Genomic DNA, 72,089 nt, shown 5'->3' on the forward strand with positions numbered 1-72,089 from the left:
AGAAAATAATGATTACTTTGCGTAACAAATATTTTGGCTGATCATGGTATGGCAGACTGCCTATGAGAAAGACTTTAGAGAGGGTACTCATTTTGAGTGTTTCTCAACCTTGGACGCTTTGGTAGACTCCAACTCCCAGAATTCGCCAGACAGATAGATCTTCAAACCAGTTGCATTTGCAAAATTGTGGCTGCCACAGCATTTCTGTGGTTAGTTGTGGTCACATGACAGTGATTGCAAGGCTTCTAATGTGCAGTTTCCACAAGTGAAGTCAAAGTGGAAGCTGGCGGGAAGTTGAAAGTCATTCTGAATCTGCTTTTTTGTTCACCTTTCAGTACTCTGTTTTTCTGTTTAGGTAAAAAAAAAAAACTCTGTAAAACGATGACCCAATGAATCATGTGTTGTCTAGTTATTATGACTCCTTGTGCCATTGGCCAGATGTTCAAACTAGATTCGGCATTTTTATCCATCTATCAAGTCTTTCCAAAGGGCCCGAGATAATCAGCTGTTGATGTTTGATGGTATTAAAGGTATCATCACAGGATGGAATTTGTCCTGAGGAAAGCTGACTTCTGCAATTAACTGATGGTGATTTTGTCAATGCCCTGGTGTTCCACTTGTTTTGGGTTTATATCCAAGGCACCTATTACTATTGGTATAGCTTTATTATTATTTTTTGCCACAGTCTTCTATTTTTATTTCAGTTTTTTTATTTCTTATCAACAATTGTTAAGTTTGAGATGTCTGTTTGAATTCTAAAATCTCAGAACCTTTTAACTTCTTCATTTTCTATTTTAAAGTCCCACTATTAGTATTCTTTTGTGCTTTCAAATCAGTCTCAGTTGACAGTTTTCTCGGCAAGATTTTTAGAAGTGGTTTTCCTTTGTCATCTTCTTAGAACTGAGAAAGAGTGATTGGCTCAGAGTCACCGAGATGTCTTAAGGTGGGAGTATAACTCATGATCTTATAAACCTTTATAAAACTTCTTTTAAAGGAAGCCAGCTTGTTTAATCATGATAAGAGTGCAGAGAAGGCATTTGCTTCTGTTACTTAGAACAAAAAAGTCTACCTAGCTGCTCTCAACAGTTCTTATAAAAAGCTAACTGGGGTCAGAATTGGAATGGGAGACCACCAGGGCTGAATGAAGTAGAAAATGCGTACAGGAAAAGGATAGCATTATTTAGAAATAGCATCCCCTTTAGATAGTAACTGAGGGAACGCTAGGCTTCGAGGATAAAAACATACTGCATGCAATGATATATGTTTATTACAGTTAAACTACTTCTAAATACTCAGCCACACGTATTCCTATCTTAGCTTCTTTGCAATAAATCTGAAGGCTTTATACACTTAACTAGAATGTATAATTTGCTTGTTTGGGAGGCTGAATGCAATTCTGAGGAGAGGAGTTGTGTGCCACCAAAAGACAGAAGTGGGTGTTTTGAAGGCTTTGGAAGACATAAAAATGGTTGTTTGGAATGATGACTTAATTTGGAATAGTGTGACTTGCTTACTGCAAGTTTTCTTCCAGGTGACACAGATAATATATCCTTTATGATCAGTAGGAGGCAGACTATATCCACAACTGCATTTGGGACTTAAGGAGGGATTTCCCTGCAATATCTCACTTTACCATTGCAGAGCTTGGAATAAATAATAATAATAATAATAATAATAATAATAATAATAATAATAATAATAATAATAATAATAATAACCATCAACAGCAAGTGCCGCCTCTGTAATGAGAAAGCTGAAAGAGTTGACCATTTAATCAGTGGGTACAGCAAAATTTCACAAACTGACTATCTAGAAGTTGCTAAAATAATTCAAAAACCAAGTTGCTAAAATAATTCATTGGAAACTGTGCCAAAAGTTTGGATTTGAATATAGTAACAACTACTGGGAACATCAGGTTGAGAAGGTTCTAGAGAATGAAAAAGTCAAGATCTTGTGGGACTTCAGAATTCAGACTGACAGACACTTGGCCCACAACACCTGACATAACAATAGTTGAAAAGAAAAAGGGTTGGTTCATTGACATTGCAATACCTGTAATGCACAAATTAAAGAAAAGCAGCAAGAAAAAAAATCACACAGTACTGGAACTTACAAATTAAAGTTGAGTGACTTTGCAAAAAGAAATAATGTGTTATCCCAATTGCAATTGGAGTCCTTGGAGCAATACCTAAAGGGTTATCTTGCTATTTTGAAATTCTGAATTTATCAGACTTGAATACCCTGATTCTACAAAAAACCACCCTACTTGGAACAGCTTATATCCTCTGATGCTACCTGAAAGTTTCTATATCCTTGCTTAGGACTTGAACTGTTGAGCTACCAACCAGCCCCAAAGGATATGAATCTCACCAAAGATTAACAAGAAGAAGAAGAAGAAGAGGAAGAGGAAGAGGAAGAAGAGGAGGAGGAGGAGGAGGAAACCTATTCTTGACAAACAGCCCATAATGTTGTTCCTCCTGAAATATGAACCATCCTTTCTGTATTGCTTGAGAAACTATGGTGAGAAACCACCAGTTACTAGGTTGAATAAGAAAATAAAAATCAGTTCTGATTATTACTTGGATGGGAGATACCATGATATCTCAGAATTTGAAGTCTCCATAACCTCCAGAAGCATTGGTGAAATATTTTACATATTGTTCAAAGAAGCCACCACGGAGGGTTCCATGAATCTCGACTTAAAAGGGACATGCCTTTTCTGGCCACAACTTTCCATTTGGATCATTTCATGCAACGCTGCTTCCCAGGCTTGAGGGGATATGCCCACAATACCATCGACAACAGCCTTTTATAAGGGTTTTCCAAACCAACCTCTGTGCTTTTCTATGTGTTCTTATAATCATGTGGGTCATACTGCATCTGAACCTGGAGTCTCAGGCCCAAAAATGCCTTCGATAATTTGATATATTTTCCATAGCCTGATCTGTTAAGAATATCAGCTCCACTGGTAGACAGCAGGCCAGGAAATCAATTCCATTGGAAAGCTGACACTACTTTTTTTTAAACTGGCTGTTTGCAAGTTTGATTGTATTCAATAGAAGAGAATAAGCTCAGGGTTAAGCTGTGGAATTTAATGGGAGTCACAGTTTCTAAACAATCAGAGCCAAAAATTATATACTGTGTAGTGCAAAGATCTAACGGGCTGGTGATGTAGATTTATTGAACTTGGGGTAGGGTTGAATTGGGTGCTCTCTGAACTAGTGTTGCTTGCAGATGTTCCATTATCTGATTAGGTAACATCATCGGTGATATTTTCTTTTATTGGTAATACTATCAATGCTCTGAGCAGTGCACTGATCATATTACCTAGTCAGGTAATGAAACATCTGAGAGCAAACAACCAGACTCAGAGAGCAATAAATACTCTACTGCACCTCTTCCCACTTCTTATATTATATTGAATTAGGAAGGAACCTTCAGCTTGATAGCTTGATCTGCCTTTAAACAATGCTTAAAGCCCTTTTGCCAAGGCAACAGAAACTGCGTATTTCATTTTCCTTACTCTGTACACGAAAGACGAAAGAAAGGATAGTAACAAAATGCACGTGTAACAACATGGATACATTCTCCTCCTTTTCTGCTTGCCCATGTAGACTTATTTATTTAAAATGCTCATAATAATCTAAAATAAAGATAAATCTGATATTCTGGAAAGCAAAGCGCCATCTTGCAGAATCATCTTAATTTCCAGATTGCCACTGGACGTTTTCTTAATTCTATAGCCATTCTTTAAACTTAAATGGAGCATTCCCCTAGGAAAAAAAAATAGAAAAATCAAAGATCAGTTGGAACAATAACAGAGCTTTCAGGGAGGATGGAAGAGCAAGAGTGATACGGCCCTAGTGGAAAGCTGCAAGAGCATCCATGAAATTGTAAACAAGTCCCTTTGGTTTGGTTTACAATTTCTGGGTTTCGGATGACCATTGGAAGGAGGCCAAGTCCAAGAGAAGGACTCTGGAAGGAGACAAGAATAGCAATAGCACTTAAACGTATATAGTGCTTCACAGGGATATGATGTAGTGCACCCTGGATAGCATAGCAGTGTAAACCAAACGACTCGCAACAATTGGCAGCCAGACTACATTTGAAGAATTGGCAGTTAGTTGGCAACCAGACATCTTTGTAGAATTCCTGGTTCTCTAAATACATGGCAACTGATATCAGGTGCTGAGCCTAACAGGACATATTGAGGGTGGTTTCCAGAAGCAATGTAGAAATAAGGAGAAATTTCCTGACAGTGAGAACAATTAACCAGTGGAACTGCTTGACACTAGACATTATCACTCCATCAATGGAGATTGTCAAGAAGAGACTGGACAGCTGTTTGTCTGCAATAGTATAGGGTCTCTTGCCGGAGCAGAGGGTTGGACTAGAAGACCTCCAAGGTCCCTTCCAGTTCTGTTATTCTGTTATCAAAGAGGCTTAAAAACCACAGCTCTGTTCATCAACTTTACTGCAGCATACGATACTGTGTGGAAGAAGGGTCTGCTTTACAAACTGACTCACATCATCCCCTGTAAAATCCTCTTATAAACAACAAATAATAATAAACAACAAATGCTCAGTGATAGATCCTTTCCGATCATTATGGGGGACAACTCTGAACAGGATCCGTACCCAACTTGGTGTCTGCCAGGACTCATTGTTTAAGTGGGGTCTTGTCTCTACCCCCTCAGTGTGACTGTGGTGCTCCTTGACAAAATATCCATCACACTGAATCCGAATGTCCATCAAGAGCTTATATCGGTGCAACGTCTGATTTCTTCAACCTAGACCACCTTGTCCTTGAATGGCTGGGTGAACTGGAAATTAACATTTGAACTACTAAAAGTCCATGTACTTGCCATACACTAAATAAATAAAACCACTTCACGGTGCTTTACACCCCTTTCTAAGCGGTTTACAGAGTCAGCAAATTGCTATATATGTGTCCTTATTTTACCAACCCTGGAAGGATGGAAGGCTGAGTCAACCTTGAGCCCCATCAAGATGAAACTCATGGGCAGAGTTAGCCTGCAATACTGCATTTTAACCACTGTACCACTAGGGCTCTTTGAGGTGTCTTTTCATGTTTCTGAGATTGATTGAAGATAGAGAAAGGAATTTATTTCCAAATGGGAAAAAGGAAGTCTCTCTCATTGTGCCTGAAAGTGTGTATGAGGGCAAGCAGAGTTGGTACCGCTTAGCTTAATCCTGTCATAAAGTGGCCCTTTCAACCTTCTGTTTCTCCCTAGCTACCTTAAGAACAGGTTCCTTTATCTTCCTAGCAAAAATATTGCGAAGATATTACAGAAAGGAGAGAGATCTTCTGGTTGCTCTGGAAGGAGAAGGAAGGAATGAGGAACACAGTGGTCAGTTAAGTGGTCAGTAGAGAGGGCATGCATAAGTGCACTAACATGCCTATCGTCCCTGTCATTGTATATTTATTCCCTTCTCGTTTTTGACAAATTCCAATAAATAAAATAAATAATAAAACATTAGGTCTCCCTTCTGTCCTATTTCAACATACCTTGGCCTGTCTCTTCACTGTTTTCTTCCCTCAAATGCCTCTGTTTTCCTCTTCATTGTGTTTGAAAGAACAAGTCCTCAAATTGCAACCAGTTTCTTAGTGACTGTTGTGAGGTGCAGCCTGCTTGAAAAGGCCAAACTGATTCTAAAGTTTTGACTATCGCACTCCTCCCTTCCCCCAAATCACATGTCTATACTTTAGGCACTTGGCAACATGGACATATTTATGGCCATTTATTCCCATGGTCATAAACCACATTTTACAATGTCCCCCCACCCCAAGCCTGGATGTTACTTTAAATTATTGACAAACTATGCCATAGCAGTGGACGTGCTTAATAACGGCCACGTTAATAATCATCACCTTCATTTTATAACTCCCACACTTACTTAATGACTGTTGCAAAAAAGGTAGTAAAATCTAGTCGGCCATATGACCAATCTGATTTATAACTGTCATACCACATGATGTCATGGGCAGGGTTTATTATGGTCTTATATATCAAGGGATACCTGTATCTCTCATACCTTGCAGTTGTTCTTCAGAATTCATAGCACACCTTTTCTTCCCTCAGATCCCTCTTCAAAACATAATATTTTTCAGAGAAACGTTATTTCTCATACACCACTCATTACTTCCTAGACCAGTGGTGGTGGACCTGTGACATGTGTCAAAAGGCATTTTGGGTGATGTGCCGACATTTACCAACACCCAACAACTATTCCAGAAAGCTTGTCTTGTTCTTATTGACTGAGCCTCTGAAAATCATGTGAGAATTGGGCATGCTTTTGTGTAGCTTTCGGAGGCCACAAAGATCATGGAGGACATTCTCCAAAGTTGGAAAGAAGACCTTGTGGTACCTACAACAATCTTGGGTAAGGTATAGGCAGGGCTATCTTAATGCATGGGCATGATGGGCATTTGCCCCTGGACCCCAAAAGCATAGGGGCCCCAAACTAATTTGTATATGTTAACCCTTTAATGTACCTTGTATCATGTAAATATAGCAACATATTTATTACATTTTACTGTATTTTTATTAATACTAACATGCAAATATATGTTTAATTTTATTGACCATTTACATTTTTATTCCTGTGAGTAGCTGTCATAGGGGCCCCAGTACACCGCTTTGCCCGGGGACCATAATCTGTTAAGACAGCCCTGGCTATAGGGACCTGTGACCAGAAAGAGAAGGATTCCCAAAGAGTGTGATCTTGGGGAGCTCTGGACTGAGGGGAAATTGTGTCATTCTCCAAGGCTCACATGGTGACACTAGGGCTGAAGTGGAGAGCTGGGCTTCTGCTTCAGGCCCAGTCTTTGCGTTGCAACCGAGTGCTTCTACTCAGGGTGGCCCAGATGTGAGGGAGACAGAATTGTTTCTCTTCTGCCAGTAGAGTCAAGTTAGGCAGTTTCTGGATTTTGGACACATTGAGCCGAAAAGTTTTGCCATCATTGCCTTAGACCCTTGTGCAGGGGACTGAGGCAGGCATCCTTTGCTACACACTATTGTCCTCCCCTGCCTTTTTTTTACATTCTTAAGAAAAGATAGGAAGCAGGCACACTGAAAAGCAAAGGCCCAACCATATTTATTTGCAATTGCTGCGGGCCCCTAAAGATTGCGCTAGACTGGAAAAAAGAACATGCCAAGATTGAATTATCTTTTTAGACATTTTTGACCTCCTAAAAATCTGTCCAGAGTCCAGATATTCTGCCAACCACTGTTCTAATCTAAGCCTCAATATCTATACATACATATGCACACATACATATGTACAGACATACATAATCTCCTGTTTAGTTGCCTTCTTCCCTTCCCTTGCTGTTCTCGTCAAATGCCATGCTATAAAACTCTCAAGGCATTTCACTTTTATAGGTGGTAACGGATTCTGGTAATTATTATTATTATTATTTGAAGTCTTATCATCTTGTCACTCATCCTCTAGACTGGGGGATAAGGGACCCTCTTTTTAACTATAGGCTTGTACTAGGGGCTTCTTTGATAGCTGCCTGTAAACAGGTGAACAAAAATGCCCTTCATCTTTTCATGGGCAGTCCTAGTTGGCTATATTTAGATTCCAGAAGAAAACATGTTATTCCAATGTTCATGTGATTGTGTGGCTTCTTTTTCCCTTCCTCCTAACCTTACAAAAACCCGCCAGTGAATTGTCTGCCTTGCATTGGTACCCTCAATGCAAGGGGATTTTATTTTTGACAATGAAAAACAGTGTCACCTATGTGAAAGTTCTCCCTTGAGAGAGAAAAATAGCTCGTTTTGCTTCAAGATACAAGTACAGAGACTGCCATTCTTAATCTAGTTATTGTCACCAGTATGTTTTGGGGTTTGTTTTTTTATTTGGGTTTGTTTGCTGCCCAGGATGGAAAATTCCTAATTGGTTTCATAAGCATAATCTTATTGTAATTTACTTGGCTGGTGGATGCCATGTTTATTCCTAATTTCTGCCATATAATTTTCCTTTAAAAATATGGTGTTTGTTTAATTGTTCTCCAGCCCTTTGCTCTTTGTTCTAACAATGTTGCCAACATGTTGCACAGAATGGGTAGGAGGCTGTTTCATAGAACAGGACTTTCCTTATGATATGAAAACCAAAGATTATGGAATTTAACATTTGTTCCACTCCCTTGTAGAGAGGGCTAACAGATAATTGAACATGTAAAAGCAATTAGTAATGAGCTGCATCTGGTTTTCTTTAGTGGCTGAAGACATTTAACCAGTATTTATGGATACGTCCCACTTAGATACCAGAAGTTTTGAGTTCAGTTCCTTTATCTTTGAAAACTAAGCAGAACTGCCAATCTTTCTGTCCCCAATATATAATTGTTTTGCTAAATATGAACCAGAATATTTTCTTTGCAAGAATATGAGAAGAATTATTCTCAATAGGGTTATTGTGTCATCCTCCCCGCCCCTCCCCCAAATTTCTCTGAGTAGTAGAAATTAAAGGGATATGCTGAAAGGTTGTTTTTTTTCCCTCTAGAATAAATGAATGTTAAAATACTTTTTTTGTGTTACAAATATTACCTGATCTAAGGCTTGACGGACCAAGAGTCATGACTTTATTGACTCTCAATAAAAAATGCAAAATCCTGTCAAGAAAACATTAAACTTTATGGCATTATTTTCAGCACATTCTGCAAATCCCAAGAGCCGAAATTATGAGTGAGTTGTAGGGATCAAGAAATGTGATCTTCTGCCAGTATCTGGGCAAAATCCTGGGATCTAATTAAAACACACTCCTCTCAGATCCTTTCCAGAATTTGCTTTTATTTCCCTGTGCAAAGCACTAAGGAAAATATAAACTGACTCATCCTGTTGACATGAGGGGATTCCTTTACCGGTTCTAGTGACATAATATAAAGCCTGTTACAATGCAAGAAGCTGCTTTTTGTAGGACATAAATACCAGAAAAAGGAAGTGTTTCTTCCACCTATATGGTATGGATTGCAAATTACCCTCCTTGTCGGGAGAAATGGGAAGTTAACATGAACATAATTAAACCTAATGTTGTTTTAAATGCATAAACTGTATAAATTAAAGTCAGTGAAGGGCAAAGTATTTTGTTCCTCAAATTATGTCGAATGGCCTTCTGATGGCTCCTTCCTTTAATTAGTCTGCACCACAGTATGTCACAAGTGCAAATATTTTTAGTGGGTTTTAGGAAGGCGGCCTTAGCATTAATGTAGTTGTGAATTGCTCCCTGATTATTGATTCTATGATCAACTTTGTAACTTACTTTCAGTAACTTTTATTCACTTGGTTTTGGGCTACTTTTACCAGCAAAATAAACAAGGAGATTAACAGATTAGTTAACAGATAATCAGAGTTGGAAGGGATCTTATAGGTCATCTAGTCCAACCCCCTGACCAAGCGGGAGACCCTACACCATTTCTGACAAATGGCAGTCCAATCTCTTCTTGAAAGTCTCAAGTGATGGCGCTCCCACAACTTCCAAGGGCAAGCTGTTCCATTGGTTGATTGTTCTCACTGTCAGAAAGTTTCTCCTTATTTCCAAATTAAATCTCTTCTTGTTCAGTTTCCATTATTCCTTGTCTGGCCTACAGGCATTTTAGAAAATAGATTGATCCCTTCCTCTCTGTGGCAGCCCCTCAAATATTGGAAGACTGCTATCCTGTCTCCCCTGGTCCTTCTCTTTGCTAGACTAGCCAAGCCCAGTTCTTGTAACCGTTCTTCATACGTTTTAGTCTCCAGTCCCCTAATCAAGACTACTTCTGGCTACTATTGTTTTTGTGCAGATAATTCTCAACTTATGATTTTAACTGAGCGCAGGAGTCTGATTTTAACTGAGCCTAAATTGTTACAGTCATAAATCAAGATACACTTGCTGATGGGACGTAATTTTTCAGATTTTTCACAGTGGTGATTAAGTAAATGTGACAGTCCTTAAGTGAACCCATTTGTTTGAAGGGGTATCTTTTTGCAGGAAAGTAGTCAAAAACATAAGTCGCAATCACATGACTGCAGAATGCCACAACCAGTTGTAAAGCTAACCTATCTGATGTGCATTCATATGACTAAAGGGGGACGATGACACCACAACTCCTTTCAATAGCCAGGGATGCTTTGTAGGCCCAAAAGCACCCATTCTGTGGCCTTTGTACCTATATAAAGTGATCAGTCATTACGTGAGGACCAGCTATAATAACTGGGAATTTCCTGTCCCCAGTAAAATCATTAGATCAGTGTTTCCCAATATCAACTTTAAGATGTGTGGATTTCTGCTCCCAGAATTCTCCAGCCAGCATGCAGAAAAACAATGCATTGGATCCAAGCTAAATGTTTGGTAAATATACCTCGTGTACACAATTAACACTTAGCACCTGAATGACAATGGCTAATGTATCCATGTCAACTGTTTCCAAAGGATAAAAATACTGAACAATCTTTTTTTAACCAGGTAAAATCTGATTAGAAGCAAAAAAAAACCTGGTATCTTTTAACTGCTGGAAACACAAAATAGAATTGGGAAGAAACCTATGTAAGAAACTATACATTATTTTGCTTAATGTATAATAAATTTTAAACATTTAGATAATCTTCTAATAGCAGAGGTTATAAATAAGGGATTATAGCTGCTGGGAAAAAAGCAGGCTATTTTTCCAAATAACAAAAAGTTCTTTGTGGGTAAATGTGTGTATATGTGCATATTTATCTCTTTGTGTACCTATTAATCTGAAATACTAAAATAGGTAACATGGTTTTGATAGAATAACAAACAGACACAAAACAAGCAGGCAGGATCGTTATTTCCAGCTGTATATTAACAAATAAAAAGAATAACAGACAAATGAAATACATAAACATTGAGTAAATTAAACTGCTATTACTCCTGGAGAAATGAATAAGGTTTGCCCTAAATCCAACTTAAATTCTTTTCTAAGTGACAAAATAACTCTTTGTGTGCTTACAAAGTATGAATCCTATCTGGATTGCCATTAAACAAAACAGGTATAAATATAATATTCAAACATAAAGGCAGGGCAATTTTTTGAGTTTCTGTACCAACATGGTGCTAACAAATCTGGCTCAAGAGTTTTAAATATAGGCACAAACAACAGCATAATAAAAATGGCACTAAGCATCAATGACTGAAAATACATATTTTTTGTTGCTTATTGCTAGAGTTGCCAAAAATGCAAGTGAAAACAAGCATCATCCCTTGTTCTTACATAGGGATGGTCCCAGATTTTCTCCAAGAATTAAATAGTGGCAAAGGATTCCTATTTCTATTAATGGGTACATTTGTAGTATAAGACTTCAGTATTTGCATTCCTACAAACAAAATTTACATACTTAAGGATGCAAACATTTTAAACTGATCTTTTTTATTTTTTGGCAATTAGCTTGGTTGAACCTGGCAATCAGTTGAACCAACACTAGCAACATCCTCATGTAAAAGGACCAATCCAAGCAATAAGAAAATTAGGCCTGTTTAGGTTTAGGTACCTCCTTTATAAGACTGTTTATATACACATAAACAAATATAATACACAGCGTGGCAGCTGTAGAGAGAGACTAACGTGGAATGTGTAGAAGATGTGCATAAATAAAGCTTCTTAAGTGCTTTCTTTGAAAAACTCACCTAGAAGAGGGGCGGGGCGGGGGGGAAGAGACCTTACCAATGAAAGAACTGGTCAACTGCTCACATAAAAGAAAATTACATCACATTCTGCAAAAAGATTGCTTGGATTAGAAAAGGATGTGTGCTGTAACAAACAAGCAAGATGGTGGTGCATAGAATGTTAGGCCCAAACTACAAAGAGAAAAAGGAAACAGAATGAACTACACAACAGGGAGGGCAGAACAGCAGTTAAAGTGGAGTTGATCCTGGTTTGACTCGATCAGGGGCTGCAAAATGTTCTGCCATATTTTGGGTTCACCTCCTCCAAGGGTGCATTTGTCTGTATTGTCTTGACATGCAAGAAGGAACGAATTCCACTCAAAGCCGTTTCAGACCAAGTCCCAATTGATTTCACAGTTGGTCAGTCGGCATTCAGTCCTGTTGGCAGGGCTTCTCCTTGAACTGAAAAGGCAACAGTGGTTCTCTTGCAACCCGTTTTGTGGCCAATGTTCAACAAGGCCGAGAGTTCAGAAGCTTGGATATTTAAACTTATTTTTTCTTCAAAAAATAATTTTCTTAATCTGTTTTTTACATTTTTTATAGAGAAATAAGCAACCCTTTCCCTGAGTCCCTCCCAAATTCTGTTTAACATTCTGACTGAACACTATTCAATTCAGTTTAAACATGGCCAGTCCATGACTAGTAGAGGCATTGAATCTTAATGCTTTGAAAAACAGATGGTTCCAGATTAAGAGGTCTTTGTGCGTGCGCAGATACACACACACACACTCATGCAAGTTCAAGAAAGCATACATTCTCCATAAAGACTTGTTTTCCTCCTCTAGCAGGTTAAGATGTTTTACCAACACACTCTAAACATTGAGGCTTAAGGATATTTCCACATGGTGCCACTTAGAAAACTGCCTCACAAAGATCTGAAATCTCTTGAAAGCCAGTTCTTTTTGTATCACACCCTTTCAACCCGGCTCGGATCATAGACCTCTGTAAAATAGGAAGCGAGCATGATTAGTACTAACAATTCATAACAATTATATCTATATAGGATTTTTATTTCTTAAGCTTCTATATTCTATTTGTATTAGAGAGCCATTGTGAGCATGAAAAAAATTAAAATTCATACTAAAGCATTTTGTTGACAAAGTAAATATATGCTTTCATTTTACAACTGAGGAATGTCAACAAAAAATATTAAAGTTTGTCTGCTGATAAAGGATAGCAGAAAAGCACTTAAAGGATTCAGAGAATTCTTAAAAACACAACATATTGTGTAAAATAGACAATCTCTTCATTGTGGCTTTTCTGGAAGTCAACTGTCTCATTCTAAAATTATAGCTACTTTTTATAGTTACCTTAGAAGTCATTCCTTAAAAATATGTCTTTGTAACAGGATCACTATTGGGGAAGAGAGACAAACTCACCCCATATTTTAGATCAGATATGATTATTCTTTACCTAACAGACTGTAAAGAGGTGAGAAAATTAATTAAAGTACATGTCATTAAAACATTCTGTTTGGAACACATCTTTGAATCTTGCTCTCAATCTCGCCTCCCTCAGTTACTGGAATCCCTCACCTTTGTTCAAAACCCAAATGGAATATCTGGCTAATACACAACCAAATTTCTAAGGCATCCTCCCCAATCTGTTGTCTGCCAGGAATGATAAGATTCCACCTCCCATCTTCTCTGTGATGTTTAGTCATCTTGCTAGGAATGATGGAAGATCAGATTAAAGCAATTCTTATACACTAAATAAAAGAACTAAGCTAAATTGATTCCTCTACTCAAAGGCGATATGGAACCACTGTTGGAATAAACAATATGAAATAAGCAATAATAAAAAGAAACAAAATTATATGTAGCTATTCGGAAGGATGGTTCTAAAAGAACCTTCAGCTTTTAGACATTTACACTAAGAATCTGAAGGCAACTAACATCTCTATGAAAATATGAAAATGGAAAACCTGGTTTTTATAAGATCTTAGATTCAGCATGTGGGGAACTGTTTTTACTTTAAATGAACCCCCAGATGATCCAAATATTTCCTTCTCTCTATTCATTTCTGGAAAGCATGATGGGTGAACATAGCAGGCAAAACTGGAAGTTATTTGAGTTTAAAAACATAAGACTGAGCATGTGGAACGGAAGATAGCAAATTCCTTCAGGATAACAGCATCTTCCACTCTAGGGTATTTATAATGGTGTATACCGGTAAAAGAAAAAGCCCAAACCCAAAACAGCTGGTTTATCTGATAGGGTACCTGTCTAACCATTGACTATCTCCTGTTTGCTTGCCAAAAATGAAATTGCAACTGCAGAATTCAGACCTAAGACTCAAACAGGAAATTACATTTTCTTTTTAAGACCCCTCTGGGAAAGTGTGTATGCACCTAATAATGCACTCACCATACAAATCCTGGAGAAACTTGTATCTTACCTGAGCTAGGTAAATCTCTTCCATATTTCTTTCTATTCCTATTGCCTAAATGTTCATTTTCATTCAGTGAGATTATACGCTTGGAAACACAACTGCCTTGGGATGGTTTGCGGGAAATTTCAGTATGGCCAACTGCAGAATCACTTCCTTTCCCTTCTGGTTTCCTGACTTGTTTGTTGTCTTCATCTCTATCCTCACCAAATTGGGCATTCTTTATACTGAGACGTCTCATGCGAGAAACTGAATCAACTTCTTTCATCCGCGCTAAGCGATCCATGGCTGCTCGGCTTACAGCAGAGGCCACATTGCCTTGCCCAAGCAGAGTTGCCTTCGAAGTGCTTCTAGTTTTCTTTTCTACACTTGAAGGGAATGATTTTCTTTCAGCAAGAGGAAGCTTAGCAGATTCAAGAGAGTAAGCACGGTCTTCCTGGCATTTGCTAGAATCAGGGTGATACCAAAAAGACGGTTCGCGGGTCAGCTTTCCTTTTCCACTACACTGCTCTTTGACTGATCCCAAGACATCTTCTCCAATGAAAGTGCTTTTCGGCCAGCTGCTTTTAGGCTTTCCTTTGGAAGAAGCCACATCTGCTTTCATTTCAGTGCTTATATTTTCGTTTGACAATTCACTGCTGTGTGCCATGTTATCAGACTCTGAATTTTTATTATCAGCTGTTAGAGATTCCACAGCTACCTCTATGCCCAGGATCCTAGATGCTCTTGCCTGAAGAGACTCATTTGGCGGAATGTTCTTTGTAGAAGAATTGGGAATGCTTATTCCTTCTTTGACATCCAAACCAACAGATCTCAACTTTGACTCAGAGCACCCTTGGTTCCTTCTTTTAAAAAACAATGGCGCTACAGGTGCGGTTTCTGGATCAGGGATATTCCTGCCTGCTGCCTTTTTGAGCTTATCAGAATCCTTATCCTTCTGGTTTTCAACACTTGCTTCCCTAGAATTAATGCTCTTGAATGGGACAGAAGAATTTTCACTGTCCGAGGCATTAGAAACATTTGATTTCACTGGATGCAAACCAATAGCCTGTTTAATAATCTTTTTCGCATTTTCCTGTTTTTGTTTTAGACCAACTGATTTATCCATTTCTCTCGTCTCTGAACTAACATTCCTAAAGTCACTAGATGCAACTCTTGTATCGGAGATGTTAGAAACATTTTCACTTTCTGGTTTACTTTTATCGGTTCCCTTTTTAAACATAGAAGGGACTGATTTTATCTCTGTCTGTGCACCACATCCATATTCTTGGCTTCCATCATCCGCTCTACATGCTTTTCCCACTGGCTTTTTCATATTCTTCTCTTCTCTCTCGTGCTTTTGCTCAGTCTCTCCAGCATCTTCACTCCTTTCTTCTTGTTTTTGAATCTCCTTATTAAAACTTTCCAATTCACTTATTGCATCCCAAGGACGTCGGCTAACAGGCTTTAAGAGAAACTGCCCAAAGGCTTCTTTGACACTGCAAGGTGATTTCCTTTCTTCCTTATGGGCAAAACTGGGCTCGTTTTTTCCCCCAGGAGGCCCTGTAGATGTAGTACGCAACTCATTCTGGCCCATTTTGGGGTTGGTTACACTCCTAGGACACTCAGGATTGCTGGGTTTCTTAAGCTGAACTTTCTTAGGGGGAGAATTTGGTTTACCTTTGCAGTTACCAATAGGTAAACTACTCGGGGCCGATTCTGTAGTAGATGACCCGTACTTTAAGAAGTGGCCATTGGTCAGTGTGTTTGATTTCCTAAGTTGCGACCCGTGGAGAGGCTGCTGAATTGGCAGTTCTTCTCTGAAATTAGTTTGTGTTTGCTGGTCCTTGTACCTACTGCATGGCCATGAGCCAGAATACTCTAATTTTGGGGGCTTTGGAGGCTGCTTGCTGCTGAGATCTTCTATCTCTGACACATTCTTATTGAGCATGTTTCCTGCAAGGGCTTGGAGCTCCGAATCAGAAGACGACGTACTTAGGAAACTCTGATCTTTTACATGTCTATTGCAACACAGTTTATTCTCACTAGAAGAAACTGGCATGTGCTGTTCAGGTTGAAGTGGGACAAACACCAAGCAAAACATAGTTTCATTTGTTTTTTTCTTTAAATGGTTTTTGCCTTGAATTTCTGTTCCAGGTTCAAAGGCTTTCACTTTCGTCAGTATCTCAGAGGAGACTTCTGTTGCACCTGGTCTTTGATCATATAGTTTGACCTTGGAGAATTCGGTATTCATATTGTTGCTTGTGTCATAAGAGCCTTTTTGGGTGAACAAGGCACAACTATCCTGATCTGCATTGGATTTCACTAACCATCTGCTGCTATCAGAGACCGGGCTATGTTTTACAGCAATATTTGTTGAGTCTGGTACATGGACATGTGAATTATTGAACTCTTGAGCCATAGAATTTTTACAGAAGATACTACTCTTATTTGCATCTTCTGCTTGGTCTTCCATCTGATGGTCAGCTGGATGCATTACTTTAAAGTGCCGTATTCGCGGGTCATCAAAAGGAATATATTGAACAGAAGACTGATGTCTCTCTTGACTCTTCACTTGCATTTTACTATCACACAAAATCTGCTCTTTCTCTTCCATTTGTAACTGATTGACCGAAGACTCGGTACCAGTACAAATACTCTGCTCTAGAACTTGCATTTCCTTAACAAAGCACTCGGCGTCGTCAGACACTCCTTCAGGTACATGTTGATTCTTACTTTGCTGACCAGGAGATTTGTAAGAGGGAGGAGGGTTGTACTCTGGTGGCTCTAAGGTAGAATCTTGACCTGGTTTATCAATTTTGGTTTTACGTCTTTCCTGTTCTTCATGTGGTGGATTAGTTTCTACAATTCCCCTACTCTGTTGATGAAATTCATATGAAGGAGGCTTCAGGGGTCTGCCATACTTGGTTGCTGGTTCACAGTATTTCAAATTTTCCAACTCAGGCTTTACTTTATGCTGTTTACTACTGGCCAAAGCAGGAATTTCAGCAGAGTTGGAATTCTCTGGTGAAATAAATCCTGGGAAAGACTGGGGTTTATTCTTAACATGGGAAGCCACAGTGTTTTGTCTTTCTAAATACATATATTGATGCAGGCTTTCTTTATTATCAATATATGGCTCATGTTGTCCAAATGTAGTTGGTTGTTTCCATGTTTCTGTCTTCAAACTTTGCCTTCTGTGGTTTCCAGGAGGTTTCATCATCTCCTGTTTGTTACTCCTCATATTATCTAATTCTTCAACCTCCCACTGACCTTGGTTTTCACCTTTAAACAGGGCAGAGGCTGTAGCCTTTCCTCTTGTTTCACAGTCTACTCTATCAGAATAATCATGAGCAATGAAATCTTGGCCTTGTCTTGTCCAAACAACAGGATCGTTTTCTTTCTTGGGGTATGAAGACCTACTTAGCTGTGATTGGTCATAAAGCCTGCAAATGAAAGGAAGTACCAGTGAAGAGATTTTTGTAAATGTTTTCTTTTCTCTGGATCTAAGTTAGTAAAGAATCTGAACCAGCCATAATCATGAGACACTCAACTTATTTTCTTCATATTTCCGAAAAAACAGAACTTTTCACAACAAACCACAAAAGAGTTCGCATTGTAACTATATTTTGTAATTAATATGCCTCTTTCTTCAGCATAATGTTTATATGATAGGAAACTGCTATATTACTTTTTACGACATACATAGACACTTTTCCACCCTGAGATATAGCTTCTTAAAATTAATAAAGAATTACAGTTGTGAACCTGGAACAGATTTTAAAACACAAATTATTCTTAACTATACACTTATTTTTTTCAGGACAGCCTGCCATCCAGTAAACTTTATGTTCTTTTGCAATCCTAAGATGTCAGTTGGAGACATGCAACCATGCCCAATTTTTAATTTATGGCAAACCAAACAATAAAAAAGAGCACTTTAGCAAAAGGAAAAACAGAGATGCTTGAGAAGGTATACATCTGTGGGATGTCAAAGAGGGGCTAGAACCTGTGCAGTTTTATTCCCTGAATTATGACAATATTCAGTATTTTCAGTGTATGCAGTTAAAACTTAAGTCTTTGTTCATTAGCTTGACCTTCCAATGACCCCTGGAAAAAAAAAGGTTTTCCTCACAGTACTGATATCTGTTTAGAAGGCAATGAAGGAAATCAACCATAATTTTTGATAGTGTGAAATATATTTTGTATAAACTAGAAAAGAATTCTTCCTCTCACTTTGGAGTATATGCTGGCAAGCAAGATAACATTGCATATTTATCTAGAAGGAAGATGTTAATATAAAATTTTAAATTTAAGACAATTTCATCTCCAAAAACAAAAATAAGCAAGAAAGAAACAACCAAACCAAAACCACACTTCTCTTCCATGTTATCTTCCTAGCATTGCCAATTTTTTAATAAAATCAATATTGAATATATTGTGTGTGAATGTGTATGTCTATTACAAATCATACTTTACAGAACATAACAAAATGTGAAACAGAGCCAGGAAAAAATGTGTGTACCTGGGTATGTAATACAAATACTGATCTCCCCCATTGTCCATGTATCAAACTTTTTTTATATACAACATAAACATTTCCTTTTCTCCTTCAAGCAGAAACAAAGGATTAAATTTACCAAGTAAATGGCTAATTTTATTTAAATTAGCCAAACATTTCAGCAGGGTGGCTGCAGTCATTTATAGTTTCATCCATCTTCAACAGCCTCCCTCCCAATTTACTGCTTTTTTCAATCACTCATGCGATTGAATCACTCATTCAATGATTCCCTCAGTCATAATATGTATATTGCACATCAAGCAAATTCTCTGAAAATGTTTTATAACAGTTTTGAAATGAACTTTTTCTTAAAAACTGTGAGCAGCTACCTTTTTAAAATTGGGTCAATTTTGCATGAAATATTTTTCACATTTAAAACCCCCCACAAAAATTGCAGTGAAAGCAAGCAGAGAAGACATCAAGGGCTAATTTTTGGGGGCTCTGACCGAGAGTGATCTGCATTTTCTGCATTAGTCTTTTAAAACAAATATGTGCCACAACTTTGTTATTAACTGATAAGTAGCTGCAACAGAACAATCACATAATATTTCTCCAAATGAGCAATCTTTCGTGTGCAGGCTGTTTCAGTTCAAAAATGCATTTGTATCTAGCTGCAGGAAAGCATGAAGCCGCAGCAACACATTTTATAAAGTGATGACAAGGCCACTGGCTTAAACAGGACCTCCAGGAGTGGCTCATATTTGCTTTAGTGAAATTCAGTTTGAGACTTCCTGCTTTTAATAGCATTATGTAGATTTCAATATTAATATGTCTCTAGGGCATTTTTTGTTTTCTTCTAAGTCAACTTTACTTTTTTACATTTCGAAAGCAGTCTCCACACTCCACCCCACCCCAAACAATAAACCTACTAAATGTAACTGATAAATCATGCAGATTACAAATATAATTTGACAGATTAAATTATTTGGAAATTAGCTGCAATGTTGGCCCCCAATCCTTGTTTATTGCTCTAAGTATCTTGCTTTCTGATAATACAAATCTCCCAGTCATTTGATCCATCTAGGAAAAGATTTGGTCAGATTTGCAAGATGTAACAAAGCTGCTGAGGTTTAACTGGTGTATGTGTAATATAAAACATATTTATAATTATATTTAACCTCTCTTTCTGAAGTTACAATTCTTTTTTCTATAATGTCTCCTGTCTAAACATCAAAAGCATAAATCATGAATCTATTTTATTTTTTACATAAAAGTCATAACAGGATTTAGTTTTTAGTTACAATCAAAAAAGTTCAGAGTTCAGTTTCTGACATCATAGGAATGAGCCTTTTTTCCCCTATAAAAGTATTTTGGCATCAAAAATGGTATATTTATCTTGCTATCTTTTATTGATTGACTGATTCCTCAAGATAGATTATTCAAAAACATAGTCTAAAATTTAGAGTTAAAAGCATTTAAAAAGATTAGAGCTTCTTTAACACCTCAATTTAGGAGCCAGTCACAACTTTATTTAATATTATTTATTTTACATGTAAACAAAAAATTCTTTTTGCTTCTTTCTGGAAATTTAAGACCATTACAAATTTTCTTTTCACAAAGAAAAGATGTTTTTCCCTTGACTCCATGGAGGAATTATGGCCCTGTAAATCTTGAATCTAAAATAAAATGGTGCCAAGATAATTATATGGAAGCCTTTATAATTGAGGTAGTTCTTGCTTAACAACCACAATTGGGACCGGTCGCCAAGTGAGAAATGACCATGACTAGGCTTTCCTTTTCTATATCCTTTGAAATGCTTATTCCAGTGCTGCAGTAATTAACAAGAAAGGCATTAATGTTTCACAATACTACACAAACAGCCTGGTATATTCCTCATTGTGTGCCTGCTTACTCTCTTGTAATCCCTTCCTCTGCACTTCTGCATTCGGAGGTGAGACATAGAAAACAGGTCAAGCATAGGAGAAATTCTTTAAAGAGATCACCTGTTTAGACAATCTCTAAATAGGGAAGAAAAATATGGGTCAGGCATAGGGCTATAATGGTAAACATCTGACTCAGACAGATGCTGTGAAAGTCATAACTGCATGTCTTGGTTGCAAAGTTATTTTTTCAGCAGCATCACAACTTTGAATGGTCACTGCACAAGGCAGTTCATGAGTGATTCCGTAATCAGAAGAAAGTATAGGTAGATCTCACTTATCAACTGCCTTCTGCAGAGACCATTCAAAGCTTTTGCAGTGCTGAAAAAATAATTTTTCAACTGAGGCAAGTACACTCATCAATTCTGAGAAGCTATTTGGGACATTCTTGAGGCCTTTTTCATATTTTAATTAAATATTTTGGCTGCATGTAGAGCAAAATGGAGAGGACATACTGCAATTTTTTTGTAAAGGCTGCAAACTGTGTCCCAAATAGGATTACAAACATAACAGTTAAACTACTGCAAAACTGACTGTTTTTCTTCAGGGTTTCTTGAAGATATTTGGAGAATTGACTGTCCAAGTCCAAATATATGCAAAAACATAACAGTGCTTATTAACCTTGCCTAAATTATTAATATGAAAGAGGTAGGGACCCATACCACCTGGCCATACTTTCTCTCAATGTGATAAATGTAGTGTAGAATTAACCTGGTGAAGCACATGTTACTCCCTCTTACAATGCTTTCAACACAATTGAAATTAAATCTCCTGGTGCATGCGCTTCAACATTTTTTGACAAAAAGCTGATCAAATTTTTTAAAAAATACTTACCCTCTTTGCATATCTTTTGGACCTGACAAATCTTCCTGGTGGACATTCTTTGGCCTTCCTCTGATGACAAAATAATTCCCGTCATTGTTTTGGTATCTTCTTCCTCTATTGGTCTTTGGTATGGCTCCTGGGTGGATTGGTAAACCATTCCGGGGTGCCTGACCAGGCTGCCTACCAGTATCTTCATGTTGATCTCTGTCAACTGGATCTTCCGATGAATTGGTAGGATTTTGGGTTTGCTTGTATCCATGAGAAATCAGTAGGTCATCTACGCTGAACATATTGCCGTAGTTTTATTTACCTCAGTATCTCAGTTTGTCACTGAAAAAGAAGGTAAATAATTTCGTGAGTAAGTAGTAGAGTAACCTTGAGATACGACCAGTCACTTAACATTGTTTGAAGTTAGGACCTCCCCACTCCCCCAAAAAGCTTCCTACAACTCTGTTTCAAATTTTTGACAGCTGTATTTGCCCTTACAGCCATAGGGTCATGGCAGCATCACCCCCCATCTATCTATCCTGCCCTGATGAGATCCCCACAGTGCTTCCCCATGCCTAGAGGAAGCAGAGCTCTGACAGTTCCTGCCAGGTGTTTTCAGAGTTTTCTGCCCCAATCACCTGGCTATTGAGAGACCACAAACCTTTCCAAGGTTTTTGCTGCTTGCCTGACTGCCTTTAGGACCCATACACAGGAGCAAAGAGATACAGTTCTCTTCTGCATGGGCATTTGGTGCATGTTTGCAATGCTTTTTTCTTTAGAGCCCAGTTTTCAATCAGCTACTGAAGGCAAACAAGCTGCAAGAAGCTTTTCTTTGCTTCCTTCTTTCCTTCCTTCCCTCTCTTTGCTCCTTCTGCAGCTTGTCCTCAGCCTGGCAGTCACTCATCAAGGCAAGTAACTTAGATTTTGTCACCCTCTTTCCAGGCATCCTGTAAATTTAGCAAACAAAGTGGTTGAAAAGAATCTGGATTGGAAGCAGATATGGAGAGTTTAGTTCCGTGATGGCAAACCTATGACATGCATGCCAGAAATGGCACACAGAGCCATTACTGCCAGCACATGAGCCCTTGCCCAGAGCAGGTCTATTGCGCCTGCATGCGCGCCACCCACCCAATGGCTGATTGTTGGGTATCTGGCGTGCATGTGGGGGGGGGGGTGCAGGAGAGCTCACACATGTGCAGATATGTGGCACGCATGGGAGGGTCACTCATGTATTCACAGTTGTGCATGGGGGAGGTCATGCGTGCATGCACAGGATTGTGGAGGGACCCACGCGCATTGCCTTCTGGGTGCTGGCACATGAGGTACAAAAGCCCAGCAAGAAGCACATGAGGTTCCCAAAGCCCAGCAAGAAGCCAGGAGGAGTTTGCAGTCTCCTGACAGCCCACTCATTGAGGCAGAGGGCCAGCCCACAAGCATGGCCTCATCATCGGCCAAATATAGAGGCTTGTTTGGAAGCCTCTCTGGCATTGGAACATAGTGCTAGGCCCTAAGTTAACTGAGCTCTTCCTTTCTGCTTGGCTGCTGTTGGCTTTGCAAAGCTGCTTGTCTGCCTCTTTTATGGTACCAGCTGGGTGACTCCCCCACCCATGAAGCACCTCATGCTCCTCTTAACCAGCTCTTCATGTTAACAGAGGCATCTGGGAGAACAGAGATGGGAGGGGTGTGTGCTAAGCACGTCTCATTTCATGGATGTCACCATTTGCGACTATAATAGGCAGGCTCCATTATAGTCATAGGTTAAGGATTACATGCTTTCAGATCCACATAAAAAAGCCCCTGGTTTAGAAGTCTAATTGGACTGTTTCAACACGCACGTGAATAGGTTGCTTGTAAAATATATCTATAATGAATTTAGGCTGAAAAGCAATAATTTGTCAAATAAAACCACAATGCAATTTTAAGCAAGTCCCCTTTGAAGAGATATATGGGAGTAAAGAGATGGAGTTCTCTTAGACTTGAATAAAGGTGGGATACCCTTTACTGTAACACAATTCCTCCTTATTAAAGCAGGAAACCTGCAATATATTTGAAAGGTCAAAAGCAGGCAGTGGTTCACATATATAGTTCAATGCCAGCCATATTCATTGTGTGCCTTCTGCCATCAAATATTTACTTATATGTTGCTGCTTCTCTTCACTTTCTCCCAACTCAAGCCACCATACTAACATAAAACGATCTGGACTGCAGACATAAGAGAAGCTACTGATCTCAAACCTGGTACACTGTTCTTTAATATGATTTATTGTGAGATTTATTTATTGCCCTATGGTTTATTGACATGATAATCTTAGGTTTGAAAAGGTTTGCTCTCATCATGACATCCATGTAGATCCTTAAGGTAGATGAGCTAGGCCAGCGTTGGCGAACCTTTTCGGCACCGAGTGCCGAAACAGGACCACATCTGCATGCATGTAGGAATGCTGGAAGCTGAAAGGGCAACTCCCTGATGCGTGCATATGGGAGTGCCAGAAACCAAAAGAGCAGCTCTCCAGTGTGCATTGCGCGCTGGGAAGCTGAGTTTTCGGTTTCTGGTGTGTGCATGCACACTAGCCACCTGGTCTTCCAATTTCTGTGTATGTGTGTGCCAGAAACCAGAAGCTCAGCTTCCCGGCATGTACATATGCACTGGGATGCTACTCTTCTGGTTTCTGGCACTCCTGCGCATGCGAAGACCACCTGGTCAGTGCACATGCATACACCGGAGAATGGGCGACGGCTGGCATACCTGAAGAGATGGTTCTGCATGACCCTCCTGGCACATGTGCCATAGGTTCGCCATCACAGAGTTAAGGCTTAAGTTCCCAAACAGATCCAGAACTAGCATAGAACATAGTCAATTTCAAATAATGGGAGGATGGGAGGAATAGTCACATTTTAAACTACCTTAAAACAGATGGGAAAGTCCAGGATGGAAAAATATTTTTCAACCATGAACACCTGGAGCTGGGCAAGGATTCTGCACGAAGACAATGTGGGGCAGCTGGTAACTAGAACAATTCAATTTCAAAATTAGAGGATCCATATGGCAACCCGTAAAACAGCCCCATAATTGATGGGTCACAGGTGCAAGGCAGAACTGCGCTTTTCCTGGTGCTACATAAACTTCAGGTACTAGTGGAGTGTAGAGCATCCATTTCCTGGCTAATAACACACCCATTTCAGAGCAAAAATAGTACACAAAGCTGTCTTTACCATTTCCTTTTTTTAAAGTGGATTTGGCTGGGGAAGTGAATAGACAAAAGTGCAAAGCAAGCAAAATAGTGCCCAGCTTTTCCTTCAAGTTACATAGTCTTCCTTTCCCTAGCCAAGAAATGTGTAAAGCATCCTTAGCTGACTTGGGTACCATAAAATCAAATGGATTTGCTGGCTGGAGATGATGGATACGTGTTAATTCAGCCCAGAAGACATGAAACTGGGAAAGGCTGAAAATGCAGAATTTTTTTGGAACACACAAAAGTTCTAAGGAAATTTACATACTATAATGATAGCAGGGAGCAACCTACAAAGTTACCATATACTTCTTACAAAATGAAGACTTCAGGAAAAAAATGGTTACAACATCTGAAAAGACAAAACACAGGCCAACATTGCAATGTAATCCAAACTAACTAAAGGGCTAGCATAGTGTTGCTGCTCACTTGTTTATTCTCTGCATTTCTATACTGCCCAATAGCCCAATTTTTTTCTCCACTGCATAAAAGTCAAAATTAGAAAGAAACACAAGTATAATAAAAACAATGCAAAAGAGTTATTTTGCTCGCTCTTCTATTCAGTCTGTATATTTTAAAACTGCTTTCATAAAGGATTATTTCTACTTTTCAGTAGAAAGAACATTTTCCTAGGAAAAAAATGGGGAATAAATTGGTTATAGATAGTTGTAGGGGGGTGTGGTGGCTCGGTGGCTAAGACGCTGAGCTCGTCGATCAGAAAGGTTGGAATTTTGAATCCCCAGCACTGTGTAATGGAGTGAGTTCCTGTTATTTGACCCAGCTTCTGCCAACCTAGCAGTTCGAAAGCATGTAAAAATGCAAGTAGAAAAATAGGGATCACTTTGGTGGGAAGGTAACAGCATTATGTGCACCTTTGGTGTTTAGTCATGCTGGCCACATGACCATGGAGACGTCTTTGGATAGCGCTGGCTCTTGGCTTTGAAACAGAGATGAGCACTGCCCCCTAGAACCTTTACATATAGTTTGTAAACAATTGGTATAAACATTTCCCCTTCTGTGGATAAAAGACAAACCAGACACTGCACAATTTTCAAAACACCTTCACTAGAAGAACAGAATTTGAGTATTGGGACTCCTAATTTGATGCAAGTTTTTTTTTAAAGAATGGAAAACTGTGTGTCTTCCTGGAGTAGCTTTGTTTTGTTTGCCAGTGAGGTCACAGATTCAGAGATTTCACTTCCTCAGGATGCTGGCTATCTTCCCAGAGTTTCTGATTTGTGAGGGTTCAGCAAGAGCAGTTATGAAAAACTAAGCTAGATACTTTTGGGCCACCTGTATTTGCACTGGTCAAAATCTCCTAAAGGATGCTTGATCCTTGCAGTAGAGAGAAAAAACAGTGCAACCCCTTCTCTATTAACAGATCTTGTGTTCAGTCTTTCTCAGGACGTACCTCCTAGTTTGAATGTTTGCTAGAATGGAAAGACAGGGCTTAAACTGAATAATGAAACAACCCTCAAGAGGGATCAATTTGAAAGAACTGTTAAGGATCAAACATATAGCTACCCACCCTTCCCAACACAGCATTGGAGATGGAGAAGCAATCAGGATCAAGTTCTGCACACCAATAACAGATTCACACAAACTGAGATTTCTTCAGAGGAGCCAAACATCTTAAGTAGTAAGACACTCTGATTTTTCAGCTCGTATTTCCCTCTCCCCTACCACATGTGAACTATTATCTTCACAACTCTTTCAGTTCAAGGATGATCCTACTCAGAATAATTACAAGGTCCTAGCCACCTCTCTCTGTGCTCTAAATCCCATGCTTCCACTTCTTCCCTCCCATTAGGGCTGTAATTGGCTTGGAAGCACATCCCTCCTTAACCCTTCCTACTTATCTTTGTAAAAATCCCACCATCCTGTTTAAAAAAAAAAGGCTGGCAAGTACAGGACAGACACTTTCCATCTCCCTTCCAGATGCAATTAAAGATTTTTTTAAAAGAAAATTATCTAGTCCAACTATACCAGACTTAAAAGTTAAAAAAAAGAAGCTATCAGAGTTAATAGATATATTTTCATTTTTAATGATGCTGACTGTTGGAGGACTGCGTTCAAATAAGGCAAAAAGCCAAGTTTGTTCTCATACAAAATGAGGGAAGGGAGAAAGGAAGGAATCCTAGCGCATTATTCACTAGCATTCTCTACAAGAGTTGTTGCAGACTTACTGAGTATTTGGCATAGCAGGATGTGAGTTTCCTCAAAGCACATTCCTCTTTTCATAGGTTTTCCACTGCACATAAAAACAAATGTTAATGAAACCGCTCAATATGAATGCACCAAAGCAGCTACACTATTCTTTCATATCAATCAATTGCCTATTTTCTCTAAATATTAACAGGTTTGGAGGAAACATCAGAAGGACTGAAGTGAAAAGCATAAAAGAAGTTGGTAAAGAAAGCAATTAAAATAAAAACTCAAAAGCAACCAATGGTAGGATGTATCTTGAATCAATGGTGTAAAGGAGAATTTAATCATTTCTGCTGTCATTTACCCTTAACTTACTAATAGCAGATGGAATGGGAAACTCTAAGCAGAATCTTCTAAACAAGAACAGTGCCAAATGAACTTTTCAGGATATAATATTAAATACAGTTCAAGTTCAGTGCTTGAGATAGCCTGTATTAAAAAGAAGTGCAAATTAAGCACAATCCTGGTGCTTTCAAAATCTTGGCATTTGGCCATAGACTGGGCTGAAATGTACATGTCTGCTAGGCAGAGATTAGATAGTGGACATTGAGTACAACCTCTGCCCATGTGCTCACTTGCCCACTTCATTACAGCCAAGTTCCAAAATGTTTTCATGGATGTTATTTTCAAGGTGGGAAGAGATGGCATCATTTTTCCCACTTGCGGCATCCCAGCTCTTGAATACTTGCTCTGCATCCCAATCAGCTGTCCAAATTCAGAGGTGAGAGGTGGTTATTACAGGATGTGTTTTTTACCCACACCTCAAGGCTGCCCAATTACCTTTATTGCTTACAGAAGCACAAGTAACCCCTTCTCCTTTAAGGGATAAAGCTGCAAGGTCTTTTGCAAGATTATAGGGCAATTACAACAGCTTTTCCAAATTGTCTTCACTTGTGCCTGAACGCTGACCTTGTTCTACTCAAGGTCCCCCTGTATATAGACACCAACGTGCAAACAGATTTCAAAGCAGCAACGGTTTTAATGCCATGGCAAGGCGTATTTTACCTGACTCCCTACTAGCACTCATGATAATGCCTACTTTGGTAATGAAATATCTGCAAGAAAGCAACCAAGCTCAGAGAGCACCAATAAACCCCACCATAAGCAATATCCCAATCAAGAAACTACCAATGCAGACAAACAAGCTAACAGTAAACCACAGTCTAATTAATGTACTACCATCAGGACCACTTTGACCAAAACACTGGTACAGGAGGGCACTACCATATAAAAATAAAAGCAAAAGAGAAAATGTATTAGCAGTGATGATGTTACCTAGTCAGGAATGAAATATCTGCAAAAAAACAACCAGAGACACAGAACACCAAGGACTCCAAAGGAAACAATATTCCAATCAAGGAACTATCAATGCAGACAAACAAGCTAATAAACCACAGAAGTTGCCTGACAAAGCAAGCTTCTAAAACATAAAACAAGACCAAACCCAAATCTCTACTAGCACCAATGATGTTATCCAAGTTTGATAATTAAATATCTCTAAGAAAGCAACCAAACAAAGCACCAATGACCCTAGAGTAAACAATATACAAAACAAGCAACTACCAATGCAGACAAACAAGCTAACAGTAAACCACAGCCTAATCAAGGAACCATCAAAACTACTGCAACCAACACTGACAGAGCAAGCCATAAGTATACAAAAATAAGAGCAAACCCCAATCCCTACTAGCCCAGATGATGTTGGCTAGTTTAGTTATGAAATGTAACAAGTCAAGGAACCATCAGGGCCATTCCCACCAAAACACTGGCAGGACAAGTCACTGGTATATAAATATGAAATTAAACACCAAACTCACCTATCACTGATGTCACCTAGTTTGGTAGTGAAACATCTGCAAGAAAGGAACCAAGTTCAGAGTGCACTTAAAAAAATCACATTAAACAATATCCCAATAAAATTACTAATACATGCATAAGATCTAATAATAAATCAGTCTAATTAAGAAACCATAAGCTATGAACAGGACAGAGCAAGACACTAAAGATTAAGAGCAAACCCTAAACTCTCCTGATGTTAGCTAGTTTGGTTATGAAATATCTGCAAGAATGCCACCAAAAGCTCATAGAGCACCAAGGACCCCAGTAGACAATATCCCAGTCAAGGAACTACCAAGGCAGGAAAACAAACTAACAATAAACCATAGCCCACAACCAGGAACCATCATAACTACTCCCACTAAAACAGGAGCAGGCCAAACCACAAATATTTAAAAATAGCACAAACCCTAATTCCTATTAGTTGGCTGGTTTGGTTATGAAATGCTTTCAAGAAAGCAATCAAGCTCAGAGCATTGAGGACTCCTGAATTGCCAAAAAATCCTAATAGTAAATCACAGCCAAATCAAGGAGCCAGCAAGTCCTCTAGTTGGGTTATGAAACCCTCTGGCAAGCAACTAAGCTTGGAGCATAAATGGCCACCGAACAGCCAAACAAACTAATAATAAACCACAGCTCAATCAAGGCGCACCAAGCCCAGCTGCTTTCAACAGTGGGAGCGCAAGCCATTAGTAGATAAAAATGAGAGCAAAGCCTACTCCCTACTAGCAGTGAAGATATTTCTTAGTTTGAATAATGAAACATCTGCAAGAAAACTACCAAGGTCAGCGAGCACCAAGGACCTCACAAAAAACAATGACAAGGAACTACCAGTATAGACAAAGCTAACAATAAACCACAGCTTGCATGGAAATTGCATGGACATTGAAACACAAGGGATACAGAAATCACATTAGCTGCATTAGTGATAGAAGAAAATAAATAAACTCACTTTTGACAGCAAAGCATGGCTAGGGGCCGACTTCAGATTATAAATTGTTGATGTACTATCTTCTAAGTGAAGATAAATCAGAACAAACACAAATATTCCATGATATTGTTTTGAACATTTAAGCATCATTTCCAATAAGAATATTAGCATGTTTTGAACTAATAGAGAACCATAGGAATCATGAAACCAATCCAAGGTATTAAGGGTGAATGTTAAAAGAGACTGCCAATGGCCAAGAAACAAATGTAAGAAAATCAGATACCCCAAGAAATATTGGAAATTGGAAAGAAAAGAAACCAAAAATAGTAGGAACCTAAGAATTTCAGAAAGCTATAGAAGAGGTAAAAAGCAGTGATATAACTGCATCTATAAAGGCACCAAGGGTGGAAAAAGATACAGGAAAACCAGAAAAGCTTTTCCAAAATCCTGAACTCAGGAAGAGTTCCATATTTGAATTGGTATGGTTAAAGATACCAGTGGACTGAGAGCAACTAATTCAAACATCAAAGATGAAAGACATATTTTGGAATTCTGCCCAAATAATAGAGCTCTTGATATTAGTCCCTTTTAATAACTTACAACAATACAGCCAAAAGACAAACAGTATTGTCAGAAATAAAGCAATTAGCAGCAGAAATTGTAACCAAACAATGCCAGAAAATCTAGAGTGATATAGTGACTACTAGATTGAAAGAGGTTAGTATACACACCAATACTAAAGATTTAGAAAGTATATAAACTATATCACACAATATCCTTAATTTTACATGCTAGCAATTTAACATTTAGAATTATACAATGCAGATTAGAGCTATACATAGAAAGGGAGATGCCAGATGTTAAAATAATTTTGCAAAAAGCTGAGGAACAAAATAAAATTGCGAAAGCCAAAGAATACCAGAAAAAGAAACCAAGAGAAGCTTAATTCAAGCAAAGCAGCCTGAAGCAGTTAGAAAGAGGTAATTTTCTATCCCAAAGGTTATTTTCAAATGGCAACTGAATTTTCTTGTTTTTTCCTTGAAAACTTGAAAAACCAAGTCTTTTCAAAAGCATATTCCAGACTGATATGACTGTGAATTCCCAGAGACATTTTTCTAGCAATAGTCACTAGGAGTAGAACTCACAAGGAGTACTAGCTGGAATAGCAGCAGTAGAAAAACCTTTGAGTCAACCATGATAAATTGTGGAATATTCTTAGAAAAATGGGAATCCTATCACAGTTCATTTTATATATATATATATTGTATGGCTCCATAATGGCAAACAGCAAGGCAAGGTATTGTCACAGGTTCTTTTAATTAAACCCAGTTTAATGGGCTCCAAACACAAACAAGCCAACAAGCATATGCCTCTAGGCAACACAAACAAGAATTCATAGTTATTACTCATTACCCCTGGCTAAACTACTCTTCCCCACTGCTACTCCAACTACTACTCATGAGTCCTACTACTCTTAGTGAGCATTGCTAGAGAAAGTTATGGAGACATAATTGGTGCTTTTCAAAGGTGCTTTTCAAAAGACAATTGTACTTTCTTGGTTTTCAAGGGAAAATCTCCCAAAAAGTTCAATTGCATTTTGAAAAGCATCTTTGGGACAAATTATCTCTGAAATAATAGAAAATACTTGTAGTTGGAGAGCAAACTACTACCAAAATTATCTAGCTGCTCCGCATTCACATACAAACTTACCTCCTCCTTCACCGTATCACTCCTTCTCACCGTCAAACAAGACCTACCCCCAGCTTAGCTTTTATAGGTTGCTGCAGGCAGGCTGGAGAGAAGGCTTAAAGAGGCAGGACAAGAGCAAACACAGGTGTTGGCTATTTATTAGGCTGCCTGCCTTCTCACGGCCACCGGCCGTATAGACTCTCCTTCCTCATTCAACCACTGTGCTGAATATTTAAGACAATCTAGATTGTAAGAGTAGGAATGTGGCTTTAAAACTGGAGGAGGCAACATCATGCAATGGTGATGACTCTACTCTGATAACTGAAAATGCAAATTACTGGAAACTCTAGTGAGGAACATCAAGGAGCAGAATAAAAAATATGAGAACAACCAAACTAATGACAAAAGATGCCACAGGCATCCTTGGAACTGACATTAAGGTACTAAAGTCATGCAAAGCTTCTGCGTTTTAGGATAAATGATCAATCCTGATAATCAATCTTGAACCAACAGTCAAGAAATACAACCCATACTTGTATTTGGTAAGAGCAGGGAAGATCTTGGAAAATATATTCAGATGCCACATCATGTCTATATCTTTAAAGATCAGAATCTTTAAACATAGTGTTATGTCTGTGGAACTGGTTGGAGTTCCCAACCAGGTCCGCTGTTTGAGTGGGAGCACCAGCCGCTCCCATTGGCTGGCTCCGTTTGACAGTCGGCTATAAAAGCCGGCTGTCGAGCAGAGCCAGCCCTGTTGTCGCCAGCTAGTCTGCTAGTTAGCAAGCAGACGCGACAACCCTTTATTCTCTGCAATAAAGCCTTGTTCGTTGTACGCTCTGGCTTCTGCCTCTTCCTTACCATTGCTCTACAACACTGGCGACGAGGATGGGATCCGGTCGAAGGCTAGCCAGACGCATCTGCTTCAAAGAGCTGTAGTCACTGAGAGCGAAGCCACGAGCGCTGAAGCCGCAGCCGCCAACGCTCACAAAGAGCGCGAAATTCAAAAAACCGCCATTGCTTTGAGCTGTACTCACTGAAGCGAGCCACGGGCGCTGTAGCCGCAGCCGCCGGCGCTCACAAAGAGCGCGAAATTCAAAAAGAGCTCCGTAGCCTAGAGAGACAGTCACAGCCTGCGCTCTTTTAAGAGCGCGAGTTCAAAAGACGACTGAAGAAGACGAACCCTGCATTTTCACAATGAATGCTAATCCAGCATTCCCACCATTCAAGCCAAACGAGGAAACGTGGGACTCCTACAAAAATCGTTTCAGCCATTTCCTCGATGCCATCGGGTTAGCTGACGCTGCTGAACATAGGAAGAAGTCCTATTTCCTCAGCTATTGTGGGGCTGCAGTTTTTGACACCGCTACAGCGTTAGTCGCCCCACGCGCTATCAGAAGCGTCCCATGGGATGAACTACAAGAAATCCTCTCCAACCACTACTCACCAAAACCATCCCAGATAGCCAGGAGGTACGCCTTCAGAATTAGAAAACAGGCAGAGGGGGAGTCAATCAACGAGTATATGGCAGCCCTGAGGACAGCTGCCTTGCAGTGCGGGTTCAAAGACTACTTAGAAGACATGTTGTTGGACCAGATCGTCTGTGGGGTTAGAGACCTGAGACTCCAAAGACGTTTGCTGGAAAAAAAGGACTTGAATCTATCCCTAGCCATGGAGGAAGCCCTAGCTGCTGAGCTCTCTGCCCAATCAGCAGCCGAGATTCAAGGCACTCCATTAAAGCCCAGCAGTTCCACCATCCATTCAGAAGAAGTGCTCAGTGAAGAAGTCCCCACAGACTCATCTGACATTAACCGCCTTAAGCATCAGAAGCCTTCACAGGTAGGAGTGGGACAGAGAAACAACTTCACCCCCAAACAACCTCCCATTTGCCTAACCTGTGGAACTCTAGGGCATCCTGCAGGTTTAGAAACGCCATCTGCCTGAATTGCCAAAAGAAGGGTCACCTCGCTAGAGTCTGCCAAGCAGGGCGCACTTTGCCTCAAAGACCTCCACCACCTTCTAATTCCCAAAGGCAAGTGGAGGACTGCTATACCTGCTACCACGCTAACCATACTTCCCAAACCCCTGATAAAATCAAAATTTCTGTTTTCCTAGAAGGTAAACCCTGCAGGATGGAGGTAGACACGGGATCTGCGCTCTCAATCATCTCCTGGGAAACCCTGAAGAAGATCCAGCCCAGGCTGTCAAAGAAGCAGCTACAAAGATGCCACCTGACACTGCGGGACTACCAGGGCAAGAACATCCCTGTCCTCGGGAAAGGCAAGTTTTTCGTTCAATTCCAAGCCTTTAAAGGCCATTTGCCTTTAGTGGTTGTTAATGGTGCCCTCCCCAGCCTGTTGGGGCTAGATTGGTTTCCTCCCTCGGCCTTAGTGTAACTGGGATCCATGCTGTCTCAACTTCTGACGTAGATGCATTATTTTCAGATTATTCTGATGTTTAGCAGCGAGCTGGGTTGCTATTCTGGCACCCCATCTCTTCTCTGTAGACCCCAGGCAATCCCTCTTCGCCTAAAGCCACGCAGGGTGCCTTTCGCCATCCGTCCCAAATTGGACGCAGAATTAGATAAGCTACTTAAGCAAGGGGTGTTAGAACCTACTGATTTTGCCAAATGGGAGACCCCCATAGTCACCCCACTCAAGAAGGATGGCAGTTTAAGAATCTGCGCAGACTACAAAACCACCCTCAACCGTTACCTACAGGTCAGCGCATACCCTGTCCCTGTTATTCAGCACCTGTTACACACCTTCGAACCCGGCACCATTTTCGCCAAGTTAGATATGTCCCAGGCATACCAACAGTTCCCTGTTGATGATCAGACAGCTGAATTACAAACCATAGTCACTCATAGAGGGGCATTCAAATGTAAACGCCTCCAATTTGGTGTGAGTGTGGCCCCGGGTATATTCCAATCACTCATGGAAAGGATTCTCCAAGGTCTCCCAGGGGTTGTTCCTTATTTCGATGACATCTTAGTCTCAGCTATTGACAGACCTCAACTCATACAGAGGGTCAGGGCGGTTCTAGAGAAGTTTAGGCAGCATGGCCTCAAACTTAAAAGGGAGAAGTGCGCCATCGCCACTAGGCAAGTGGACTTTCTGGGTTATAGGATAGACGCCACTGGCATCCACCCAATTGAGTCCAAGGTAAAGGCCATCCATGAGGCACCCACACCAACTAACAAGACGGAGCTCCAAGCTTTTCTGGGGCTACTAAACTTTTACGCCTCATTTCTCCCGCACAAAGCATCTGTCGCTGAACCCTTACATAGACTGTTAGATAAAGACTCACCCTGGCATTGGGGACCCAAAGAAGCCCATGCTTTCAAGTCAGTCAAATCCTTACTCACATCGGAGGCAGTCTTAATTCAGTTTGATCAACGTCTTCCCCTGGTCCTAGCTGCTGACGCATCCCCTTTTGGGATTGGGGCTGTCCTAAGCCACAGACTTCCCAACGGCTCCGAGGCACCAATTGCCTTCTTCTCTAGGACCTTCTCTACGGCAGAAAGGAACTACAGTCAAATAGATAAAGAGGCCCTGGCTGCGGTTGCTGCAGTTAAAAAGTTCCATGAATTTTTGTTTGGGCACCATTTTGAACTTGTAACTGACCATAAACCTCTCCTGGGACTCTTATCTGGAGATAAGCAAACCCCGCAGGTACTTTCACCCAGAATGACCAGATGGACTTTGTTTCTGGCCGCTTACTCATTCAAGTTGGTGCATCGACCTGGCAAGAACTTGAGTCACGCCGATGCCCTTAGTCGCTGCCCCCTACCAGTCCCAGTCGAAGACCCAGCACCGATTCACGCCATTTTTGAGGTCAACGAACTTAAACTGCCAGTGACAGCCGAGGACATTGCTGCGCACTCAAAAAAAGACAAGATAATTGCCCAGGTTCTGGACTGGGTGGGAAGGGGGTGGCCGGAAACTCAATGTACAGTTGACTTTGCTCCTTTTAAAACCCATCAGCAGGAACTGTCAAAGCTACAGGGATGTCTATTGTGGGGTACAAGAGTAGTCATTCCAGCCACCCTTCGTGTACCCATCCTGAAGGTGCTTCACGAGGGCCACCCGGGCATCGTAAGGATGAAGGCTTTGGCCCGCAGCTACGTTTGGTGGCCCGGCATGGATGCCCAAATCGCCAGCTGGGTAAGCTCATGCCAACCTTGCCAAGAAACCAGGGCTGCCCCACCAGCTGCCACGCCCACCAGGTGGGAAAGTGCTAGTGCCCCTTGGTCTCGCCTGCACATCGACCTGGCTGGACCGGTGCATGGCAGGACCTTCTTGGTGGTCGTGGACTTCTACTCCAAGTGGATAGACTTGGCCCTGCTTCCCACGACCACCACCCAAGCAATAGTTAAAGCCCTGACCCGTTTATTTGCCACCCATGGACTTCCTGACACGCTGGTGTCTGACAATGGCCCGCAGTTCACATCATGTGAGTTCAGTATGTACGTTGCTAACTTGGGCATCAGACACATCCTTACAGCTCCCTTTCACCCCGCTAGCAACGGGATGGCTGAGAGAGCAGTCAGGTCAGCCAAGGAGGCACTCGCCAGGTTTGGCCAGGAAAACTGGCACTCTAAACTGTCTCGTTACCTTCTCAGCCAACATACGACGCCTTGCACCACTACTAACAAATCCCCTGCCGAACTCTTGATGGGGAGACGCCTTAGGACCACCCTGGACAGGTTACACCCCCACTACTGCCCAGACACCCCTTTAGGGTCTGACAGTCTGGTCAGAGACTTTGCCTTGCATGACCTGGTGTACGCCAGGAACTATGCGGGGGATCCTTTGTGGGTACCAGGTCAAGTCGTGTCAGTCACAGGTCCAAGATCCTACAGGGTCCTCCTGGAAGATGGACGCTTGTGGCGGAGACACGTGGACCAACTCAGAAGGCGACGGAGAAGTGCGGCCGATACCGACCCAACCCGACCTGCCAGCGCCAAAGTCTCCCTGCCGGTGCCAGACGGAAGCTCCCTGCGGGACCCGGTCTTCCCCGTCGATCAGGAGAGTTTGCTGGAGGACCCGAGTTTCCGGCTAGAATCACCGAACCAACAGCCGAGCGAGCCAGTTTGCCAACCGGACCTAGCGACTCGCCCAGGTCAGCCCGAACAGGGGGAATCGCCGAACTCTCAGAACACTACGCCAGGTCAAGCCCATGCCCCAACGACCGTCGAGGCGTGTCCCGAGGGCCTGGACTTGACACCAGCCAACAGTTTACCCGAGCTGCGACGTTCTGGTCGCCAGCGCAGACAACCTACTTACCTACAGGACTACGCATGTTCCCAGCTGGGGGAAAGGAGTGTTATGTCTGTGGAACTGGTTGGAGTTCCCAACCAGGTCCGCTGTTTGAGTGGGTGCACCAGCCGCTCCCATTGGCTGGCTCCGTTTGACAGTTGGCTATAAAAGCCGGCTGTCGAGCAGAGCCAGCCCTGTTGTCGCCAGCTAGTCTGCTAGTTAGCAAGCAGACGCGACAACCCTTTATTCTCTGCAATAAAGCCTTGTTCGTTGTACGCTCTGGTTTCTGCCTCTTCCTTACCATCGCTTAAAAAAAAAGAAAAGTTTTTTTTTTATAAAAAAAAAAAAAAAAAAAAAAAAAAAAATTAAAAAAAAAAAAAATAAAAAAAAAAAAAAAAAAAAAAAAAAAAAAAAAAAAAAAAAAAAAAAAAAAAAAACAATTTTCACTGGAGGCACAAATGACCATGGTCAAATCTTATTTGTATGCATTATGCAAAGACTTAGCTTTTTTGAGAAGTGCTAGAAAGGTAGCAAAAAGAGGAAACCAGGTTGAACTCAGTTACATAAAGATAGATACACTGCACTAGCACTGATGAAGTTACCTAGTTTGGGTAATGAAACGTCTGCAAGAAAACAAGGAAGCTCAGAGAGCGCCAAAGATCCCTCATTTCAACCCTGAGCTACAAATCTTATCCTTTATTATTGGATACATTACTGGAATACCTGAAGGTCCAGGTTGGGAACAGATATGGACATGATCACTAAAAGGCAACATTTAGCTTATGACACATAATAAAATAACTTTAAAAACTTATGCTTTTCTTCTAACTACCTTCTTCCTTTTTTTTAAATAGATCATGCTGACTAGGGAATTCTGGAAGCTGAAGTCCACAAAACTTAAAAGTTGCCAAGGCTGGACAACCAACCTTTTAGATTATAAATCTGAGAGATAGATTGACACCTGTAAGCTGATTTATGATTTTTTTTTTTGTTAGTGAGGAAACTTTACATAACTCAATCCAGATAAAATCTTAGATTTCAATGGGACATTCAAAAATCTTCTAAATCGGGGGCCTTCAAACTTCACAGCTTTAAGACTTGTGGCCTTCAACTCCCAGAATTCCTCCTCTAGTCATGTTAGCTCAGGAATTCTGGGAGTTGAAGTCCACAAGTCTTAAACTTGCCAAGTTCGAAGACCCTTGTTTTAAATCAACCCCTATTTAGAGCAGAATGTTTCTTTTTGAGGTGAGCCTAGTAAAACTGCAAGAAGTGATGAACCACTGCTTGGGAGAGCACTGATAAAGTTTTGTAACCTGACACAAATATTTTGGCTAGATGGCTTCTGAAGGAGTAAAAAAAAAAAAAAAATCAAAATGTACAGTTTTGCTAAGAATAATTGAGGATGACATGGAGGTTCTCTTACAGAATCATGGGGTCGGGAAGGGGGTTTGTACAACGAAGCCAGCACTGCATGCTGTGTCACAATATTCCCCTCCCTCAAACAGATAAGACATTCTGGACAGGGTGTCAGAACTGTTAACCCTTTGGCAACATTTCATACAGAGACGTTCAACTTCAGAAACAGTCAACCCGGGGGAAAATAATACTCTGAACCATTTATGCAGGTGGCTATTTTAACCATCCAGAAACATGGTTTCCACTGTGAACTCATCTTAATTAAGCTCTTTGCAGATATTAGATGTTTTTTTCCCTTTAGAGAACAAAAATCCTCTTGTTTGTTTCCTCCCCCTCTGCAATCAAAAGAGCGGGGCCTGATTATTAATCTACAGAACAATACATCATTGTAATTCATTAGAAGGAGATAAAAAAATACAGTTCTTCTAGGAATACCGTAGTATTGCTTCCTCATCCCACGCACACTTCTGGCAATGGCTGCATGCTACAGGACAACTCTATGCAAATCAAGGGGTTAAGAGGCTAATACATGCAATTTCCATCCATTCTGGGCAACACAGAACAGACCACCCCATAAGCAAAACACGGATGATCTCATCAGAAAATAAAAGAGCTTTGAACCTCATTGCTTTGTGGTTGACATAGGCATTGCAGATTACAGGTTCAGTCTCAGGATTTACAATCAAACATTTGGGAGGCACTTTGGGGCAAGATGAAGTGGGAGTAGTAACACACTGCTGGGAAGAGGAGACAATGTTTTTTTTTATTTATTTATTTGGTTTGTTAATTGCTTATAAGATAATAAGCATAAGTAAAAACATAGTTATGAATACATGGATACATAGAGGGAAAAAAAGAAGAAGAAACAATAGGTTTTGTTGGTTTCGAATAGCAATCCAATTATGTATAATGGCAGGTTACCATGCAAAACTATATTAGCACAGTTCTAACATCTAATACTAGCAGATTGTGTGTAAAAAAACAAAACATAGGGATTAATAATTATAATAAATAATCATAACCTCACTAGTATCTTGTACTGTCATCCAACTATCCTCATGCCTCTATGGATGCCAGGGTTTCATGGCTGTCCACATCAGGAAACAGTGTCCACCAATAAGACTAGAATCTACTTTATTGAATTAGACTATATAATCCAACGAGACAGGGAGGAACTGAGTCTGTTCTTAATATCTTCTCCTTTCCCAGGGCTGAAGGAACATTCCTGTCCATTTTGCTTTTATTAAAGATATTTTTTATTCCACCTTTATTATTTTTATAAATAATTCAGAGCAGTGAGCATTCCTTTCTCTTCCTAGTTTTCCCACAACAACCTGGTGGGCTGAGTTGGGCTGAGAGGAGGTGATTGGCCCAGGATCACCTGTCCAACTTTCATGCCTAAAGCGGGACTAGAACTCACAATGTTTCTTGCCTTGTGCCTTAAACCACCAGACTCTTGTAACCATTTCCAAATATTTTCACCAAGGTTCTCTCTATGAATTTCTATACCAAGATCAATGAAGGCAGGTTTATACCTCTACAATAATGGCTGAGTGGTCTCAGAAATGGGTATAAAATGATGGAGAGAAATGATCTGTCAATCCTAAAGTGAACCTGGCTGAAGCCATTTTGGAGGCTTCAGAGTTGCTACACAATGGTTCAAAAAGGGAAAATAGTTAGATGGGGTTTTGTAGCCAAAACAGTAAAGTTTTCCTATGGGAATCAAGGACATTCTTACAGGTGGCTGGCCAGAGGGAGGAGCAAGTAACCAAGCAACCAGCCAACACCTGGATTGGACAGCGTGACGAATGACTTGGGGGGGAGGAGGAAAACATTTACTTTTAATCAGATGAAAGCTGAGGGAGATTTCAGAGTTGGCTTTCACCAGTTGTGCTAATATGAAGTATCCAATCAGCTGTTCTTTGAGGAACCTTCCTGCCTCAGAGTTCTTTTCTATGGGTGCCTTATTTGGAACACTGACACGATCTCTTTTTCTTGCCACAACTCAAAGGCTGTGATGATGTTTTCCAATTTTCGGACAGATTTATTCTCATGCAAATAAAGAGACTTTAGTTTTACTACCATTCTCAAGATGCTTTAGAACAGAGTTCCTCAACCTTTCCAACTTTGCATACTGGTGGGGCGGTAGGGGGCAGCAGAGAGGAGAGGGTTCCACATGAAAGCTGGCCTGTGTGCCAACCACTCACACAAATGGAATGCGCATGCACATGCTCACCCGCTGCTCTTGCAAATGGGGAGGCGTGCCCACACGCATACGCTCGCTCACTGTTTCTGCAGCCCGGTTGCAAATAGCTCATGGCACTAGTGGGCCATGGCCCAGTGGTTGGGGACCCCGATTTAGGATTTTCTGAGGTGTTATTTTTGAATGTAATTTTGTGAGGTGACGGACAATACTAGAAATGTCTTTTCCGCCACAGATGGTTTTTGACTTGCAACCATCCGTTCAGTGACTGAAGTTACAACAGCATTGAAAAAAGTGACTTATGACTATTGCAGTGGTCATGTGATCAAAATGCAGGTATTTGGCAACTGGCCAATGGTATTTAGGACAATTGCCCAGTGCCTGGGATTATGTGGCCACCATTTACAACCTTTACAACCAACTTCTGTTAAGGAAACTCAATGGGGGAAGCTTAATGATCACGAGATTACTTAACCACTGTAGTGATTTGCTTAAGAATCATGGCAAAAAAGGTTGTCAAATGGACTCACTTAACAACTGCCTTGTTTAGCAACAGAAATGTTGGGCTCAGTTGTGATCCCAGGTTGAGGACTACCTGTACAGATCTCTCGATGGTTTTACATCCTTCTCCATGGCAAATTATGCTTCCTGATCTGGAAAAGGCCCCCAATCCTATCTTCCTATGGGATTTAACTGAAAGGGCAGAGGGGAGTTAAAAAGGCCGCAGACAGAAACAAGTGTACAGTAAAAATTATAGTCAACTGTTTCACGAAGTGGAACATTAGTGAATAAAGACCGAATGTCTACCAAACACATAATGTCATCTTTCACATCAAAAGTATTCAACTCATAAACAAGCTCAAACAAGTCCTTTAAAGTTGTTTTGATTAGCTTCTCTCTTATAGGCACCAGAATATCATAGGCCCAGCATGCAAGCTGATGGTAAGTGTAGCCATACAGAGCTAAAATGGGTCTGGCCGGCATTCCTGGTTTATACGTTTTTGGTAATCCATAGAATTGTGGTATCATGGATCAATTAGGTTTTAACTTAGTACAAGTCATTTCATCAATGATTTTCATCAATAGCATCATTTCTAAGGTTCGACATATTCTTCCTTCTGTCATGCTGATGCTTTCAGATTCATCAATTTTTCAGAATTTAATTGGCTCATTCAAAATTAAGGAAATCTGTCTAAATGCTTCTTTAGTACATAACGTATACATTCTTCTTTAGCTCGGTAGACATTCAGTCTTTATTCACTAACATTCCACTTCATGAAACAGTTGGCCATATGTGCAGTTTTGTGGAATCTAACCAGATATCAATAACAGTTATAGTAACCATAGATATTTACTCCACAACCGAATAAGTATTTCATGAGAAAGATTGACTATTTTATTATTTACCTGCAAGAACCTCATATCAGAGTCATGATAATGTGATGTATTTAATGTTTTCAGACACTGCATGAGAATTTAGATTTCCTTTTTTTAAAAAAATAGATCCTACTTGGTTCCCATCAGATTGAATTAAGAATGGTTGAAAAGAAGAAATGAAATTTCTGTCACTTCAAAAAGGCTCATCATGGCAAGCACCCATGATTAGATTCCGTTACTTAGATACACTAGTAATAAATGATCAGTGGAGCACATAATTTAGTGCACAAGTGGCATTGTAACTTCCATTGTTAAATTAAAAGCATATTACAAATTAATAAAAATATAATAAAATAGTGATTTACAATGTCTTTCTCAATGAATATTGTTTACATATTCAACATTATTTAATGTGAATCCAATGGGATATTGGATCTTCTAAAGCCGTGATGGCAAACCTATGGCACGCATGCCAGAAGTGACATGCAGAGCCACTTCTGCTGGCATGCGAGAGGTCACCCGGAAGAGCCCCACTGAGCTTGCACGTGTGCTGCCCGCCTGACAGCTGATTGTCAGGTATCTGTCATGCATGCATGGGGAGGCAGGGGAGGTGCAGGAGACACTTGCAGATGTGCAGGGACGCGTGGGGCGCATGGGGGGTTGCACACGCATGCACGGGGGGGCTGCATGCATTGCACGCACATATTTTCGGCACAGGAGCCCAAAAAGGTTAGCCACCACTGTTCTATAACATGACTGAACAAAGAAAAGAGTGTTTTGAGTTGAATTTGACTATTGACCACAACGTACTGGTGTACTTTCTCTGGCTATATAGGTAGTTCTCAACTTATGGCCACAGTTGAGCCCAATGTTTCCATTGATAAGTGAACAATTGTTAAGTGAGTTTTGCTCCATTTTATGACCCTTCTTGCCAATACTGTTGAGTGAGTTGTTAGTAAGATGGCTGTTGAATGAATCTGGCTTCCCCATGCCAGGGACATGAAAGGAGTCTCCAATTGGGTGTATCCCGGGCACCTGTGATGTCATAGTCTAATCCTTTCAACCCTGAAGCACCTTGGTGCTTCTGACACAATTGCGACGTGATCAGCTTTGCTTATCAGAAGGTTGCAAAAGGTGATCACATGACCCTGGGACATGGCAGCCATCATAAATACATGAAAGTTGCCAAGCACCTGAATTTTGATCACGTGATCAATATGGCAATGCTGCAATGGCTGTAAATGTAATAAATGGCCATAAGTCACTTTTTCAATGCCACTGTAACTTTGAATGATCACTAAATGAATGGTTGTGAAAGTCGAGAATTACCTGCCATACAGAGATAACCTGCATTCTTCAGGGGTATTTTTAGGCCTTCCTAGTCTTGCCACAGCCCTTTTCAAGATCAGCTAGATCAGTCTTAAGATTGATAAATGCAAGATAATAGTGACCAACCAGCTGTTGTTCCCAGAAATGTACAAATAATATATAGTAATATTCTAAAACAAATCCATGGGATGCTAGCGACAGCTGTATTTAATTCTAAAAAGGCATTTTATAATGGCAGACCCGGAATGAGAGTCTGCAAGTTCATCTATGTACTTTACTAAATAAAAGAATGTGGTACACTCCTGTGGGGACTATGTCATCCAGAATTCAAAGAAGAGGAAATTACACATCAGTATTGCTCTTCTTGAGTAATAATCTTACCACAGTTTAAGGAAAAATAGGGAAATAAGGCCTAAGGAACTTAGATGATATCCTTCCTGACACTCCAGGTTTAAAACAATCATTATTTTAAAGCAGGATAGTCAAAATTGTACTACATCATCTTATCACTTAATAAATATACCAAGATCATATTATCCTAAAGAGATTATACCGTTTTTTCCCCCCGTTCACATGAAAACAGAGCAGTTGCCCTTTTTTTGATCCTGCAATGGATTCTGCTGCATGGTAATTAGTGGGAAATATGTCTTATTTTGATTTTTCTGAGCCAAATTATCTTGGGCTGGCCTTGGCCGGAATGCAACCTTAAGATGGGTTGTTAAAGAGTAGTGAAAAACAAGATTTGTTTCTGCTTTTGACTATCCACCCAGATCTACTGACCACATATGCTGATCAAAGGAATCAAATCTGTCATTAAACCCTTTGATCTTAGGATTATGAACTTTTAAAACTTAGCCAACGTTTGCTTGAATCTGTAGTTCTATCTGACTTTTTTAATGGACTGCCTTCACATTTCCTTTGTATCCATTATAAAGGTTATCTAAAATAGCAGGCCACTTTATGCTCAGAAATCCAGAGAATTAGAGACCAAAAATACAACCATGTAATTCAACACAGTTACAACTCCTATCTTAAGACAAAGCTTTAACTTAAGGCAGCAAAACTATAGTTTGGGGCATTGAATACACTGATTACCTCTTTAAGTTTGAGCTCTAATTTCCCTTTACAAAATAGTAGGGATATTGCCTATCTGTAATTAACAACTTTTGAAAACATGACAAAATCAAAACTTTTTAAAGCAGATAATGCAGGGTATCAATACACAAAATTCAAAATGAGCAATGAAATCAGCACAAGGTGAGGAAAGGGGCAGACTGTATGTCCACTTTGAAGTAGTCTTTTTTTATGTACAAAGACAGTGGTGGGATTCAATTTTTTTTTACTATCGGTTGTGTGGGCGTGGCTTAGTTGCTTAGTTCCCATTCCCTCCTCACCCCACTAACCTGCTTTCCAGTTCCGTTTTCCTGTCCCGGGCAACAAAAGAAGACCCAGCTCATCAGCTGGGACTCGGGAGGCAGAGAATAGATGGGGGCGGGGCCAATAAGAAGTGGTATTTGCCGGTTCTCTGAACTACTCAATTTTTTCGCTACTGGTTCTCCAGAGCTGGTCAGAACCCACTGAATACCAACTCTGCTCTGAGAGCATATGCACCAAAGACAAATTCCTTGTGCATCCAATCATACTCGGCCAATAAAGAATTCTATTCTAGTCTTCCCCAGATGGATGAACTTCAAGAAGGAGGATGCCCAGCCTGGGTAGTTATGCTTCAGAGGCAGGATGGATAAAAAAAATGTTTTTTTAAAAAAAAAATTACAAAAAATTGGATTTTTAAAAATTTAAATTGGATTATTATTTTTATTTTTATCAAATTTATTTTAATAAAATGCTTTTGGAGTAAATATCTATCTAAAAACAATTTCCCATCTAAGATACATTAATAATTTAGTTTATTCAGCATGAAATAGAGCTTAATTGTGTAGCATGAGGCTGTATATTCTGTAATACTGGGTCTGTTGGTGAGTCAACAGCAGATCAGAGGAGGAGCCGCTGCGGGACAGAGATGACAGCTGCTCTTTACATTTTTTTAAATTTAAATCAAGCCTTTTTACTAGTGATTTAAATCATGATTAAATCGTGATTTTAAATTGACTTGATTTAAATCAAATCCACCCTGTTCAGAAGCTTGAGAAACTACAATATGCAGTTTTTGGCTACAAAGGAGAGATATCAGCATTCCAAATTATTTGAAAGTTATGTCCCCTTAGTTACCTGCTGCACAAGGACTATCTGCAATCATTCCCCAGTGTTCTCCTTGATCTTGATTTCGCATGTTGTAGTCTAAGTCTTAGCATTCAGTGGAGGTTCTAGAACTGTGCGACTGAATGGTTTACTTTCGGTCCAAACTTTATTTAATCTCCCTGCCCCATGTAGAATATAATTAAAGGTAAAGGTTCCCCTCACACATACATGCTAATCGTTTCTGGCTCTAGGGGGTGGTGCTCATCTCCGTTTCAAAGCCGAAGAGCCAAGCGCTGTCTGAAGACGTCTCCATAGTCATGTGGCTGGGATGACTAAACGCCAAAGGTGCACGGTACGCTGTTACCTTCCCACCAAAATGATCCCTATTTTTCTACTTGCATTTTTACATGTTTTCAAACTGCTAGGTTGGCAGAAGCTGGGACAAGTAATGGGAAATCACTCCATTATGCGGTGCTAGGGATTTGAACTTTGGAAGGTGCAGGGCTGTGTACTGAAATTCCTCTTTCTGAAAGACAAAAGCAGTTGTGCCTATTGCCAGACTCACAGCTGCTCTAATTAGGCAAAAAAAGATGAGTTACACCTGCCTCCACATGTTCCAAAACTCCACTATTGAAAGTCATATGCTGCTCTATTAAGTATTTGTTTCCCTTCAGAGGAGCAAAGCAGGGATCCATATTGACTTTCTACATTTGGACCCAAATATGTTAACCATCTTGAAGCCACAGAACTGACAACACTGCAGTTCAGTATGGCAGAATTTGATGTGCTTTCATCACTACACTCCAAAGCAGGGGTCCCCAAACTTGGCAATTTTAAGACTTGTGGACTTCAACTTCAACTTAGCCAGCTTTCCTCAGAATTCTGGGAGTTGAAGTCCACAAGTCTTAAAGTTGCCAAGTTTGGGGACCCCTGCTCCAAAGCCTCCATAAGATTTCATTTTACCAGACATTTTATTCATTTTATTTTATTCATTTTACCAGAACCTTCGGTTCAATCTAAGTATAGTATATAAAATCATACATTGCAATGACCTACCAGTCAATGAATACTTCAGCTTCAACCATAACAACACAAGAGCAAACAATAGATACAAACTCAAGGTAAACAGCACCAAACTTGATCACAGGAAATACAACTTCAGCAACAGAGTGGTCAATGTCTGGAATATTCTAACTGACTCTGTGGTTCCTTCCCCAAACCCCCAAAACTTTAACCTTAGACTGTCTATTGACCTCACCCCTTTCCTAAGATGTCTGTAGGGAGCGTGCATAAGCGCACCAACATGCCTACCGTCCCTGTCCTATTGTTTCTTTTATTTTTTCTTATATGTACCCATTTCATGTATTTATAACCATGTTTATACTTATACCTGTTATCTTATAATTGCTTGACTAAACAAACAAACAAATAAATAAATAAATATCTTAAGGAGTTGGTCTTGACCTTTAACTCTCGTGTTAGGAACCTATCCAGCCAGGAAGCTCTCCAGGGAAGACTCTTTTGGAGATGTTCCTGCCCTTGGAGGCTCCTTTTTTGTGGCAAATGGGAAGTTCCTTCTCCTGGGTTAATTTGGAAATACATTATTTAGAAATTGCAGTAATTTCCCAGTTTCAGGAAAAATCTAAGAGACAGGTCATCTGTCATGCTGTATGCTAAACAAATAATTCCCTCAACACTGTCAAACTATTTACTAAATCTGCATTACTATTGATCTTCTCATTGTTCCTATCACCCATCACCTCCCATTTATGACTGTGTGTGTGTAACTTTGTTGCTTGTATCCTAACAATTTATATTGACTGTTTTCTAGTATGATGTGATTGCTTATTGTACCCTATGTCTATTATTAAGTGTTGTACCTTATGATTCTTGACGAATGTATCTTTTCTTTTATGTACACTGAGAGCATTTGCACCAAGACAAAATTCCTTGTGTGCCCAATCACACTTGGCCAATAAAGAATTCTATTCTATTCTATTCTATTCTATTCTATTCTATTCTATTCTATTCTATTCTATTCTATTCTATTCTATTCTATTCTTTGAATTAATACATTAAATATTTGCTACAATATTAAGACTCTTTTTTTAAAAAAAACTTTTTAGATTTTTTATAAAATATCATTTCTGTTGGCTACCTTCAGTACCACCAGAGTGGAAAATACGATGTATTTAGGTCAAATAACTACTTTAAAAAATGTATTTACAATAGAAAAAGCTGTGAGATTAAATGTCTTCTATTAGCCCATCTGCCAGCAAATGTTTTGGCAGAACTAGTGGGGAAAAGGGCCTTTAGTGGATGATGGTTCTTACCTTACTTCTTAAGATGGGCACAAGCTAAGACTGAATATCAACTTTCTAATAGAGAATCAATGACAAGCCTAGATCAAATGGTCCCAGGTGAAAAGTACCCTCAGTATTTATATTCAAGTTAAAATAATTGTATTGCACATCAACATTGTCTTCCTGGCAAAAGTATACAGATAATACGTTACGCTACTGCTTCTGCCTGCACTTTCCCCTCCCCCCCCCCCATTTTTCAACCTAGCCTTGAACCTGGATCTTTCTGGATTCTGGACAATTATCTTTTTTGCAATAAGTTCTGATGGGTGCGTGATTTCTTCTATTGTGTACTATGCCGCTTATGGGGGAAAGAGACTCAGGATCTATCAAGCCACATTACCTTGACATTATATTTAAGTACCAGTAACAAGTACCGCTCTCAAAATTGGCACTCCAGATTGTCCCTGTTCCTAAATCTGGCTTAGATTCCTAGGAATTCCCTGGCAATCCACAGGAACTTGCTAGAGATTTGAAGCTGATACTACTCATTGTTATAAACTAACAATGGGCAGTATCAGGTTCAAATTTCTACCAACTACTGTTATTATTTGTTGTTAATATTATTGGTTAAAGAGATGTCTGGTGAACATTTCCAGGAATAAAAGCATAGTTCAGCATGTCCCAAATGCTTAAAGTTTCTTTAAAAAAAAAATCACAGAAAACAGATTTACCAAATAATGGAGTTACAAGTACAACCCAAGAAACAAAACGTCAAGCAGTCAATACTAATGTCTCTTTAAGAGAAGAAAGCTATAGCTCACTCTTTTAAAAAAGATTCTTGGACATTTCCCTGCATTAGTTCTCCCTACCTAGCAGGGCTGTTTTGAGGGTAACCCGGGAGGAGATACAGAAAAATCCAAGATTTACACTTATGTCTTTTATTCAGACATGACTGGACACTCCACAGCTGTGTTCGCATTACACAGATATTCATGCTTAACTTGGTTTATCAAAGTAACCAGTTTTCTGATATGACCTTGCCTAAACTACCTACGGTAATTCCAGGGATTAATTTTAGCACCCGCATCCTGTTGACCCAAACTGTGGTTGATTAGTTAGTGGCCAGGCCAAGCCTGTAATATACCTAGTTATGAATACTTCAGAAAGCTTCAGTCCCGTCCAACAGACATACCCCTTGGCTCATCCAACGCCAGACAGCTGGAAAAGGCGCTGCTTCGAGCGGAGGAAACACCCTCTCCAAATCAGGCTGCTCTTTCCAAACTTGCGAGGTACTAGGAAAACCAGTGCCGTGAACTCAGCAACTGCGATTCCACCTACAAGCAGGACGGCTCCAAGAAAAGGAGGACTGGCACAAAAGTTACATCTGCGCCCCCCGCCCCCCCTTCCCGAAAACAACTTCCCATCAGAAGGTCCACCGCTTCAGCTAGGCGGTTGAGCCGGGCAATCTGGCGCCCAAATTTGTAAATTTAGGAACGGGGAGGCGGGAGGGAAGAAGACACCCTCCCCCCAGTAACAACAAGTCCAAATCTGGACGCACGTGCGATTAGTAACCGCACCCTCTCCTGGATCTCAGAAAGACCGAAGGAAGAAACAGAAAAGAAGCAGGCAACCCATTTCGCTCCAGAACTGCGGCCAAAAACTTAGGAAGAGGCCAGGCTGGAATCGTTGGCAATTGCGCAACAGTAAGGCTAGTTTGCAAACCGGGGGTGGTGGAAGAAAGATGAGTGTCCCGTCCCCCCCAAAGTCTCCACACACCCCGGGAGTTTACAGCCCAGCAAATCTCAAGAAGCGCCAGGAGTTGCCAGCGCGCCCGGCCACTTACGTGCTGCTGGACTGCTGCTGCAGCAGCGTTGGCGGCCGCCCGCCACCGTCATCCCGAACTCGGGAATCTGCCGAGGAAGCATCGCCGCCTAGCACGCCCGGTGGAGGGCGAGAGTCCGAGATGCCTGCGCGTCGCTCTTCTCTCCAGCGCTGCACCGACTTTGAAGTGAGAATGCGACTCGCGCGCCTGGCAAGGTTTCAAAGGTTACGCGTCCCTCCCTTCCTCCCTACGTCCCTCCCCGAACACCTTGTGGGGCTCCTTCGCCTGCTTCTTAAGGAAAAGGCAGAGCAGGAGGTTGGTGCGGCCTAAACAGACTTTGGGACAGGGGCCAAAAATAGGGTACCTCAACATGCTGGGCAAGCATGTTGTGAAATGCCCCAAATTTATTATTTCTTCCTCAAAGTATTTCTTTTAAGACTTTGTTCTAAGGTGTTAGGGAAGGCACCCAATGCTAGGCCACCTGGGCAAAGAGACTTCTTTAGTGAAAGACAACTTAGGAAAGCAGTCCCTACTCTCCATCTCAAATCTAGATTTATATTAGATCTGTCCTTGGGACGCAGCTCTGGTCAAGATCCAGTGAAGAAATACTTGTCAGAAAGTTTAAATTGTATTTAGAGGCAGATAACAATTCTCCAAGCCATGGCTCTAAGCAAGGTAAACCTGTGGACTGTTTAATTTCAGCACTGATCTCTGAAAACAGACAGATAATGGGGGGGAGGGAATCACCAGCAATCAAGACAGGCCTTAAAGAAGTGCCATTTATCTATCATCAAGAAGGAAAAGAAGACAGATCAAGCCTCTCAGCCATCAATTACCATCATCAAAAGTCTGTAGGCTGCTTATTCTTCCAAATGTCTGGAAGATGTTTCAGAAAAGATACGAAGTCTTTGGGCAAATGAAAACTCTGCAACTCAAGTTGTGTAGAGACAGCATATCAAGCAAGAACAGAGATTAAGCATTTATAACATTAAAACCTAAAATAACTGGTTGGGACGATAAAATACAGTAAAAGGCTGTTCTGTTTTCGGAGCCATGACCCGAAGAGAAAATAATCTGCAAGAGGTGTTGTCTTCTCACATCAATGTGACAGTGTCATTTGTTTATGCTGTTGAGGCATCGCTCCCTCTCTGCCATGAAGCCCGTATGTAGGATGTAGGATTTGCTACCATACATACAAGCTCTTCCCATTTGCCTTAAACAAATAATAAAATAAAAATTTCCCAGTAAGCCTGATAAACTTTCATCGCCACAAACCCCTAATTGCTACTAAGGCTATGCCCATGAAACACACTATGACATTACATTATGACACCAGTCACATTTTAACCAAATTCTTCAAACCCATTGTTGGCATACGGTTTGTGTCCCGCAAATCTAGAAAATTGGGTTGAATGCAGTGGTGGGCTGCTGGAGTTTCACAGGAATTTGGGAGATCTTCTAGCTAAGATTCTGCACAGTTCAGAGAACCCCCAAATCCCATTCCTGGCTGGCTCCTCCCATCCCACCCAGCCCCTCCCAGGGTCCCCACATGCCCCATTTTGGATACAGGTAAGTGCAGGCCGCTCACGGAGGCTTGGAGACGGCAAAAAATGGAAGTTTGGGAAGGCCAGAATCGGGCCCATTTCCGGCTTCCAGACAGTCTCTGGAACCCAGAAGGCTGTTTTCATCCTCCTGGAGGCTCAAGAAAAGGCTCCGGAGCCCAGGAAGGGCAAAACCGCCCTCCCCATTGTGTGCAGGAGGCTGACCAGGCCACCCCCACCATGGCCACCCCCACCCAGCAACCAGGAAGAGAACCCGTTGGTAAAATTTTTGAAGCTCACCCTGGTGGAATGGACTGTTTAAAAGGTTATTTCTTTCTCGTATGAGCCATACCATTTGTCTTCAAGAGGGTCAGGGCTTGTAATTCTTCTTCTCTATGGGCATCTAAATTTGCAGACATTTCTCCACTTTCTATTATTTCCTTCCTCTTGAAGCGCAGTAGGTTTTGGAATTTTCTATTTCTTTTTTTGTGACGGCTGTCTCTTAGAAATCCTTCTCTACCTGAAGAAATCCTTCTCTCCAGAGATAGGAACCTCAAATCTCAACATTCTCCAGTCTGAATCTATACATCTGGAGAAGGGTCTATGACAATTTGCCATAGCCAACTCGCCACAACCAACTTATCATGGCCAACTAGCCATGGGACTCTTGCGGGAACAAGAGTTACACTAATATTCAAGAAATGGTGGGATAGAATCATTAAAGGCAGGATGCAAAAAGAGGGACAGAATGGAATGTGAATATGTTATTTATTTTAAATAATTAAATTGAATTGTTGAGTTATCCTGCAGGGAGTTGTCTCATGGTGAGTTAGCCATGGCAAGTCGGCTATGGTGAGTTGTGCCATTCTGTTTGGAGAATGCCCAGTTTAGGGAAAGACTTTAGAAGCTGTCAAATTTTGCGTGGATTCACTTCCCAATGTATAATGTCCCATAATATGATATTAATAGCTTATTATCTAATATTGAAGGTTGTGGCTAAACTCATAATTAACTTGCATCTCTCTTTTAGAAATAATCTTGCATTTCAATTACTGTCTGGAAATTGGAAAGGGGCCATGATTAGAAGCATAGCCTTTTACATGCCATAAACTTGTATTTTTAAGTATATTAATTTGTCATTGACATATTTTTATAGTCTTCTCTACAAGGTTTGAGGCCTGTTTTGCATTTCAGATATATATTATAACCACCAACACCTGAAGGCCACCATAGCTAGCTATTTACTTACATAGCTTAACTAATGCAGCTATTTCCACACACATCATTACCTTGTTTAATCTTTATTTTACAGTGCAGATACTCTGGAGATTTTTTATGTTATGTTCTTTATAAAAGACATATATAATTTTCATTTTTTAAAAACTGCTAACAAAGTAGCAAAGACAGAATAAAAAAGCTATAATGACAATATATAAACTACAAAACAAGGTATATATTTTAACTTGATCAATGAAATACTTAGAAAATTTCCATAGGTTGTTCATACTGCTAGATTTTTCCCTCACTTATGACTTCCATGTAATAATTCTTTTATAATTTCTAGTTCTGTTATAGTATTACATTTTGACTTTTATTTCTTTGACAAATTTAAGCAATTCATTTCAAAATAACACAGACATATCAAGACAGTTATTATTTTATACTATTGATATTCTGGCAGGGATTTAGTCCTTTTCATTATTAATTGTTGTTGCATCAACAGTTTATGGATCATGGAAGGAGGATAAATTAAATTTGTTCCTAAATTTCATGAGAAATTGATATGGGGATAATGGTTTATAAGCTAGTTCTAAAGCTCTTGGGCATAAAAAATGACATTGTACTTTGACATTAGCTTATAGTTAATCTTTTGGACATTTGATATGCTTAAAAAGGAATGGCTGGGTATAATCACTTAAAATATTCTGATTTATAGTTTGAGCTCAATGCATTAAAAGTATTTGAAAGTCCTAAATAATTAATAATATAGGGATATTTTGGAGGTTCCAAATCTATATTTAATTTTTACATACAGTTGAAAAATATTACTCAGGGAAACTTCATCATACATAGAATAAAAGTCTGGAACTAGTCTAAGAAATAAATCAGCTTTGTTAATATTTATAGAATACTCCAAAGAATAGGTAACAATAACTGGTTTATACCTTATAGTCTTGTACAGATGTATTGTTTTGGTTTCACAGTCATAAAGTTTTCAACAAGATGCTGAATAGAGTAGAGTAGAGTAGAGTAGAGTAGAGTAGAGTAGAATAGAATTATTTATTGGCCAAGTGTGATTGGACACACAAGGAATTTGTCCTGGTGCAAATGGTCTCAGTGCACATAAAAGAAAAGATTCATCAAGAATCATAAGGCACAACACTTAATAATAGTGATAGGGTACAATAAGTAATCAAATCATACTAGGAAACAGTCAATAAAAATCGTTAGGATACAAGCAACAAGGTTACAGTCATAAGTGGGAGGAGATGGGTAAAAGGAAGGATGGGAGGATTAATAGTAATAGTAATGCAGGCTTAGTAAATAGTCTGACAGTTTTGAGGGAATTAGTTGTTTAACAGAGTGATGGCATTCAGGAAAAAACTGACCTTGAGCCTAGATCTGGTGTGCAGTGCTCTATAGCATTGTTTGAGGGTAGGAGTTAAAACAATTTATATCCAGGATGTGAGGGGTCTGTAAATATTTTCACAGCCCTCTTTTTGGCTTGTGTAGTATACAGGTCCTCAATGGAAAGCAGATTGGAAGTAATTGTTTTTCTGCAGTCCTAATTTCTCTCTGAAGTCTGTGTCTGTCCTGTTGAGTTGCAGAGCCAAATCAGACAGTTCTAGAGGTGCAGATGACAGACTTAATAATTCCTCTGTAGAACTATATCAGCAGCTCCTTGGGCAGTTTGAGCTTCCTGAGCTGAGAACTATATTGTATTCTAAAAGTCTGAAATGCTTGACTGCAGACTACTAACAATTCTGTTTTACTCTAGTGGAAAGTTTTTGTTACATCAGATTTTAAACCCTTGGTTGAATTATGCTTTCACTGTCTATTTAGGAACTAGCTTCCTCGCAATGTTTTGGGAAGTTTGATCAATATTATTCTGTGGTCTCATTTCAATATGCTATATAAGTAGGGATTTTTATTATTTTTTTATTGTCTTTTCTCTGTTTCTTCTATGTCAAAATTTGCCACCTCTTCTCTCAGATATCTCCACAAACCAACAAGGACAGTTCAAGAAAACTGATATTTCTGAATGTCTTTCAGGAGAGACCAGAGATTTTCCTTCTAAATAAATACAAATTAATTTCAGGATTGAAGTTATATTAAATATATTCGATCTCACCTTTAATAATAAATTAGGGATTTCAGGCCAGAATTATGCAGACTTATATAATGACAATATTTAAAACTTTAAATCTAGGAGAAATCAATACAACTGAACTTAGTTTTACACTTTAATCTTAGTGCTACAGTGAGATAGGCACCATATAAATTTGATCAATAAAACAAATTACATCTCTCAATTGTACTAGAAAGATATATTAACTATTTATTACCAATAAATAGCTGAAGATTGTGCCCAAATTAATACTATGTTAAACTATTAACAATTAGAAGATAAAAAGGTGGCTTTTTGTTGCTTCATCTAAATTATCAAATGATCCCTATATCCTTTAAATAAGATGGGAGAGTTTAAATAGACATTAGCAAATAAAATCAGTTTCAAAAAAACCTCCTTTGCCCATAATGGCAAACCTATGGCACGCATGCCACAGGTGGCATGCAGAGCCATTTTTGCGGGTACATGAGTTCTCGCTAAACTTACCTGCACTGCGCATGTGCGCACCTCCCAGCTGATTTTCGGCCTGTTTGAGGCCTTTTTCGCCTTCCGGGAGGCTCGAGGAAAGCGTCTGCAGCCTCAGGAGGCCAAAAAACAGGCCTTCTGGAAATACCGGAAATGCCCATTTTCAGCCTCTGGAGAGCCTCTGGAGCCCAGGGGAAGCCATTTTCACCCTCCCAGGGGCTCGAGGGATGCCTCTGCAGCTTTGGAGGCCAAAAAATGGGCCTGAAAAATAGCCCTCCAGAGGCTGAAAACAGGCATTTCTGGAAGGCCCGTTTTTCGGCCTCCCAAGGCTGCAAAGGCTTCCCTCTAGTCTCCGGGAGGGTGAAAAAGGCCTCAAATGGACCAAAATCAACTGGGAGGTGCAGGTAAGGGGGTGTGTGCATCCACAGAGGGGGCATGGTGCATTGCATTGTGAGTGTCAGTATGCATGTGCCCACACTATCATGTGTGAGCGCGTACTTTCAGCACACTACAACAAAAAGGTTTACCATCACTGTCGTATGCCATATGCTAAAGTGACATTCTTAAATTCAGTAGTACTTAAGGAAGGGAAAGGAGATAACTTTAGCAAGAGGTCAGCTGCATGTTACAATCATGAATTTATTTTCAAATAGTAAGTGGAGAATTCCTTGTATTCAAAACCATTCTCATAATAAATCAACAAATAAAAAAGCTTGCCTATCTGAATATGTATTTATGTCATTCTGTGTTTCCATAGGTCCATTCTCCAAGTCTTCAGGCATTCTTCGAAGGTGATCTTTGATGGTCTTTAAATATGCTCACCATAAAAGAAAACAAACAAAACTACTGCATTTCAGTAATAAATGTCATATCAATGTCAATTCCTATCACTAAGAAATAACATATATTCCTTGCACAGTTCACCCCTATTCTTAGTACAGTTCATCCATATTTAGTATTCTTGTGGCCAAACATGGTTGCTGTGAGAAAATGTTGAAAAGCTATCAAACTATCTAGAAATACCTAAAATCTGATATCCAGGAACTGTGGGATTGTGGAAAAGGGGTTTATCTGCAAATGAAGAACCATATTTACCTCAGACTCCACTGCACGATGGAGCCCCTGGCATCCACCATGAGCTCCACTCCTGGTCGCATCAACTCATACACTGGTGTGGGAGTACAAATCCTTCAGAATATAATGAAAATGGCAAAGTATGACTTCCACATCTTTAGCACACTAGAGGAAGACCATGGCTGGGATATGATGATAGATGCTGAGAAGAAACACAACAACTTTGCTTATCTATGAAGAACAATATGCAAATTGCTCTTGATTGTACACTTGTTTCATTATCTTTTTATTTTTTATTTTACCAAAGGAAGCTTTCAGAAAGGATTATGCTGCATTTCCAAAAGCTGTGGTAGGGCAGTGGTTATTAATTATGCTGACCGCCAATTGCCAACAGATTGGCAGTTTGGTTTTCACTGGCTCAAGGTTGACTCAGCCTTCCATCCTTCCAAGGTCGGCAAAATGACGATAGAGATTGTTGGGGGCAATATGCTGACTCTGTAAACCGCTTAGAGAAGGCTGTAAAGCACTGTGAAGCGGTATATAAATCTAAGTGCTATTGCTATTTTTTGCAGAGAGGAGTAAGTCCTTCATGGCTGCCCTTGTTGCTTCTTTTGTTGTTGTGGTCTTGAGGACTGTAGCACTGTAGCTGCTCTTCTCTTCTTTTGTTTCGATTTTTGTTTCAGTTAGTACCATGTTTCTCATATAAGGCCAGGTCTTATTTTTTTTTGAGCCCCGAAAAAATGGCTAGGCCATCTTTTCAGGGGTGACTTAATTCCCCCCCCCGCTTTGCATCTTCAGGCGGGCGGCGATGGCTTGGATGTTGACCTCGGCGTTGGTGGGGCATTTCGTATCGGGGTCAACGCAGGCAGCACCATATCCGGGTGTGCAACAAAAGTACTTCCTAATGGCAAGCCCCCCCCCATTCCCATTTTGCATGTTTTAATATAGGCCTTAATTTTGGGGGGGGGAGGGGCTTAATTTCATTTCATGCCTATAAAACATGCTGGGACTTCCTATTGGGGGAGGCTGTATTGTGGGAGAAACAAGGTATTATGGGTAATTTAGTGGATTCAGAAGTATCCCAGCCATCTACAGAAAATAATACTCTTGTTGCAAGAGCATCCTCTGTACAAAACATCATTGAAGCATTCATGCATTTGTCCTGTGATCGCTGTGAAGAAAAGAGGCCACATCACACACTGATGTCTTTTATGAAGCAGAACCGTGAGCTTTTGAAATCTTAACCTGGCACTATTTTAGATGTGTTGCATGCCAGAGTCTGTAAAAAAGTATCTAGAAAGGAGGAGGCCATCATATCCCTGATTGTTTTTGGAGGATCTGGCCCTTTCAAGCAGAAAGATTGAGAGACTATGTTGCTTCTGTTTCTTGAGGATACCATCTTCCAGATCACTAATGACTTCTGGGTTACTGACTTTTTTCAGAGTCTGATTCTTCAGTTATGAAGTTACTCAGCATGTGAGAAGAACTTCCTTTACAAATGTTGGAGAACAGCTTGTGGCAGCTTAATTCAGCCAAACTTAGGTAGAGTTATCCAGAAGATCAGGTTTTATGAGAACGAAGAAAGGGAGAGCTGTCACTCCATTATTTGTGATGCAATTTATGAAATCATCAGGAACCTCCTTGAGTAGGTGGCAGTACAAGCCCTTCTAGACATAATGGAAGTGCAGAGTGTAACTCCTGCCTTTTATTCTTGGAGGATTTGGCCCTTTGAAGCAGAAAGATTGAGAGACTGTGTTGCTTCTGTTCCTTGATTCCATCTTCCAGATTAGTAATGACCTCTGGCCTACCGACTTGGTCCAGAGTCTGATTCTTCAATTATCAAATTGCTCACTGTGTGAGAACTTTCTTTACAAATTTATTTATTTGATTTGTCAATTGCTTACAAGGTAATAGATATAAGTATAAATATGAGTAAGAATACAGGAAATAGGTATGAATAAATGGGGACAATATGACAGTGACAGTAGGCACAATGGTGTACTTATGCACACTCCTTACAGATCTCTTAGGAATGGGGTGAGGTCAATAGTGGTTAGTTTGAGGGTAAAGAAGTGGGGGTTAGAGGATATAACAACAGAGTCAGGTAGTGCATTCCAGGCATTGACCACTCTTTTGCTGAAGTCGTACTTTCTGCAGTCAAGTTTGAAATGGTTTACACTGAGTTTGTATCTGTTGTGTGCTCTTGTATTGTTGTGGTTGAAGCTGAAGTAGTCATTGATTGGTAGGACATTGTAGCAGATAATTTTGTGTGCAACACTTAAGTCTAACCATAGGCAGCATAGTTCAAGGTTGTCTAAGCTCAAAATCTCAAGCCTGGTGATATAGGGTATTCTGTTGCGAGCAGAGGAGTGTAGTACTCCTCTCATGAAATACTACTGGACTCGCTCGATTGTGTTAATGTCTGATATGCAGTGCGGATTCCAGACTGATGAGTTGTATTCGAGTATTGGTCTGGCAAAAGTTTGGTATGCTCTAGTTAACAATTCAATATTTCCAGAGGAGAAGCTTCGTAAGATTAGATTTACAACTCTTAATGCCTTTTTGGTAACGCTGTTACAGTGAGCTCTGGCACTTAGGTCATTTCATATAAGAACTCCAAGGTCCTTGACAGAGTGAGGATCATCAACGAGGTCATATCCGCCTAGTTTGTATTTGGTGTATTGATTTTTTTTAACAATGTAGGACAGAGTATTTGTTGGTCAAGATTTGGGGTTGCCAGATGTTTGACCATTCAGACACATAATCAAGGTCACTTTGAAGGATAGTAGCATTGTCAGTGGTATTGAATAGCTTTACGCCATCCGCAAAGAGGACACAGTTACTTATAAGGTGATCGCAAAGGTCATTTATATAGAGTATAAAGAGTGTGGATCCTAGAACGCTGCCTTGGGGGACAACACTGTTAACTGGAGCAGAGTTAGATATAGTGCTCCCTATTTTTACTATTTGTTGCCTGTTTGACAGGAACGCAGTAATCCACTTCTGGAGGGATCTGGAAATGCCGTAAGTTTAGTTTTAACAGTAGTTTGTCATGTACCACTGAATCAAAGGCTTTGCAGAAGTCTATGTAAATTGTGTCTATAGCTTTACCCTGGTCGAGTAGAGTAGTCCATATGTTTTTGTAGTGTAGGAGTTGTAGATTGCAGGACAATTTTTTCCTGCAACCAAATTGTTTTTTGGAGAGTAGGTTGTTTGACTCTAAGTGGAGGGTGATGAATTGGTTAATGATTGATTCCATGACTTTGCATGTGATACAACACAGAGAAATTGGTCTGTAGTTTTCAACCAGGCTGGGGGTCACCTTTTTTGAAGATATGGATGACCATAGCTAAGGACCATAGGTTTGGTAAGGAGCTGGTTCTGAAAGGTATCTCATATATACTGCTTAGGGGTTCAGCTATGGCAGAGGAGAGCTTTTTAAAGAAGTATGCACATAATCCATCGGGGCCAATAGATAGGGATGGTTTTAGGTTTCGTAGTGCTTTTCCTACATTATCTTCTGTAAAGTCGATATGTAGCAGGTCATTACAGTTAGTTGTGGTACAACTAGGAAATGTGGGGCATGAACTATTGCTGTTTACAAAGACTGAAGAATGTGTTGAAGAGATTGGCCTTAACAGCTTCATCGTTGCAGTCTTTCCCATTTGGTCCTTTTAGGAGTGGGATGGTTCTTGATTCTTTAAGTTTGGTGTTAACAAAATTGTAGAAGGCATGGGTGGATTTTGTACGTAGGAGGTTTTCCTCTTGCTTGCAGTGGTAATTTGTGCATTCTGGCTTTATCTGTCAGCATAAGGTGTTGTACTGGTTTTTAAAGTTTGCTACGTAGCTAGTTTTGTTTTTACACCATAGCGATCTTTTTTTTTTTTGCTTGAAGTTTCCTTCTTGTTATGGGTAATTGATTTTTTTTTGTTTTGGGGGGTTATAATGGTACATATAGTTTAATCACTCAAGTTCAAACAAGGATGCATTATAATGGTCTCCTGTAGTAATGTTGGGGAATGTTGGGGAACCACAATGAAAGCATCTTGTGGCAGCTTAATTTAGCCAAGTTTATGTAGAATGATCCAGAAGATCAGGTTTTATGAGAATGAAGAAAGGGAAAGCTGTCACCATTCATTACTTGTGATGCAATTTATGAAATCATCAGCAACCTTCTTGAGTGTGTGGCAGTACAAGCCCTTCTAAACATAATGGAAGTGCAAAGTGTAACTCCTGCCTTTTGGACACAATAGCGAAAGATCATGGCTAGGATATTGTGATTATAGATGCTCAAGATTAACACAAGATTTGCTTCTCTAGGGAGAGCAATGAGCATATGTACACCAGGCTCCTTTCCAAGGAGACTGATGCCAAATGTACAGTCTCCCTCAAAAGGTCAACTAGAGGAGGGAGTTTTTCATCGCTGCCCTTGTTGCTTCTTACATTGCTGTTGTCTTGAGGACTGGACAAGAAGCAATGGATGGAAGCTACTCAAGGAGAGAACCAACCTAGAACTAAGGAGAAATTTTCTGACAGTTAGAACAATAAATTAGTGGAATGACTTGCCTCCATAAGCTGTGGGTGCTCCCACACTGGAGGTTTTTAAGAAGAGATTTTACAACCATTTAAATTTTTTTTATAGAAGTTGTGCTTGAGTAGCGGGTCTACAGGTTCTCCAAGGTCATTTCCTACTCTGTTTTTCCGGAGTTTTCAAAGATAGTTGACCTGATAGGATTACAGAACTACTTTGGGAGTAACATAGAGTTACCAGTTTGACTCTGTTAGCTCAGAATACAAATTTGTCATGGCTCTCCACCCTAGTGTGTTGTGCAAATTCAGGCAAAGCAGATATTTCATACAGACTCATAACCCTTCATGGATTGAGTTAATCTCATCATGTGGTACAAGCACAGCTATCTGCACCTTGAAAAAGAAAACATTCAAAATGTGTTGTGCTTCCAATTCCTTAATCCAAATGACTGTATTTACATTTCTTTTCCTTAAATCCTTAAATGCTGGATCAGATATGCTAGTATTTAGAAATGTAAACTGGATTTAATAGAAGCAGGCTGGTTCAGGCTACTTGTGGGATTCGATAAAACAGGATTCCCTTCAGAGCTGTGATATTTGACTGAGGCTTGTGAACATTTGGATGCCCAGAAGGCGGAGGAAAGGCAACATGCAAGAGATCCTTCTTTTCCCATATATCTAAGTCAGGACTTAGGATTGCAGGTAATGGGCTAGATCAAGACCTGTTCCAATCATAATGCTCTGGGGAGATGTTGCGTTATACATGTGGTGGGTTGTACCACGTAATTTAGTTATGTTTTACTGAACCCAATTTTCTGGATTTGTATGATAGCTAAATAACATTGTCTGGATTTGCCCTACACAATAGACCTAAATTTGTTTAGCTAGAGTTTGGGTATATTATACAAACTATTGTTTTGCAATTTCATGCTTTTTAGTAAAAGTCAAGTCTTCATTTGATACCAAGTACTTAAGTCAGTTTTAAATTTAGCCACCACATTTGCCCCTCTATGTTGAAAGTTTGTTAGGAATCCATGCTGTTTTATAAAATGGGCTAACTGAACAATGAAAGTAATAAACTATTTCAGTATATTAAATGAAATGAACTTTTTCTTACTATAAAAATTCACCTTGTACAACCCTTCTTATGTTTAGCTTTCTGAGCTTTAATAGGCTTTATTCCCATAGAAGAGAACAACTATTCATGTAAAGGTATTTTCTTGTGGTAAAAATAAGTAATACGCCTTTTTTGTTTCTATTTAAAACAGCATTTAAAGGAGCCTTGCTACAAAGGCTCTGAATTAGACAGCTAGGCTCTGAATTAGACAGCTGTTTCCTCTTGGGATTATTTTCTGTGCTTGCAAATTAATTCTGTTTTGCAAAGAAGAAACTGCCATTTCTGGGTACCCATGATGGTTAATAGGAGTCAAAGAGCATCCATTTTCTTAATTTAATTTTAAATTTCAGACTTGAATCAAATCAAGCAGCTTTGGAGCCAATCCAACATTATACCAACTGTTTTTGGATTTATAAACTGGGACCAGAATTGAATATTGAGATCTGTAAGCTTTCCAGATTTTCTAAAAAGACCCTTCTTCCACCCTGGATAAGCCATCTATGTTCCAAAATAGAGATAAAGTGCAATTTGCTCACCTGGAAATGCATTATTTGTTTTTTTCTAATTGGAAATCAGAATCTGAATATGCCAACTGTCTTCAATAAATAGTATCTCATTTCAACTGATTGGCTAATTTGAAAATTATACCTCTGTTATCCTAGTGATTTGCACACACACACACACACACACACACACAACTTAGGATAGTGCCCACTTTGCAAAGATTCAGCATTTATCTCAACAGGATTTTCAGCGAAATTCACATGCTCTTTTGGCTTTCATAAATGTCTGTTCAGGTTGTCTTTGACTTACAACAGTTCATTAAGTGACTGTTTGAAATTACAACGGCACTGAAAAAGGTGACTGATGACCATTTTTCACACTTGTGACCATGGCATCCTCCCCATAGTCCCGTGATTTACCTTCAGATGCTGGACAACTTTTTCATATTTATGACATTTGCAGTGTCCCAGGGTCATGTGATCATCTTTTACGACCTTCTGACAAGCAAAGTCAATGGGGAAGCCAGATTCACTTAATGATCATGTTACTAGTTTAACAACTGCAGTGGTTCACTTAACATGTGGCAAGAAAAGTCGCAAAGTGGGGCAAAAGTCACTTAACACATTTCTCACTTAGCAACAGAAGTTCTGGACTCAACTGTGGTCATAAGTTGAGGATTACCTAAATTATCTCTCCTAATACAATTTACTTGCTTCTGTGTTCAGTGTTCAGCTAGTGATTTTGAGCTACTCTAATGTAAAGTAGCATGATGGAAATGCAAGAAACAGCCGGCAATGTTATTCAAACATCAGCACTTCCTTTACTTTCTGATTTAGTGAAGATGGAAGCATTGATTTCCCTTTATATGAGCCTCACAAAGGAATGAATGGCTGAGATATTGGTGCAAGGAACTGCTTTGATCCCCTAGCCATGCCTCTTCACTGGAATTTAACTATCTGGTTGGGTTATCTGACAGAAACAGTTTAAATGAGTTCATATAGACTGCTGGATTTTGCTGTCCATATGAAAAAAAAAAAACCAGGAATCTATGGAATAGCAATTGTGGCACTTTTCAAAGAACGGTATGTTTTATTAATTAAGTTATTCAATCTGTAGATCTTTCATTGCTGCTTCCATCAAATGTTCCCTCTCCTTTTGGGATTGGTGGCTTCCTGAGCCTTGTTTTTGCAACCCCCAAATCTCTTCCCACAGGGGTGGGATTCAAATTTTTTAACAACAGGTTCTGTGGATGTGGCTTAGTGGTCATGTGACTGGGTGCGCGTGGCTTGGTGGTCGTGTTATTGGCTGGGCGTGGCCAACTCAATATCACTCACATCAAGGCATGCATCTCCTCGCCTGGCTTCTCATGACTGTGGGGATGCTGCAACAGTCATAAGTATGAAAAATGGTCATGTCACTTTTTTCAGTGCCATTGTAACTTTGAATGGTCACTCCACACAATAAAAGTACCAGCAAAGGAAGGGGAAAAAACTCCAGAGAAGTTCCAGAGACAGGAAGTCTAGTCCTGCCAAGAATGTAATAAGGGCTAACGGAGAGGCAGTTTCTGTAAGCAACACCAGAATGTTTCTTTCCTGCCTTCCTTACAGGATTAGGCCAGTAATTTCTTCTAACAACCAGTTCTCCGAACTGCTTAGAATGTTAACAACAGGTTCTTGTGAATAGGTGCAAACTGGTAGAATCCCACCCCTGCCTTCCTATGAAGAAGTACTGATGTGAAACATTTTTTTTTTGTTTTAGGCAAAAATATGTATTATAAATATATTTATCATAGTTTTATAAACATACTCAAGGAGATCACCCCCCCAAAATGCTACTGCCCAACTTCTATTGCAAAGAGTTGCCTTTAAAATAATTAGCATTATTCAATAAATCGGGTCATTGCGTAATTATTGAACCTTTCAGCCTAGCTTATATGTCTGCTAGTGGTACAGTTACCGTGACACTGGCAGAGGGCTGATCTTGAAGCCCAGCATGATGGCAGCGGTGGAGGCAGGTGTGAAAATGGGAAGCATCTGGCTGCCACTGCCTCCCTGTCACCTGTCGCTGCCTCTTGCTGCCTCTGCCCTGACCACCATTACCAGCCAATTTCACTTGGAGCCCGGCACGGCAGTGGGGTGTGTGAAAATGGGAAGCCCTGGTCACTGCCCATCTTCACTCTGCCCATCCACTTGTTCGCCTGCATGGCTCTCCCTCTGGCTACCGATGATGAGTTTACCATGTGGAGTTGTCTTGTGGCAAATAGGCAGTGGGAAGTGAGCAGTAGCAATCTTGGCTGGGGTAAGTTGTCCCATTGTGTTGCTGAGCCATCACACACTATCCTTTCAGATTAGGAAACCAAGAGTACCTTCACCCCACCTTCAAAATATCCCACGGTGATAAAGGGCATCGTGATATGGCACTATATAAATACATAATAAATAGTGGTGCTGACAGTCAGTAGTTACAGCTGGCAGCAGCCAGAAGTGTCCCATGGAGTACACAGGGTTGCATTAGAGTATGGTACTGCGTTCCTCCCAAAGTAAAAAAATACTAGTGATCTTCTGATAGACCATTATACTAATGTCTGAATTATGTTTTCCATAGGCATTACATAGCAAATGCCTACACAGAAACCAAGCGTGTGTGGTTTCTTCTGTAGATAAAGCCAGGATGTCCATGCCTGGGGTAATGTCAACTAGTCAATACAAAATTGGCAGATTCCAGCTTCAGACAGCATCACCATCAAGATGATGCAACAAAATATTGTATACTAGAACATCTAGGAATATTTCAGTTGTCTCCATGGCGAATTGAAATGACAAGTTGATGAGGACATGTCAGCTAATAGTGGTTAATGAAGCATTTTCTTATAAAGTTAGTGGAATAGGTAGATGAGCCCTCATGAGGATGGACTTACCTACAAGTAGTTTAGTGTTTGGTTCTTCTCCAAAAACTTTTTTGTTATTCATCAACTATCCCAATATTTTCTGCATCTTAGGATCCTTAGAACTCGATCATAGTTCATACTGTACTTCGTAGCCATAGAGGGAGCTCTATGCATTATGATAGGATGGATTCAGGAACAGACTTATCTTATGTTCCAGTTTGATTAGAATTGCCCCAGTTTTGCACTCCGGTCCTGAAATCCTACCTGCTCTAAAGGTACCAGATTCCACCTGGAAAATTGAATCATAGAAACCTCATTTAACTATATATCATCACTTGCTTGCCACCTTTGCTCAAGTCAACAACTAGACACGGGCAAACAGGGAATGACTTCAAATAGCTGAACTCATCCTTTCTATTTGTAGAGATTCTTAGTCATCAGGTCTCAAAGATGCTTTTTCAAAAAACAATTGGAATGGAACTTTTTCATTTCTCATTCAAGTAATTTCATCAGTCGGGATGGGGAGAAATGGAAGGATAGCTACTGACAGATTGGATGGTGGGGGAATGGAAAAGTAGGTTCTGACCAGATGGTTTTGGGGAGGGGAAAGACATCTTCTTGTTAACACTCTGAGAACTGTTGAGGCCATGGTAGGGGGTTATCTGTGTCCTCGGGGTAACCTGAATCAGGGTGCAATTGATTGTGAAATTTTCTTGGAACTGCTGCAAAGGCTGCATTGTAGATTGGAGATAGTTGGTGTCTCCCTGTCCTTCTGGTATACATGGATTCTTTTACCCTTCTTTCAAACCAATGATCCTGTCTATCCAAAATGTGGTTTTCAAGAGTGACCTTTGTCTTTCAAATGAAGATAGACCACTGAATCTTGTTCTGATTTCCTATATTGTGCCATGTGCTCGTGAAATGGTTGTTTTGTTTAATCAAGATACAGATCTGCCAATATCTCACTGCACTGTATTGCATATACCCCTCACAGCTTCAACCTCAAACTGTCTGCCGTGGACCTCACCCCATTCCTAAGAGGTCCTGCATAAGCGCACCAATGTGCCTACAATCCCTGTCTTACTGTCCCCGTTTATCTGTATTTACTCCTTGTTCCTGTTTAGGTTCATACTTATACTTGTTATCTTGTATATATTTGACAAACAAAATAAACAAACAAACAAATAAATATATTACATTGCTCAGTTTGTCTCTGGGTATTTTATCCTTGGGGTGGACAAGCTTCTGCCTTACTATATTCTTCGGGGTAAAGTGCATATGTATGTTGTGTTGTTTAAAAATCCTCCTGAGCTTTTCAGATATTCCTGAAATGTACAGAATAACGACATTACTAGTTTTGTTGTTTTCTTCTTTGTCTGTAATGCAGGAGCTCCTGCTGAATCTTTTCCTAAATTTGATGAAGCCCAGTTAGGATAATAACAAGTTCTGAATGATACCTTGCCATGTTATCATTCTTTTTCTTTTCCCTCTTTATTGGTTTTATTTTACTATCTTTACTTTATGATCATTCCATCCCATTACCACCCAGTCTTAACTATCAGTACCTAGCAAAGTGTTACAATTAACCATCCACCCTTCCATCGCAACTGATGAAGTTTCTTGGATGAGAAATGAAATGTTTTGTCCTTCAAGGAAAAAACAGTCCAGTTGCCTTTTGAAAAAAATACCTGAGATGACTCATGCTTTCATTTTGCAAAAATGAAGCAAGTTTTGAAAGAGAATTATATTGCTCATTCTGCTTTGCAAACATGCTGATTTGTGACCTTTTCTCCTTTTACCTGCTTGACATTATATTATGCTTCTCCAAGAATTTCATTTCAGAAGGATCAGTTTTATTTAAAATCAAACTATCTCAATTTATGTGCAGTTGAGGCTTGATTGAATATATATATATATTCATGAATATATATATATATATTATAATACAGAAGCCTGATGATGGCAGATGAGATTCTGCCGAAAGAATCATACCCAGAAATCATCCAGATGCCCTAAGCTTTATGGTCTCCCCAAGATACACAGAGAAGGAACCCCACTTAGACCAATAGTCAGCTCCATAGGCTCACCTCTACAAAACCTAGCCAAATTCCTCGCCAAACAACTACAGCCCTGAATGAGACTTCATCGAAACGTTGCCTAGATACTTCCAATCTTACACAGGAGAAAAACCGAATAACCAAAGAGATACATATATTTATATTTATATTTATTTTTTTATATTTATTTATATATATATATATATTTTCTGAGGTTCTCGCGGGTATTTGTATGTGGATCTTTGGTTATTCGGGTTTTCTCCTGCGTAAGATTGGAAGTCTCTAGAGCAACGTTCGATGAAGTCTCATTCATCATCTTCAGGCTTGTGTCTTCAGCTCTGTGCTTCTCAGAGTGATGTGAGCTTGCAGCTGCTTCTTCCTTTTAACTGCTAGTGGGGTGTGACTTGATTGGGTGGGGGCTTGGCTGTGTTCTGATTGGGTGGGGGTGTGTTCTCATTGGTAGGGGTTTGGCTGTGTTCTGATTGGTTGGGGATTGGCCGTGTTCTGATTGGCTGGAGGCTTGTTCTGTTCAGGTGGGGCTTGGTTGTGCTCAGGTTAGTCTTAGTTGCTGGGGGATTTGAGCTGGTGAGCTGTGATTCTGCTGTTTGGCTTCGCGTTCATGGTCGTTCTGCATCTTCATGGTGGGTGTCAGTTCGGTTTATGTATGGCTCGGGGGGTTGAAGCAGGTAGTGATGCAGCTGCAGTGCGGCTTCTGGTCCATGGTCGTGTCTCATCTTCTGTGTGGGTGGTGTCTGCTTTCTACGTGGAAATGTGGTGGTAGCATCTTGTGTGGCCCTCGTGAGTGTGGGTCTGGTGCCATTCTTCGTGTTAGCTACTCATCTGTTTGTGAGGGCGGGTTTCCAAATGGCTGGTAGCCAGGAGGTGTCATCTCGTTTATTCATGCTGTGTGGGCGTTTTTCTATCTCTATGGCTTCTCTGATTATTCTGTTGTTGAAGTGTTCGGTTTTGGTGATAGTTCTGGTATTTTTAAAGTCAATCTCATGTCCTGTGGCTTTGAGGTGTTGGACCAGGGAAGAGGTCGGTTCTTCTTTTTTGATTGAGTTCTTATGTTCTTCAATGCGTGCACTTATTCTTCTGTTAGTTTGGCCGATGTATGTGGTGGAGCAGGCGGTGCAAGGGATTTCGTATACTCCTTGGTTTTCTAACTCGATTTTGTCTTTAGGGTTTCTTAGGATGGTGGATATTTTTCTGTTTGTGCAGAATGCTGTTTTAATGTTGTGTTTTTGGAGGATCTTGCTGATTTTGTCTGTAGTGACTTTTATATATGGGAGGAGGGCTTTGCCGTTCTCTTGTTCTCTGTCTTGGATTTTGGTTGGGGTTTTTTTTTGGATTAGGTGGGTAATCTTCTTTCTTTGGAATCCATTGGCTGTTAGTACATTGGTGAGAGCGTGTAATTCGGTTTTTAGGTGTTGTTCGTCGGCTAAGCATTTTGTTCTGGAGATGAGTGTCTCGGCTACGGAATTGATCTGTGCTGGGTGGTGGTGTGAGAGTGCGTGTAGATAGCGGTTTGTATGTGTTTTCTTCTGGTAGATGGTGTGTCCTAGGGAGCCATTAGATTTTTTGTATACCAAGACGGTAGGGAAGGGAAGTTGATTGTTAGCTTCTGTTTCCATGGTGAATTGTATTTTGGGGTGTGGGCTGTTGAGGTGTGTGAGGAAGTTGTTCAGTTTTTCTTTCCCGTGTGGCCAGATTATGAAGGTGTCATCTACGTATCTGAGCCAGAGTTTGGGTTTGTGATCATATTTTTCTAGAGCTTGTGTTTCAAAGTGTTCCATGTAGAGGTTTGCGATGACAGGTAAGAGGGGTGATCCCATGGGTACTCCTTCTATTTGTTTGTATTTTTGTCCGTTGTAGGTGAAGTACGTATTGGATAGGCAGTGATTGGTCAGATCTAGGATGTGCTTTGGGGGGTTGTATTTGTTTTGGATGGCTGTCAAGGCTTCTTTTATTGGCACTTGGTTGAAGAGGGATATGACATTGAAGCTCACTAGTAGGTCACTGGGTTGTAAGTTTTGTTTCTTTATGATCTCGATAAACTGGAATGTATCATGCTAAACCATGTGATTGTTGTTTTTGCGTGATTGCCTTGGTATCTAGTTGAAAATATATATCTAATGTGAATTTCTGATGTGGGGATGAATGGCTTGTTAGCTAAGATTCTGGAAAGTTGTTGACTCTAGCTCTGGTAGCATGAATACCTTTGCTGCAGATGTTTTCCGTCCATTACTTGGTAGATAGGATTGCTCTAGTAGTCCTGAAGTGCAATAATTTTTAGTTTTGATAGTTTATTCTTTCTGGAATTTGTAACTGGCAGTTGGTTTTCAAGTTTATGGCATTGGTTAATTTTTGTTTTTCTCCAATAAATTCTTAAGCAGATCTTATGTCAGTGCTAACTGCTAACTTGCTTATTGGGGATTGCTTACATGTCAAATTGGTTTATTTATTGTTTACACAGTAATGGAATTTTGCACTTTTGCAGCAATATGTATCAATATTCTAGGAATATATGTCATGGGATCTTGCAATAGAGAGAAAAGCTCATTTTCAATCTGCATTAAAGAAATGATAGCTGAGAAGTAAGGCAATGTTTTTCTCTTAGATCTTTCCCAGCAGGAAACAATTATGGGTAATACCAATTTCCTGCAGAATTTCACAAATCCTTCCTGGTAGAAATTTCACCTTTCAGTGGTCCTAGAATATAAATCACAGCTTTTAATTAGAACTTTGGTTGTCACAGATTGTTGCTGTTTTTATTATATTACTTTTTGAAAAACGAGGATAAATATACCTCTGTCAAGATTAGATCAGTTTGATAGGCTGGTCAGAGAGGACACAGAACCAGACATTGCTGCAGTGGATTGGCACCCATGTGCCTCCACATGCCTGGATCAACGATCCGAACAATTTCTTTCAAAATGCACTCAGTTCACTGAACTGCAAATAGCAGCTTCCCTGCTGCCAGCTCTTGCTGCTGCAGTTTATCTTAACACCAGCCTTGGCACTTTAATTGCTTCCAAGGCACAGAACTGTTTCCCCACCCCCCTCACCCAATCAATTGGTTTAAAACAGCAATGCATTAAGTCTGTAACCCATAAGCCACCACCTTGCTCATTTCCCCCTTCAAGCAGCCATTTTATACTGGAATTCACAAAGAAGCTGAGTGTTACTTACTTTTCTGATTTTTTTCCCAGCTGGAGAAAAAAATATAGAAATAACTATAGAGAGGTGGTCAGGGCCACTAAAGACAAAATTGGGGTGGAAAGGGGGCTAATCAGGGACTTAAAACATCCCATCCACTTCAACCCAATGTCTATCTCCCTGAATGGCTGCTGGGGTTGAAAAGTGAAATGACCATAGAAATCGAATGCCTAGAAAGTCTCCCTTTTGGCTGTTCTTTTCTAAAACTTTCTTTTCATCACATATGGAGGAAGAAAAAGTTGGAATGCATAGAGAGGGATTTGTAAACTAGGGTCGTGATGTTTTCTTGAACATTGGGCTCTATCCGACAAAATGAAATTCAAAAATAAGATTTTACATTTAGGCAAGAAAAATCAAATGCACAGGTACAGTATATGTGGTACCTTGCTCAATATTAGTAACTGTGAGAGGGATCTTGGAGTCCTAGTGGACAACCATTTAAATATGAGCCAGCAGCGTGTAGCAGCTGCCAAAAAGGCCAGTACAGTTCTAGGCTGCATAAACAGAGGGATAGAATCAAGATCACGTGAAATGTTAATACCATTTTATAATGCCTTGGTAAGGCCACACTTGGAATACTGCATTCTGTTTTGTAATGTAAAAAAATATGTTGAGACTCTAGAAAGAGTGCAGAGAAGAGCAACAAAGATGATTGGGGACTGGAGGCTAAAATATATGAAGAATGGTTGCAGGAATTGAGTATGTCTAGTCTAACAAAGAGAAGGTCTAAGGAGAGACAAGATAGCAGTGTTCCAATATCTCAGGGGTTGCTACAAAGAAGAGGGAGTCAAGCTATTCTCCAAAGCACCTGAAGGCAGAACAAGAAGCAATGGGTGGAAACTCATCAAGGAGAGAAGCCACTTAGAACTAAGGAGAAATTGCCTAACAGTTAGAACAATTAAGCAGTGGAACAATTTGCCTCTAGAAGTTGTGAATGCTCCAACACTGGAAGTTTTTAAAAATATGTTGGATACCAATTGGCTGAAATGGTGTAGAGTTTCCTGCAGAGGTGGTATTCAGCAGGTTCTGACCAGTTCTGGAGAACCAGTAGCGGAAATTTTGAATAGTTTGGAGAACCAGCAAATACCACCTCTGACTGGACATTTTACAGTATCATTCCCCTGCCATGCACACCAAGCCACGCCCACAAAACCGGTAGTAAATTTTTTTGAATCCCACCACTGATTTCCTGCCTAGGCAGGGGGTTGGAATAGAAGACCTCCAAGGTCCCTTCCACTTCTGTTATTCTATTCTATTCTAACCCCAGCAACCCTATCTTTATTTTGGATTAAACAATATGTGTTTGTGTGTGTGGTGCCTTTAAGTTAATCTTGACTCTTGTTAGCTGCCTGAAGCAATTCCTGCAATTTCCTTGTAAATAATTCAAACTAGTTTGCCATTGCTTTTTTTTAGGGCTGAGAGAGGATTGGCTTAGGGTCACCTAGCTGGCTTTGTATCTCAGGCTGGACTAAAACTGAGTCTCCTAGTTTACAGCTTGGTGCTTTAACTACTACAGCAAACTGCCTATCGAACATAATTTCTTTGGACTGTTGCCTGGGTTTTCCTTCTTAAGTGTGAAGAGGGGCTTCTCTGCAAAGGCTATTGGAAAAAGCATGTAGAAACTAAGGAACTGCTGGGAGAGAAAGTGAGTCCTTTGAAATACATTCTTTTTATCTTTATTGGTAACAAAACTGGATGGAATGGGGCTGCTGGAAATTCTAACTTAAAGATTTTCCTGCAAGGTTGACTCAGGTTTCTATACTTCCAACGTCAGTAAATTTGCAGATGATACTAAGCTGGCACGAATAGCTAACACCCAAGAAGACGGGCTCAAGATCCAGATGGATCTTGACAGACTAGAACACTGGGCCATACCTAATAAAATGAAATTCAATATACAGAAAAGTCCTACACTTAGGCAAGAAAAAACAAAAGTACACATATAGACTGGGTGAAACCAGGCTCAATAGCAGGAACTGTGAGAGGATATTGGTGTCTTAGTGGACAACCAGCTAAATATGAGCCAGCAGTGTGCAGCAGTAGCCCAAAAGGCTAATGCAATCCTAAATTGCATTAACAGAGGGATACAATCGAGATCAAGTGAGGTACTAATACCACTCTATAAAGCCTTAGTAAGACCACACCTAGAGTACTGCATCCAGTTTTGTTCACCAGATTATAAAAAAGATGTTGAGACTCTAGAAAAAGTACAGAGAAGAACAACCAGGAC

General features: G+C 40.1%; 1 protein-coding gene across 2 annotated transcripts; it reads right to left on the reverse strand.

The window, feature by feature from the left end:
- Window positions 1-10,813: 10,813 nt before the first annotated feature.
- JCAD (junctional cadherin 5 associated) lies at window positions 10,814-49,386 on the reverse strand. 2 transcript variants are annotated; one of them, XM_026710086.2, is made up of 4 exons: window positions 49,138-49,386; window positions 21,334-21,654; window positions 14,089-17,504; window positions 10,814-12,633 (listed from the first exon to the last, which is right to left on the reverse strand). In XM_026710086.2, the coding sequence occupies exons 2-4, from the start codon at window positions 21,612-21,614 to the stop codon at window positions 12,599-12,601; spliced, it is 3,732 nt and encodes a 1,243-aa protein (XP_026565871.1). In that variant the 5' UTR covers window positions 21,615-21,654; window positions 49,138-49,386; the 3' UTR covers window positions 10,814-12,598. The 2 variants fall into 2 exon arrangements, with proteins under 2 accessions (XP_026565871.1, XP_087774137.1); XM_087918011.1 differs by lacking the exon at window positions 49,138-49,386 and adding an exon at window positions 48,487-48,609.
- Window positions 49,387-72,089: the final 22,703 nt, after the last annotated feature.

Source organism: Pseudonaja textilis, chromosome Z (assembly GCF_049901715.1).
Source record: "Pseudonaja textilis isolate UNSWEBS1 chromosome Z, rPseTex1.2, whole genome shotgun sequence".
NCBI lineage: Eukaryota > Metazoa > Chordata > Lepidosauria > Squamata > Elapidae > Pseudonaja > Pseudonaja textilis.

What these genes read in the sequence shown, in the direction of transcription:
- JCAD (XM_026710086.2), bottom strand. Translation starts at nt 21,614, where the DNA reads ATGTTCAGCGTAGATGACCTACTGATTTCTCATGGATACAAGCAAACC. An exon ending in CCAAAAGATATGCAAAGAGG is followed by an intron (nt 17,505 to 21,333) that starts GTAAGTATTTTT and finishes TTTCATTTGCAG; the next exon opens with GCTTTATGACCAATCACAGC. An exon ending in AAGAGATTTACCTAGCTCAG is followed by an intron (nt 12,634 to 14,088) that starts GTAAGATACAAG and finishes CCTATTTTACAG; the next exon opens with AGGTCTATGATCCGAGCCGG.